The sequence below is a fragment of the Lactuca sativa genome, chromosome 4 (assembly GCF_002870075.4).
Source record: "Lactuca sativa cultivar Salinas chromosome 4, Lsat_Salinas_v11, whole genome shotgun sequence".
NCBI classification, from domain to species: Eukaryota; Viridiplantae; Streptophyta; class Magnoliopsida; order Asterales; family Asteraceae; genus Lactuca; species Lactuca sativa.
In genome coordinates, this window is record NC_056626.2 from 232027286 (window position 1) to 232099374 (window position 72089).

Below are 72089 nucleotides of genomic sequence, written 5' to 3' on the forward strand. Positions count from 1 at the left end.
TTCTTTATGCTTTCAAAACCATGTTATCTTTGTTTGTGGAAAATATTAGTATATTAAAACATTTTGAGTAAAAATGATTGTTTCAAAATAATAAAATCCAAAGGATGTCATAATCAATAGATACACAAGTTACAACGTAAAGATCTAATGGTCCTGAACACTATTACGAGTATTCTCTTTAGTCAATAAGCATCCTATTCAAGTCCCAATAGACTTATCACCGCTACCTGTGATATATATAAAATGAGTGGTCAGGCTAGAAAACCTGGTAAGATACATAGTGTTTTCAATCTCACGGTGTTATTATGATAATAATCCATAATCTATGAACCTGCAAAAACCCATTGTTACCAAACTATATATATATATATATATATATATATATATATATATATATATATATATATATATATATATATATATATACACACACACACACACAAACACACACACTCCAACGAAGATATCTATAAGACAATATGCATGTACATATCTCGCCCAGTTGATTCTCATGAATCCTAATCACAATCATCTGAAAGAATCACCTTACCTGACGAATCATTTAAAGAAAATGTTTGACTACACAGTTAAGGGATTCCTTTGTCGGTGTAAGTCACAAAATGAAACCATGAGGGGTGGAATCAGGGGCGAATCCACAACAGATCCCAGGGTATCCCGGGATGCCCCTCAAAAAAAATTCAGTACTGTAACTTTTTTAGAAATATTTCGTTTTATATATAGTGTATATATACATAATATTAATATGTTTAGCGAGATAATAACATAAGTTGTAGTTGGTTCAGATGGTTAAGGCGTTAGGGAGTGTTTCTGGAGGTTGCAAGTTCAAATCTTCTTTCAAACATTTATTTTCTTTTATTTTCGCAGCTTCTTATATATAGATGTTGTGAAATTTAAACACAAGTAGTGAGTTGTTGAAGTGGTAAAGTGTTGAACTTTAACTTTAAGGTCCCTATTTTGAATTTTGGCCCTTACACAGGTGCACTTTCTTTTGTTTATCATTTTTTCAACTTGATTTTTAAAATTCTAAAATTGTCCCACATCGGCCATAACATGAAACATAGTTCCTATATATTTGTTATATAAGCAACACCGGGAAATCGAACCCATCGATTTGAGATACCCCTTTACTTTAACTTGACTCCACCACTAATAGAGTACAACAAATAAACACACAATTTTTTTCCTCGGATAGTATGATTCATTAACACCTACATGTAATGAGCTTGCCAGTGTTTCAACAGACTGTATAGAATGGTAAGTGGTCATCATCTTACTCTAGAAGATGACTTGTACAGAACCCGCACCCGAGCTCAAGATAGTGGCATGGAAACATAACTCTCCTCTCCATTCAAATTTCACAGACACACCATAATTGAGACTACCCAATATCCAACTTATCAAATAACTCTAGTACATAACCTATACTCTAACACGCTTTAGTATCATAGAACAAAGCTCTACTCTTCGTTTCAATGTCGCATACATACCTTGTATGATTACCACCCATTTATTCAATTTACTATGAATTCAAGATCCCTTGTAAGTCTTAGCTTATAGCTAGTCCAGACTATAATATAAATAGTCAGTTCTCAATGTAATATCATGCGACACAAGGTATAACGTAACACTTATTCAACTTGCTTCGAACTGAGCATCATTTATAAGTCTTATTTTATCACTAGACAAGACTATGATGCATGTAATTAACTTCAAAATCTTTTTCATGTTTTATGAAATACTTTTCAACACATAATTCAACCAATAAGTATTCGCTATACCTTGAATATTTATAAGTAATAATACTTGTAATAAGATTGTCACGTGGTATAACCAAAAATAGTTTTAGCACTTATATAGTAATATCTGGCTCACACAGAGCATTATGTAGTATTATCAAATATATAGTTAACACATATTCCAAATAATAGGCATTTAATTCACATATAAAGTATACTATCAGCATAAAATACAAATAACAAACTATCAACATATATTTAATCCTTTCAGTATTCAATACTTATGTTAAATCGTGCTCATGAAAGTAACTATACACTCACTTTATTATATGTTGAAGATTCACGGGAATGTTAGCTCCTCGATCAACACTTCGGTTTTCCCTTTAAAATGACCAAATACGAATATTACTACGTTCAGTATTTGTTCGTCTTTAAGACTATAATTAACCATTTATGGATTCTTCAATAATATCAAAGAAATATTGAGCTCTATCAAATAAGGAAGAAAATGGCAAGATCACTCTGGAGGTAGGATCAGTTTAGTATGCAGAGTATACTATTTGGAAAATCCACTTTAAACACATCACAGTTCTAGCTTAGACATCACTACCGTAAGTAGATTGATCGCTAATATATTGTAATTATTGATAAATCTTATTTATATATTCATAATAACAACTATGAATATAAATATAAGTTATAATTAAAATCGTAGCAAGGGAAACTCACCTTATGGTTTTCTAGAAGAAAACTCGCAAAGTTCGCAGGAAGAACTTTGACATTGAATACTTATTTTTGTTGGGCTTCTATTGCTGCAGCACCTCGTTGCGAATACTTCGAAACTCAAAAAGTCATAAATCTAGAGAACGAAGGGGGTTTCTAGAGAGAGAAACTCGAGAATGAAAATGTGCACGGAAAAATGGAGAAATTGCATGCTATTTATAGGAGCCTGATGGGAGGACACGTCGCGCCTTGGCGTAGGCAGAAAGGTTCGCTCCTAGTTGCGACGCGTTATCCTCGGCGTGTATTTTTTGCAATCTTTGAAAATTTATATCTTTTGCATACAAACTCCCATTTCGACGTTCTTTATATCCCCAGTTTCGTATCGACGAGCAATACAACGTTTTAGAGCTCAACAGCTAATTCACATTCCATTTTTAATTTAAAGTCAATTAGAAGTGCATTGTAAAAGACTTTGCAAAAATCATAACTCTTTCATACGAACTCCATTCTCGATGTTCTTTATATCGAAAGATTTATATTTTTTAAGTACATCAACTCCCTTTTACATTGTTTTGGCTAAAAATCAATCGATCCCCATTTTGCTTTTTACTACACATATTGTGGTGTTAGGTTGAAGACGAAACTATGAAAAATCGTAATTTTTTCATACAAAGTCTGATTTAAGCATTCTTTATATCCACTAGTTTGTGATCACAACTACTACAATTTTCGTCAATACTATTTATCCTAAATAATCTTTTATTTTTAAACGTTTATTTAACATAATTCGTTAACTTTATAATAAGGATTTATCCAAATATTATAAGCCCATAATATTTGTTCATAAAACATGTATGCAATATATATATATATATATATATATATATATATATATATATATATATATATATATATATATATATATCATTTATATAATCACGTATCGTGTACGAATGATTTTTATTTATTTACGATTATCATATTCGAGAATTTAATTATTCGATAAGATAAATATTTATAACTTATAATCTTTAAAACGTTTAGCCTAAATTCGCAGATGTTATAAAAGCATCCGCAATGGTGAGTTCAATGGGAGAGTTGAATGAGGTGACAAGTCTATGTGTCATTTAATGGATGAAACTCAACAATTGTGAGAAACCATCTTGGAATTCAATGGATTTTGAGTTCAATGGTCATTGAACTCTCCAATAGGAAAAAAGAAAGTTTTAATCCTTAAATATTTACTATAAATTACATTTTGTAACATTCTATTAAATTTTATAGAGTTCATTGCATTGTAGAGAAAACAATAATAGAGTTGTATGGATTTTAAAATGATGATATGGCAATCCATTAAACTCTATGGAGTTCAATGCATTGTGGATGTCCTAAGTTGTCAAGATTACTTTATTTTTATGGTAATGTTCGATTGAGTCTAGAGTCAGATTGTTGGGAATGGGATCTAGCAGTGGATGGTATGTTCTCAATTGGAGCCACCATATGTCATATTTATGCTTTTGTTCCAATTAAGATTAATGTTTTGATGTGGAGGATCCTTTTGGATGGTATTTCGATCCGTGTTAATTTAGTGAATAAAGGAATTGATCTTTCTACTTCATTGTGTCCTTTGTGTGATTAAACTTAGGAGGATATAAATCATGTTTTCATTTTTTGTGAGGTGGCAACGCAAGTTTGATGGGCGATTGAAAAAGGTAAGTCGATCTTCTTTTTCCGACTCAAATAAACGTTACAAAGCACTTGACTTGGGTGGATACAATGCCTCTTACCATCATGAGAAGAAGAGTGTTGGAGGTTATTATTTTGACTGTCATATGGATGTTGTGGCTTTACAAAAACTATGTCCATTTCCAACACATCAAGTTCCCAAAGAGTAGCATTGTAGAGAAGATTAATTTGACGGCTTTTGAGTGGTTGGCTAATAGGAACAAGAGGATTAATGTTTCATGGTTAATTACTTTGGCTACAAACCCTTTATGTTTATTTCTATGTAATTTGTTTTGATCTAGCTCTTTGCCAGTGTGTTTAATAAAATCATTAAGCTATTAAAAAAACACTTTCAAATCTTTTTTCGTCCATCTCTTCCATATATAATTTTTTTGATCGAAACTTTATTTTTATACTTTTGTAGTCCGTTTGATATAATATAATTGTGATCGTCATATATGTAGACTGTTGACATTTGTAATCATATTAAATATACGAATTGCAAAAGGGTTGCTCCGCATATTAAAGTTGCGTTTTGGTCATTTATATTTATATTTTTATAGTTTTCATTTTTATTAATTTCAAACGAGATGAGTTAAATAGTAGTTATTGTTAAATTATAATCTAATTTTATATCGTTCTATGTAGTTATGTCAAACTTTTTGCTAAATATTTAACCATTCGATTTTTATTTTTTGTGCCAAGGTTTTCAAATTTTGTAACTCTTTAACTGTTTACTGATTCGAGAATCCATCATGCATGATTAAATATAACGATGGAATCGGATGAAATACATACTTAACATAGAAAAGAAATACAAAAGAATAAACGTAACAATATCGAAATGCCATGTATATAATGGAATAAAATTTTATAAACCCACCAAGTGTTCAATGGAAAAACAATTAACAAAAGATAATACATGTACTGTTTTTAAAAGAGTTAGAATCAATTATAGAAATTAAATAAGAAAGTTGTATGCCATAATTATTGTTACAAAATAATATTAGTAAATCAACATTGTCATGCTCTTAGTTTGACGTAAAAAAAGATGCAAACAATAAATTAAGTTCCTACCTGTCAACTATACAAATTACAAAAGATTAATTTTTCCACATGTGTCATCATATAATAATCTATACATTAATAAATCATACAAATGTTAGATCATACGGGTCGAATTAAACCGCGATAATTAACAATCGGGTCAACTGGATCAGCTCCAATCTCAAGAAACCGACGCTTGAATTGAAGCCATTTGATCGTAGTTAATTACTTTATTCAAGTTTACCATTAGTGGCCGATGATTCCATAGCTTTCCTACGAATCCAACGCATTTTGACGAAGGAATTCAAGAACATGAATAGGAATGCACCATTGAGGATGGAATTGAAAACCCACGCCCCAATTCCATTGCACCCACCTTTCCATACTTGCAAGAACAAAACCCCACAATGGCAAATCAAATTCAAACCCAACAAGATTATCTGAATGTTGGCCACTAGCGGAAACGACGCCGTTGGTAATCCTAATTCCGTCCATAATCTGTACCCGTAAACTATGGAATACGTGAATGTGGTGAACACGATTTCCAGTACTTGAAACGATTGCGAGAATTCCAACCATAGGAACGACATAACCATTGGAATGGAATTAGTGAAGAGTTGGAATAACGAGAGTCTACGACGTCGTAAGATGGTGAAGAACGTCCGGATCACGTGAAGGTAACGTGACAGGTAGAAGACGTATGACCAGAAGAATACGCGCCCTGATGGGCGCGTGCCGAGTGGGAAGCAAAGAAGCCATTGGAGTGGGGTTTTTGAGCGGCCCCAGAACCACCGCGTGTCTCGGATCTCGGCTGCGGCGGAGGTCAATGTACCGGCGAGTATGGTAGCGGAGATGATTGACATGACGAGGCTGTGGAGAGCAGGGATGGGACCGAGGGGTACTGGGCGGGTGCGGTGGCGGAAGAGGAGGAGGAGGAGGTGGAGGACGACTGAGACTGCGAAGTAGACGGCGATGGAGGAGAAGAGGAAGACCCATGTGGCTCCCCAAGATTGGGCGTGGCTCCATCGGAATCCGACAACCGTGGGGTGCTCCGATAGAAGGTATAACAAGAAGGATGATGTTGATGGGTTAGATTGCATTTTTACGATGGAGAATTTGAGGAAGATGAAAATGGAGAAATGAGAATTTTATATACAGGTGGGTAATCGCATTGAAGTTGATTGGGTCTTGGTAATCGTGGAAAAGGGTGTTTGACTTTTTGAATATGAATTCATAGGGTGAATATGAATTGAATCAGCCATGGCATGCTGATGTTTAAGCTTACTTCATTATGGAATGTTCTTCTGTATTTCTTCTTCTTTTAGCAGCCCTTTCACGAAATTTGATTCTGTTAAATAGTAATGTTTCTCTTTTAAAAGTAAATTATAGGATTCCGAACTAGTAATTATAGTTTGGTTAAATCATTCTTGTGATATGATTTTGTTGTCTTTTGTGTCTATGATATATATATTGTCCTCACCTAGGTGTTTGTTTTTTGACCTAATAACAGATAATGTCTGATTCGGTCGGATTTTTTGCAAAAACTTATAAACCTTAATATTTTTTGGTTAATGACCTAGAAAGGTAACGAACTTTTGTCTTTGTTCATATTTAGGTAATCATGTTTTTTTCGTTCATATTTGACTATTGAACTTGTTTGATCTGTTCAAAATAGGGTAATATGACCGGTAATTACGGTAATATTACCCTATTATAAACAGGTCAAACAAATTTATTAGTCAAATGTGTACCAAAAAAACATGGATACATAAATATTGACAAAAATCAAAGTTTCTTACCCGTTTTGGTAATACTGGACAAGAACCGTCTTAGGAACTGTATGCCTTAGGATCAGGCCCCGACAGTCAATGAACAATTAGGTTAGGCTTGGTCTAACCCAATTTAGTCCCGGCTAGTCATGTGCTAAGTTGTGTTGCTTGGTCTTTAAAACACATACAACCTAGCCCCTTAAGCATATTCAACCTAACCCCTAACTAGTTGGGCCTATATTAGGTTGGCCCTAGACTTAACCATCTCCTCATACACAAGACCGGACAACCCAATTTCATTTCACATCAATGGATCTTATGACTACTTGCACTTAACATAAAGAACCCAATATTACCAAAATAGGTAAGGAACTTTGGTTTTTGTTCAAATTTAGGTAACCATGTTTTTTTCGTACACATTTGACCAGTAAACTTGTTTGACTTGTTCATAATAGGGTAATGTTACCGCTAATTACCGGTCATATTACCCTATTTTGAATAGGCCAAACAAGTTCAATGGTCAAATGTGAACGAAAAAAACATAGTTACCTAAATGTAGACAAAGACCAAAGTTCGTTATCTTTTTAGGTCATTAACCCAAATTTTTTTGATGAATAAGCAATTTGTAAAGTAACAATTTCACGTCCAATGATAATATTTATTTAAGAAAAATATCATCAAATACAACCTTCATTAAGGTAATGATGTTAATATTTAATTATATAGTATAAGTACTCTTAATAGCTACTGAATTTTCGGATTAAAAAAAGTAAGTAACGGATTCAACCTTCATTATGAATTGGAATAATTCATAATTAACCTAGGACTATTTGCCCCTTTGTGACCTCAAGTCTCTTCTTACTTTACATCTCCGGCTTCCAACGCCCCTATCCACTTCTGTCTCTAGTCGATCCAGCCACTCGAGCTTCATCCACCTAACGTTGATGTCTAACAATTCGCTGATTTCCATTGTCGACATCCGACGACTTCCATTGCCACCATAGGTAGCAGCACCGTCAGATAAGGTTCGCCGACCACAGTAGTGTTGTTGATCATCAACTTCTTCTGCCATTCCTCTGCTATCGCCGACCACCTGCTTCCTGCCACTCAATCTCTCACGATGTACTCAAGCACTATTTCTTCTCTTAAAAAAACAAAACAAGCAAACAGAATGAAATATGAATGTTGAAATCTTTTCTACTTGTCACATATTTTTCTGCTATGTTGCTTAAATTAGATAGATATACAAATACATAAAGTAGAAACTGAAACTAGATACATATATAATCTTGATTTTTTTTTTCTGATTTCTCTAATAGCATGATTGTTTCTTTTTTTATATCTGGTAGATAATACCTGAGTTTATGAACTTTGTATGTTACTATGAACTTATATGTTGAATTTTGTTTTATTTTTTGAAATTGTAGGGGATTGTGTTAGAAATAATGTTCACAACAATTCTTAATAATATTAATAATGGTAAGGTCCTTTTGGGTTACACACAATGACAAAATTAATCAATTAATGACACAAAAGAATTATAAAGTTCTAGTTTGTTAATTAATTAAATATATAATTAGTTAATGAAAACTCGTATATTATCAGAGGCTTAAGTTTAACGATTTGAAAGTCAAATCTTTCAATTAATTGCCTTATAGATAATTACTAGATAATAAAGTTATTATCTAATAAGGAACACAAATCCCACCCTATCATTCCAAGTGGAAAAAACCCTCTAGAAATCTACATCCCTAGTCTCTCTCTAAATCTTGAAGAAGCCCAAAGAGCACAACACAACTCAAGAACATATCCGTTTCTGTTTGTTGGTTTGATTCCAAAAGTGTCGGATTGCTATTCTGATTTCCTTGGTATTGGATCTATATGCTAAAGAACATTTTTAGAATGATATTGTTTATAACATATGATCCTATAGAATCACACATTTATCAAGTAGTCACTTATTGAATATTAATTATAATTTGATTATTAATAAATATTATTAGTTCTTGTAGTTAATTGGGGATTATTATTTTATGAAAATAATATTTGAAGAGATAATAAATAAGTATTAACTCAAATGGTGTGATTTAATAAGTTATGTACATTATTTTGGACCTTTACATGTTCACTACATAAATACATGTTAATATAAGTAAATAAGATTCTCTCATATCTCCTATGCGGCCTAACCCATCAAGACATGGGTTGTGGTTGCTTATTTGGCTATCTCTTACACATATCAGGCATCTTTGATGTCATGCCTTTGACTTTTGTGAAGCTATAACCCTTAGATCTTATGTGTAGCCGTAAACAATAGAATACGTGTCACACCCCCAAACCTGAACGGCGGAATCGTTCGGGGGCGGAGGACATCATATTCAGTATCATAACAGTTCATAGAAAGGAAAGTACACACCACCATAATATAAATATGTTTGAAAAGTTTACATGATTGTAGGTGTTACATGTTTGCAAAAGAAATCAAATATAAAATGGTGATCCAAAATATGTTACTAACGCCAATGCGTTAGTCTTCAGAAGTAGTTGCTACCTGGCTAGCGGTTTCCTGTGAATACAAGTTATTTCAAAGAAAAAGTGTCAACATTTAAGTTGGTGAGTTCATAAGTAGTGTTTTGAGAAGATGTATGCCATTCGAAAGTGTTTGCATGTTTTCCAGAAAAACCCTTATTTTCTTATTAAAGTATGCAATGCATATGAATGTTCGTGATGTAAATTGCAACTAATTGTACCAAGAAAATCCCTTATTTTCCTATTAGTTGTTTGGTTTGTATACAGGAAAAACCCTTATTTCCCTGACATAACTGGCAGTCTCTAAGACCGAAAATCGCAAGCAATCGACGTGCTCGAAAGGTGTGGCATAGTTTTACATAGTAAAGCTATACGAAGATCGCACTTATTAGATGAAGAATAGTTTTAATGACTACTCGTTCATAAAAGCATAATACCATAATAATTGTATATCCGATGAGTTTTATAACCATACTAAACATAATATGCCTGTAGCGACGTTCTTTAGGCGTCGTAGCGTTATGACAACTGTCACCCCAAAAGACGGACTGTAGCTAACAGTCAGGGCGCGGGATCATGACTTCCCGTATAGATCTATACACATTTGACACGTTCTCCGAACGGGAGACTCTGGTTATAGACAGGACTTGCAGCATTATTTTCTAATAAAGAAAGTAACGTTTGAAGATATACACGACTCATGGATTCTCAACTAAGTCTGTATTAAAGTAGTAGTTTGGATGCAAAGTTTAACTTCTTTCACAATGTTTGACAAAGCATAAATCATAAATTCTTTGAATGCATAAAATGATTTAGTAAAGAATGTTACCCTTGATATGATGTATTTGTATGTAAACGTATAGATAAAACATATTTCTATATATAAACATATTGTATCCCAAGAGGGTAAAGCTGTGTTGTGAGGTGTTTTGCATCATAATAACTTCATAAGATAGTTAAAACAACAGTATGAAAAGTATAGCAAAAGATCGGTGTTTCACACGATTTTAGTCGTGTGTTTACTTGTATTCCTCCCCAAAAAGAGTATAAAACATTTAAAATGTATTTAAAGAGTGTTCGAAGGGGATATGAACTCACTTGATAGTTTGAAGATTGTGAGGTGGAAAACCGAGCAGAGTTTCGTCTCGGGAAACTGATTTTTCTTGGGATTCTCGGGAATCTCGGGAGTAGAATCGGCCTTCGGGACTTGAGCCAAAAAGACCAGAGCTTCGGGTTTGAACGGACACGGAAAACGAGGAAATGCTGAGAGAGAGAGAAGAGAAATGAACCCTTTCTTTGGAAACCCTCGCATTCTATTTATAGGAAGGCAAGTCTGCCTCGGTACGCGGGGCGTACGCTCGTACGCGCTGCGTACGCGTACGTCATGCATGACCGAAGCCTCGACTGCCTCGGTTCGGATGGGACGGGTTCTTGGGTTATCGGGTCGGATGGGACGGGTTGCTGGGGAGGTGGGTCGGATGGGACGCCGGGTCGGATGGGACGTCGGATCGGACGGGTCGGACGGGTCGGCTTCCTCGGATATGGCGACGTGGACGATCCGAGGCCAATCCTCTCGGTTACGCGGGGCGTACAGGAGTACGCAGCGCGTACTTCGGAGAAGGACGCTGACTCCTCTTCGGATAATATCCGAATTTTGAATTAAATAATTAATTAATTTATTTAATAAACTTCAAAAATCCATATCTTCTTCATATGAACTCCGTTTTCGATGGTCTTTATATCCACGCGTAGGTGAGACTACGATCTACAACTTTCGTTTAGACTCCGTTGGCAAATTCCAAAATTATTTTTATTATTTATTTTATAACTAATCGTTTTTAAGGAATTTCTTTGAAAAATCATAACTTCCTCATGCGAAGTCAGATTTGGACGTTCTTTTTGTGTACGCTCACGGTTTAATGTTATCTATGACTTTCATTTAGATACCTAAGGCTAAATGTTATCGTATTGAAACTTTGCGTTTTTCGTTTGATCGGTGTTGTCGGTTTTGACAGAAATCTTAGAGTGGTCATAGCTTCTTCGCCATAACTCAGATTTTAGTGTTCTTTATTTATTTGGAACCTTTAAGAAGATATCTACTACATAGCGTACTCCAAATCAGAGCTTTTGAACAATTCATTTATCGATGATATTCCCATTACATTCAAAAGGGGGTTACAAGACTCGGTTTATAATGTCCGGGATAACGGGTTGTTACATCATCCCCCCGTTAAACGGAATTTCGTCCCGAAATTTAATACAAGGTAAGAGTTTTAGGGGCTGAGGAAGAGATGCGGATACTTCTGTAGCATTTGGTCTTCCCGTTCCCATGTGAATTCGGGTCCTCTCTTAGCATTCCATCGAACTTTTACTATTGGAATGCGACTCTGTTTGGTCCTTTTAACTTCCCTATCCATGATCTCGACGGGTTCTTCCACAAAGTTGAGATTTTCGTTTAACGCGATTTCATCGAGTGGAATTACAAGTGTTTCGTCGGACAAACACTTTTTCAGGTTCGACACGTGGAATACTGGATGCACTTTGTTAAGCTCGATTGGAAGTTGGAGTTTGTAGGCCACTGGACCAACTCTCGAAATGATTTCGAAGGGTCCAATGTACCTGGGGTTTAGCTTTCCACGCTTCCCAAAGCGTATCATGCCTTTCCAGGGTGAGACCTTCAGTAGCACACGGTCGCCAATCTGGAATTCCAAGGGTTTACGTCTCCTGTCGGCATAGCTCTTTTGTCTATCCCTTGAGGACTTCAGTCGTTCTCGTATTTGCACGATCTTTTCGGTAGTCTCTCTGATGATCTCTGGGCCAGTAAGGGTGCTCTTAGTGACTAGACCTTTTGCCAATTGGGTGTCGCCCACTTCCGTCCAGCACAGGGGTGATCTGCACTTACGGCCGTAAAGGGCTTCGAACGGAGCGGTCTTGATACTAGTATGATAACTATTGTTATAAGAGAACTCGACCAAAGGCAAGTGAATATCCCATGCCTTGCCAAAGTCGATTACACATGCTCGCAACATGTCTTCCAAGGTTTGGATCGTCCTCTCACTCTGTCCGTCAGTTTGAGGGTGGTATGCTGTACTCATGTCCAACCTTGTTCCCATGGATTTTTGCAGTGATTGCCAAAATCTGGAAGTGAATCTGCTGTCTCTATCTGAGATGATGGACATTGGTACTCCATGAAGTCGTACGATCTCCCGGATGTAGGTTCTTGATAGTTTTTCCATCCTATCGGTTTCCTTGATAGGTAAGAAATGGGCTGATTTGGTTAATCTGTCGACGATTACCCAAATAGTATCTTGGCCACTCTGTGTTTTGGGCAGTTTGGTTATGAAGTCCATGGAAATCTGCTCCCATTTCCACTCAGGTATAACAGGTTGTTGGAGTAGGCCTGAGGGTTTTTGGTGTTCTATTTTTATTTTGGCGCAAGTTAAACACTTGCCCACGTACGTAGCGATCTCCGCTTTCATGTTTGGCCACCAGTAGAGTTGCTTGAGATCTAGATACATCTTGTCTGACCCTGGGTGTACGGAGTATGGGGTCCTGTGTGCCTCGCTCATAACTACCTCTCTGAATCCCCCAAACTTTGGTGTCCAGATCCGGTTCATGAGGTAGCGTGCTCCGTCACTCTTGATTTCTAAGTTCTTGTCCATTCCTCTAAGGGCCTCACCTGCCACGTTTTCGGGTTTCAAGGCCTCTAATTGAGCTTCCTTGACTTGCGTTGATAGGTGCGAATGGATCGACATAGCTAATGACTTCACTCTCCGGCCTGAGTACTCCTTTCGACTAAGGGCATCGGCTACGACGTTTGCCTTTCCCGGATGATAGCGAATATCGCATTCGTAATCACTGAGTAGCTCGACCCATCGCCGTTGTCTCATGTTGAGCTCCTTCTGATCGAAAATGTGTTGTAAGCTCTTGTGGTCGGTAAAGATAGTGCTCTTCGTTCCATACAAGTAATGTCTCCAGATCTTCAGGGCAAACACTACTGCTCCTAGCTCAAGATCGTGGGTCGTGTAGTTAACCTCATGTGTTTTCAACTGTCTCGAGGCGTAGGCGATGACCTTACCTCGCTGCATCAGAACACATCCGAGTCCTTGGTTTGATGCATCGCAATAAACTACGAAGTCTTCTATTCCTTCAGGAAGGGATAGTATTGGTGCGGTGCACAAGGCTCGTTTGAGCGTTTGGAACGCTCTTTCTTGTTTCTCTTCCCAGTCAAAGGCCACACCTTTCTGGGTTAGGGTTGTAAGAGGCTTTGCTATTCGTGAGAAGTTCTGAATGAACCTGCGGTAGTAGCCAGCGAGACCTAGAAATTGGCGAATTTCTGTAGGAGTCTTCGGTGCTGACCAGTTCTCAATGGCCTTAATTTTGGATGGGTCCACGTGGATTCCCTCTTCGCTTACCACGTGTCCTAAGAATTCGACTCTTCGGATCCAAAATTCACATTTCGAGAACTTTGCATAAAGTTTCTCTTTTCGTAATATCCCTAGAACCTGTCGCAGATGATCGCCATGCTCTTTCTTACTTCGGGAGTAGATCAGGATGTCGTCAATGAAAACGATGACGAACTGATCCAAGTAAGGTCGGCATACTCTATTCATCAGATCCATGAAGACTGCGGGCGCATTGGTCAATCCGAATGGCATCACTACGAACTCGTAATGTCCGTAACGAGTTCGGAAGGCGGTCTTCGGCACATCCTCCTCTAGCACTCGTAACTGGTGATACCCGGATCTCAGATCAATCTTAGAAAAATAGTTCGCCCCTTGCAGTTGGTCGAATAGATCATCTATGCGCGGTAGAGGATAACGATTCTTGACCGTCAGTTTGTTGAGTTCTCTGTAGTCGATGCACATTCTGAACGATCCATCTTTCTTTTTCACAAACAACACGGGTGCTCCCCAAGGTGAGAAGCTCGGTCTGATGAATCCTTTTCCCAGTAGTTCATTCAGTTGACTGGATAGCTCCTGCATCTCTGCCGGGGCTAATCGATAGGGTGCTTTGGCTACTGGGGTAGCTCCGGGAATCAGATCGATTCTGAATTCGACTTGTCTTACGGGTGGTATCCCTGGAAGGTCCTCGGGAAATACATCGGGAAAATCGCATACGTCGGGCACATCCTTGATGTCCCGGACTTCGCGTTTCACGTCTACAACGTGTGCAAGAAATGCGTGACACTCCTTTCGTAAGTGCTTCTGAGCTTGGATACTTGAGATGATTCTAAGAGTGGTACTAGGTTTGTCGCCCAAGACGAGGAAGGTTTCGCCGGTTGGCAGATTAAGGCGAACGGCCTTATCGTAACATAGAATGTCCGCACGATGTGAACTCAGCCAATCCATGCCAATGATGACATCGAAACTCTTAATCGAGACTGGCATGAGGTTGATTTGAAAGGGATTATCGTTTAGAGTTAGGGTGCAGTTTAAGTATATCTCTTTAGTGCCTTCAGTTTTCCCGTTGGCCATTTCTACTATGAACGGTTCACTTAATGATTGTGGTATTGGTTTTAGCATGCTTTTAAAGTCGTGACTCACAAAACTCCTTTCCGCTCCACTATCAAACAAAATGCATGCATACGAGTTATCGAGAAGAAACGTACCCGTAACAACAGTAGGGTCCGCAATGGCTTCATCTTGTCCCATTGCGAAAACTCGGCCTCTCCCGCCGATATTCCTGTTGTTTGCCTTCGGGCAGTCCTTGCGGTAGTGCCCTGTGCTCCCGCACTCAAAGCAAGCGCGGCTTACTCCGGCATTAGCAGTGGGGGCGGATTGTTGGGTTGGCTCCTTGCAATAGCGGGCTGTATGACCCTTCTTATTGCACCTGGTGCATTGAAGGCCATGACAGAGACCGTGATGGTGGAAGTTGCACTGGTTACATTTCGGTAGCTTTCCATTGTATGAACTTGTGGGGGCAGAGTTGGTAGGTACAGTAATAGCGTGGGTCGCTATCACTTGTTGTTTCTTGGGGTTCTCCTGGAGGATTTGTCCCCTCCTCTTGTTCCAAGTCCTACTCTGTCCCTGAGCCTCCCTAGGTGGATTTGCGGCTGTCGTGATGGTACTCTGTTTTGCTCCGTGATCGATGAGTCGTTGCGCCAGGCGTTTAGCGCTGTTGTAGGTGATAGGGTTGGAGGCTAGGACATGCCCTTGAATCTGGGGTGACAACCCCCAAATGTACCTTTCGACCTTCTTTGATTCTGGGTTGACCATGGTAGGGCACAAAGCAGCGAGATCGTTGAACCTAGCTGTGTAAGCGACTAGGTCAGACTCGACCATTTTCAAATTCCAGAGTTCCTGCTCAAGCTTTTGCACTTCACCTCTTGGGCAGTATTCTTCCAGGAGTAGTACCTTCAGTTCTTCCCAACTCATGGCGTTAGCGACAGTGAGCGTTACTGAGTTCACATGGCTTTTCCACCAAGTGAGGGCTCGATCTATGAAGGTGCAAGCAGCGAACTTAACCTTGCTTGTTTCTTGGCACGAGCAGATCTCGAAGACCGTTTCGGTCTTTTCGAACCATTGCATTAGTGCAATGACTCCTCCTGTTCCATTAAAAGTTTTTGGTTTAGCGTTAGAGAACTCCTTGTAGGTACATTCTCTTCCTTGGCCATGACCAGTGCCATGATTTGGATGATTCGTGCTGCTTCCCGCCCCTCCATTCCCTTGAGAGTTTATTTGCGAGAGGGCTGCGGTTACCGCTGCTGTGATAGCAGCCTGAACCATGGCCGGATCATAAGCTGGTGGTGGAGGTGGTGGTGGTGCCGTGCCCGGCCTGGGCCTTAAGTTTGGACGAGGAGGCATCTTGCTGCCAAAAGAAAAATATGGAAGAAAATTATAAGTTTTGGCAGTTCAAAGTTGAATGATATTGAGTTAACTGCCTTAAATAGATTAAGAATTTGGTTTGATCAACAATGGGTTTTGAGCTTGATTTATTAATAACGTTTGAATGGATGCACTTATGAGTTGAACGGAATACACATATTTAAAATCAGAGAAGGGGGGGGGGGTATGCCCCATATATATAAAACATATAGTCGTGTTACATCCGAGTTTAGACAAAACTTTTTGACCTTTCTAAAGGTCTCCGATTACAGAAAGTTTCAACGAAAAGGAAATTCTTATCCGAAGTCCTAATTTATAACAAAATTTGAAATCCTGGCAGGCACTACTTGCGACGTAGGTTGCGCTTGGAGCTTGACTCCGCATCTGATTGCTTCGATTCCATTAGGCGTCGATCAAAAGCGGCTTGTTGCTCCCTTAACTCGGCTAGGGCTGCAATTATCTGTGCCTGAAATGCCTCAGACTGGAGTTGGACATTATCTTGTATCTTGTCCAGTCTACGGATATCGGAAGTGTGAACCTGCACTTCCACGTTGATATCCCGGAGTCGGCTTGCTTGTACTCCGGACTGATAGGACTGATTGGCTAACTTACCAACCATTACCGGGAGTGCTCGATCAGCCGAACTGCCACCGCGGACATCGTAGAAGTCCCGACACATGCCGTAGGGAGGGCGTATGCCTTGTTGTTGGCTCCAATGATGTAGGTGACTTCCCCAGACGGGAGTGGGTCCTTGGAAGTTCCTCACATGGACAGGAGGTTGAATGGGTGGTGGATCGATCACTTCAGGTTCTGAGTCAGTACCGGAGTCATCACCCAATTCTATGGGTTCCTCATCCTCTTCTGGATCATCTTCGATCCATCCTCCGTTGCCTTGGTTGGGAAAGTAGGGGTCATTGGGGTGGTGAAATCCAGCCATTTGACTGTACGAGAAATAGGGTCATAAGAATTGAATAAAGTCGGAACATGCAAAACATGTAAGTTAGTTTAAATAGCAATTACTCCTATAGCATTTAAATTATTGTGTTTGATTCTAATAACGGTTTGGTAAGTTTTTAAAATTTGTTGTCCACTGCAGACACCCCTCGGCACACGTTAGTCGGCTCTCGGACAAATATAGTTGATCAGGCTATATCCTTCCCAGTTCCGATTACATGTCCCAAGGCGTACCTGTACTGCACAACTCATTAATAATACTTCTAATATGGTACGATGTGGAACTGTTATTTATTACTAAATGAATGCATGCTTACTTACAAAAACTAAATAGATTTAATTTCAAAAGCATGACTCTTCTCAGAGTGTTTTTGCCCAGTTGAGTTTATAGTTGTAAAAAAAAAAAAAAAAATGGTTTTGATATACTTAATTCACTATAAACGAAGCTCTGATACCAATCTGTCACACCCCCAAACCTGAACGGCGGAATCGTTCGGGGGCGGAGGACATCATATTCAGTATCATAACAGTTCATAGAAAGGAAAGTACACACCACCATAATATAAATATGTTTGAAAAGTTTACATGATTGTAGGTGTTACATGTTTGCAAAAGAAATCAAATATAAAATGGTGATCCAAAATATGTTACTAACGCCAATGCGTTAGTCTTCAGAAGTAGTTGCTACCTGGCTAGCGGTTTCCTGTGAATACAAGTTATTTCAAAGAAAAAGTGTCAACATTTAAGTTGGTGAGTTCATAAGTAGTGTTTTGAGAAGATGTATGCCATTCGAAAGTGTTTGCATGTTTTCCAGAAAAACCCTTATTTTCTTATTAAAGTATGCAATGCATATGAATGTTCGTGATGTAAATTGCAACTAATTGTACCAAGAAAATCCCTTATTTTCCTATTAGTTGTTTGGTTTGTATACAGGAAAAACCCTTATTTCCCTGACATAACTGGCAGTCTCTAAGACCGAAAATCGCAAGCAATCGACGTGCTCGAAAGGTGTGGCATAGTTTTACATAGTAAAGCTATACGAAGATCGCACTTATTAGATGAAGAATAGTTTTAATGACTACTCGTTCATAAAAGCATAATACCATAATAATTGTATATCCGATGAGTTTTATAACCATACTAAACATAATATGCCTGTAGCGACGTTCTTCAGGCGTCGTAGCGTTATGACAACTGTCACCCCAAAAGACGGACTGTAGCTAACAGTCAGGGCGCGGGATCATGACTTCCCGTATAGATCTATACACATTTGACACGTTCTCCGAACGGGAGACTCTGGTTATAGACAGGACTTGCAGCATTATTTTCTAATAAAGAAAGTAACGTTTGAAGATATACACGACTCATGGATTCTCAACTAAGTCTGTATTAAAGTAGTAGTTTGGATGCAAAGTTTAACTTCTTTCACAATGTTTGACAAAGCATAAATCATAAATTCTTTGAATGCATAAAATGATTTAGTAAAGAATGTTACCCTTGATATGATGTATTTGTATGTAAACGTATAGATAAAACATATTTCTATATATAAACATATTGTATCCCAAGAGGGTAAAGCTGTGTTGTGAGGTGTTTTGCATCATAATAACTTCATAAGATAGTTAAAACAACAGTATGAAAAGTATAGCAAAAGATCGGTGTTTCACACGATTTTAGTCGTGTGTTTACTTGTATTCCTCCCCAAAAAGAGTATAAAACATTTAAAATGTATTTAAAGAGTGTTCGAAGGGGATATGAACTCACTTGATAGTTTGAAGATTGTGAGGTGGAAAACCGAGCAGAGTTTCGTCTCGGGAAACTGATTTTTCTTGGGATTCTCGGGAATCTCGGGAGTAGAATCGGCCTTCGGGACTTGAGCCAAAAAGACCAGAGCTTCGGGTTTGAACGGACACGGAAAACGAGGAAATGCTGAGAGAGAGAGAAGAGAAATGAACCCTTTCTTTGGAAACCCTCGCATTCTATTTATAGGAAGGCAAGTCTGCCTCGGTACGCGGGGCGTACGCTCGTACGCGCTGCGTACGCGTACGTCATGCATGACCGAAGCCTCGACTGCCTCGGTTCGGATGGGACGGGTTCTTGGGTTATCGGGTCGGATGGGACGGGTTGCTGGGGAGGTGGGTCGGATGGGACGCCGGGTCGGATGGGACGTCGGATCGGACGGGTCGGACGGGTCGGCTTCCTCGGATATGGCGACGTGGACGATCCGAGGCCAATCCTCTCGGTTACGCGGGGCGTACAGGAGTACGCAGCGCGTACTTCGGAGAAGGACGCTGACTCCTCTTCGGATAATATCCGAATTTTGAATTAAATAATTAATTAATTTATTTAATAAACTTCAAAAATCCATATCTTCTTCATATGAACTCCGTTTTCGATGGTCTTTATATCCACGCGTAGGTGAGACTACGATCTACAACTTTCGTTTAGACTCCGTTGGCAAATTCCAAAATTATTTTTATTATTTATTTTATAACTAATCGTTTTTAAGGAATTTCTTTGAAAAATCATAACTTCCTCATGCGAAGTCAGATTTGGACGTTCTTTTTGTGTACGCTCACGGTTTAATGTTATCTATGACTTTCATTTAGATACCTAAGGCTAAATGTTATCGTATTGAAACTTTGCGTTTTTCGTTTGATCGGTGTTGTCGGTTTTGACAGAAATCTTAGAGTGGTCATAGCTTCTTCGCCATAACTCAGATTTTAGTGTTCTTTATTTATTTGGAACCTTTAAGAAGATATCTACTACATAGCGTACTCCAAATCAGAGCTTTTGAACAATTCATTTATCGATGATATTCCCATTACATTCAAAAGGGGGTTACAAGACTCGGTTTATAATGTCCGGGATGACGGGTTGTTACAATACGTGAATGTGGTGAACACAATTTCCAGTACTTGAAGCGATTGTGAGAATTCCAGCAATAGAAATGATATAACCATTGGAATGCATTAGTAAAGAGTTGGTATAATGAGAGTCTAGGACGTCGTAAGATAGCGAAGAACGTCCGGATCACGGAAGGTAACGCGACAGGTAGAAGACGTATAACCAGAAGAATATGCGCCCTGATGGGCACGTGTCGAGTGGAAAACAAAAATGCCATTGGGGTGGGGTTTTTGAGCGACCCTAAAACCACCTTGTGTCTCGAATCTTGGTGGTGGCGGAGGTCAATGTACTGACGAGTATGGTAGCGGCGATGATTGACATGGTGAGGCTGTAGAGAGCAGGGATGGGGTTGAGGGGTACTGGGCGGATGTGGTGGCGGAAGAGGAGGATGAGGAGGTGGAAGACGACGGAGACTGCGAAGTAGAAGACGATGGAGGAGATGAGGAAACCCATGTAGCTCCCCAAGATTGGGTGTGGCTCCAACGAAATCAGACAACCATGGGGTGCTCCAATAGAAGGTATAACAAGAAGGGTGATGTTTATGGGTTAGATTGCACTTTTAAGATGGAGAATTTGGGGAAGATGAAAATGGAGAAATGACAATTTTATATATAGGTGGGTAATCGCATTGCATTTGATTGGGTCTTGGTAATCGTGGAAAAGGGTGTTTGACTTTATGAATATGAATTCATAGGGTCAATATGAATTGAATCAATGATGGCATGTTGATGTTTAAGCTTACTACATTATGGAATGTTCTTATTGATGGGTTTTAGCCATAAGAACTTTCCTATGTGCGCATGCAAAACCCTACTGCTCGGATCTAGGCTTTCTAATAAACATGCTTTGAATCCAAGACTTCTAATTACTAATTAGGTTAAATAACAACATTGAAACAGATCTAGAATCATACCTTTGAATTCCTTGTTGACCTTGTTGTCTTGGAGCTTCTAGAGTCACAAATGTCACTCCTCTAATGGCTTACAAACACCAATAGCAAGGAAGATGATTTAGGAGAGAGGAGAGGGGAGGAATTCGACCAGAGGTTCCTTTCTTTAGGTCAAGTGTCGAATTCCATCAGCCATAGGGTCTATTTATACTTGTAGACTCCTTAAGGATTACAGATAAGTCCCTATCAGATAATCTTCTCTTAAGGCTATCCAAATCCATTCCTAAGATAATCATATGGACGATTTTAGCTATCCTAAATCTTTTAGAATTCGTCCATACCATATCCAAATGGATTTACAGTCCAAAGTTTAACTATCAAACAATTGACAGTTTATACCCCTTTATTTAATTAATCTCTTTAAGTCACCAAATTAATTCTAATTAATTCTATGACTTATATTAATCAAATAACAATATATTATTCGTTATATTATTCCCATAATATATTAATAATATTTATTCTCTCTTATTAAATCATCCTATCAAGTTGCTATGGTGAAGGCAACCCAAAAGGACTATGCACAACCGGATCAAATACTTGACTAATATAGTTACAGCCTTAGACACTATTCCAACAGTCTCCCACTTGGATAAGTCTAGTAACTATACAAGTACAATTCGGTTTGCAATCGTAGCTCTCAAAGACGCTGTCAAACTCTGATCTAATCAATCTTGTCCTTTAGATAAGGGAACGTACAGTCCTCTGTTAGATATCATGCTGACAATCCTATGGAATGGTTAGTCAAGCATTTAGGTTTCTCGATCTCTGATTTATTTGACATAGAACTTAATCGAACACATCAATTCAGTTCTGACCGGGCCCGACACATAAGTCAAATCAAATCATCGAGCGGCCGAGATATCGCTTTTACCTTCTTAGATAAAAGTTACAGATAAACTTCGACTTATATGCATTTACTTATTCATTAACCAACTATACACAACAATGCGTTTTATAACACCGAGTTACTGATGCGTTTTCGCATTATCAATGTACAACCAATTAACAAATAACAAACCATATATCTAGGTTTTAAGACTATATGATATTATCGTCTTGCGATCACCCTTTTATATCTTATTCCATAAGGTGATTCCAGCAAGCGCGGGTTTGTTCCAATGCTCAAAACTAGTTCATAAGCACTCATGAACGTTGCAGCAACCCTTTGCTATGTCTAACACCATTTAGACAATCTACACACCAATGCATGACAATCTTCTTTCATATCTATTTCCAACATATGAACGACTGTGGACAATTTGAACAATTCTATTATTCCTAATAATTTCAATTATTCTGGAAGTCAAAACATGCAAAGTGAAACAATAGTTAAACAATTAACATAAGACAGTAACATTACTTATAAATAAAACTCCTTTATTTAATCATCAAATGTTAATTACATTTATCTATTACACGTTTCTAATACTATCTAATCTATGCTAATATCATCCTTCAGCCCAATACTCCTAGCATGCTGTAAGTGCTTAACCCTACTCAGTCCCTTCGTAAGCGGATCTACTGGGTTATCTTCTGATGATATCCTCTTCACTACGAGTTGTCCTTCTTCTACACGATGTCTGATGAAGTGATATTTTCTGTCGATATGTCTTGATCTACCATGATCCCTCGGTTCCTTGGTTAAGGCAACCGCACCTTCGTTATCACAGAAAATCTCCATTGGCTCCTTTATGGCAGGTACGACTCCAAGATCACCGATGAAGTTCTTTAGCCATATCGCCTCCTTCGACGCTTCGCTCGCTGCAATGTACTCTGATTCGCACGTTGAGTTAGCTACGGTTTCCTGCTTGGAACTCTTCCATGTCACTGCTCCTCCATTTAGGGTAAAGACCCAGCCCGACTGCGAACGGTAGTTGTCCCTGTCGGTCTGAAAATTGGCGTCACTATACCCTCGCACCTTCAAGTCATCACTCCCTCCGAGGACTAAGAACCATTCCTTCGTCCTCCGAAGGTACTTAAGGATATTCTTCACCGCAATCCAATGTGCTTTGCCAGGATTCCCTTTATATCTGCTAACCATGCTCAAAGTGAAGGCTACATCAGGGCGAGTACAAGTCATAGCGTACATGATTGATCCAACTGCGGAAGCGTATGGTACTCGGCTCATTTCTGCTATCTCAGCTTCGGTACTCGGACTTTGAGTCTTACTCAACTTGGCATTGCTTTGTATCGGTAATTCTCCCTTCTTTGAGTTTTCCATACTAAAACGTTTTAGTACCTTCTCTAAGTAAGTGTTCTGACTAAGTCCAATTAGTCTCTTACTTCTTTCTCTCACTATCCTTATTCCCAAAATGTAAGAAGCTTCTCCGAGGTCTTTCATAGCGAAGCACTTCCCGAGCCAGGACTTAACTTCCTGCAGAATCGGGATGTCGTTTCCTATGAGTAATATGTCATCGACATATAGAACGAGGAAGCTTACTATACTCCCACTGGCTTTGACATATACAAAAGACTCGTCTTCGCTTCGTACAAATCCAAACTCTTTGACTTTCTCATCGAAGCAAAGATTCCATCTGCGAGATGCTTGCTTAAGTCCATAAATGGACTTCTCAAGCTTACACACTCTATTCGGATGCTTCGGATCCACAAACCCCTCGGGTTGAGCCATGTAAACATCCTCAGCCAACTTCCCGTTAAGGAAAGCGGTCTTGACATCCATTTGCCAAATCTCATAATCATGAAATGCGGCAATAACTAGCATCACTCTAATAGATTTAATCTTCGCAACTGGTGAGAAGGTCTCATCATAGTCAACTCTAGGAGTTTGAGTAAAGCCCTTCGCAACCAATCGCGCTTTATATGTGTGCATGTTTCCATCCACGTCGGTCTTCTTCTTGAAGATCCATTTGCACCCAACGGTCTTACGTCCGGGCACATAATCAACCAAATTCCAAACTTGGTTATCATACATGGATTGGATCTCGCTATCCATTGCCTCTTTCCATTTTGCAGACTCCGGGCCTGCCATGGCTTCCTTATAGCTATTAGGTTCATTAAGATTTATTAGTGTACCATCACTAATATACGTGTCCCCTTCGGTAGTAATATGAAAACCATAAAACTGGGGTAGAACTCTAACTCTATCGGAACGTCTAAGAGGTAAGGATTTGTCAATCGGTTCAACCGGAGTTTCCTCCTCGGGTTGAGTGCCAGCGGTAGAGGTTCCTTCATCTATCGACTCTTGAATCTCTTCAAGCTCGATTTGCCTCCCACTGTCTCCTTGGCTTATGAGTTCTCGCTCTCGGAAAACTCCTCTCCTCGCAATGAAGACCACATTGTCCTTCGGTCTATAGAAGAGATATCCAAAGGATGTCTGCGGGTAGCCGATGAAAATACATCGCTCACTTCGAGGTTCAAGCTTGTCGTGAGTATCTCGTCTTACGAAAGCCTCGCAACCCCAAACCTTGATATGTGCCAACGAGGGAACTTTCCCTGTCCACATCTCGTGAGGTGTTTTGGCAACCTTCTTGGTAGGGACTCGGTTAAGGATATGGGCGGCAGTCTCTAAGGCATACCCCCAAAAAGAGATAGGTAGTGAAGCACGACTCATCATAGAGCGAACCATATCCAATAAGGTTCGATTACGCCTTTCTGCCTCACCATTCAACTGCGGTGTCCTAGGAGGCGTCAATTGCGAAACTATTCCACACTCCTTGAGACAATCGTGGAATTCAAGACTTAGGTACTCTCCTCCTCGATCGGATTGAAGCATCTTGATTTTCCTGCCCAATTGATTCTCCACTTCATTCTTGAACTCTTTGAACTTTTCAAAGGTTTCTGAGTTTTGCTTGATTAAGTAGATATACCCATATCTACTATAGTCATCGGTAAAAGTCACGTAGAAGCGGTTCCCATCCTTCGTGGTTGATCTAAACGGTCCACATACATCGGTATGTATTAGGTCCAATAGACCTTCGCCCCTTTCACATGTACTCGTGAAGGGTGATTTGGTCATCTTCCCAAGTAAACAAGACTCGCATGTGTCATCTTCCCTAAGGTCGAATGATTCCAACACTCCATCCTTTTGGAGTTTGGCTATGCATTTCTTGTTGACATGTCCAAGACGACAATGCCACAAGGATGCTTTATCCATACTAGTGGAAGAATCAATATTCAAAACATCATTTCCTAAGTTATCAACAATCATAACAGTTTCATATATTCCATTACATGGTATAGCTTCAAAGTAAAAGACACCATTTAGATAAGCCAAAATAGAACCATTCTCATTATTAAAAGAAAATCTAAATCCTTGTCTATATAAACCATGAAATGAAATGATGTTTCTTGCCATTTCTGGCGAATAGCAACAATTGTTCAAATCTAAAACCAAACTATTCCTAAGCACTAAAGAATAAACTCCAATCTTGGTTACAGGCGACGATCTTCTGTTCCCCATGATTAGATTGATCCTTCCTTGCTCCACATCCCTACTTCTTCTTAGTCCCTGCACATTAGAACAAATGTGATAACCACAACCGGTATCAAGGACCCAAGAAATAGCATGATTAGAATCGTTAGATTTAATTGCGTATATACCTGCGAAAGATGGCTTGATCTTTCCTTCTTTGATTGCTTGCAGGTACTCTGGGCAGCTTCTCTTCCAATGTCCTATCTTGTGGCAGTGGTGGCACTCTGCCTCCTTCGGGTTAGGACAGGGCTTAGCGAGATCAACTTTGGTCCCACTAGAAGAGGCACCATCTCGGGCCTTCACCTTGCGATGGTTCTTCGATGAAGCTTTCCACTTCTTTCCCTTTCCTTGACCAATAGCCAAGACAGGAGCAGCGGGCGGATTGGGAGTAGGTGCAACAAACTTGTCCTTGAAGTTGCTCTCAGCGACTCTCAAGAGCCTTGGAGTTTGCTTAGGGTGACCTCCTCTTTGTTCATGTGGTAGGTCATCCTGAACTGGTTGTACATCGGAGGCAAAGAGTGAAGCACCATGTCGATCGCCAAGTCTTCCCCGAAGTCAACATTTAACTTGCGAAGGCGGTCGACATACCTTTGCATCTTTTGCAAGTGCACGGTAAGAGATTCTCCATGACCCATCTTTGCGGAAATCATGTTAGTGAAAATCTCATACCGCTCTTGTCTCGCGTTTTGGTGGTACCTCTCCAATAAGTCTTGGTGCATCTCGTACGGGTACATGTCCTCGTATGACTTTTGGAATTCGGAGTTCATGGTAGCAATCATGATGCAATGTACCTTCGTTGCATCTCGCTCATGAGTTTCAAAGGCGGTGATTTCGGCTGGAGTAGCAATTTCGGTGTTGATTTTCTCGAGCTTCTCATCAAGGACATACTCCTTGTCCTCATAGCGAGCAATGGTGCGAATGTATCTTATCCATTCGCTAAAGTTCGTTCCATCGAAAGTGACCTTTTGGCAAAGGCTCATCAACGTGAAAGAACTAGCAGCAGCGTTGTTAGCGTTTGACATCTATAATTAGAAAAGGACAAAGATAGATTAGAATATAAATCCCTAATTATCACCCAATAAGAAAAATTAGGGCTAGGATCCAACAATGACATTTACATATTAGAAAAGGGATGCCGTAATCTAACATGCAAATCAATTGAAGGTAAGTGAATGACGATTCACTAATTCTCCATCACAAAAACCTAAACTATTAGCCCTAAGTGTTTTTGAGAATTCCTAGGTTCGGATGAGATTCATTGAAACTATTCAATGGCATGTTTAAATCTCGATATGCCCCTCTTGTTTGTGACTGGGATACCGAGGATCACAAAGCGGGTGTGAATAACCATGCAAATTCACATGGTGCCTTCATTGTAACGATCACCTATTCGATGTGCCGGTAAACCACACACGCTCCATCGAACTATGATATACAATGAATCACCCTTTGCCACCTTCGCTTAGAACCAATTAGTGTGCCGGTAAACCACACACGCTCCACTAACTTCTTAGCAAGGTGCAAAGTGTAATTTCATGGGATTGCATCAATTCACTTTTCCTAAAGTAACTAAGATTGGGAAATTTTAAAATATGTGTAGTTACTTTATATTTCTTATTATACTTTTAATGAGAGGATGAGGTTGCCCTATCCTACCCGTTCGGCTAACGACCCTCCACCAATCAAGCAAGCGGTGGGTGTGAGTGTACACCCATTAAGCGCCATTTTATAGGCCGCAACCTTATACCCACCTTATAGATCGGCTTCGTGAATGAGGCCTACTAACGGTAAGACTAGCATTTAGTTATACATATATATATTATACTAGTAATATCATATTAGTATAGGGTTGTATTTTAAACCTTTTAAAATCTAGGGTTTTGAAATTTAAGTTGTCTAAATTAAAACTTTTAATCATAAATATAAATTTCAAAACTTGAGGGCAAGTTTTAAACATTTAAAACATGGAGGATCAAATAACAAATAATTCCAATTAACAATTAAATCCTAATTATCTATATTTGATTTATTCAAGATTTCTTTTAAGATAATTATCAAAATAATCAAAATAATTAATTAATTATCATATAAGGAAATCAAATATTTTATTATATGATAAATATCTTTAATTAGATCAAGATTGCAGTTATATTTATCAGAAAAACGAATTAACATTGATCTAATTAGTTTATGGAAAGTTTAGATAAGATAATTACAAAGAAATCCCGAATCTGGCCATTCCTGACGCCTGGACTCGCCGAGTGCACAAGGGGACTCGCCGAGTCAGGCCTACTCGCTGAGTCCACCTTGGAACTCGCCGAGTCCACCTTGGAACTCGCCGAGTCCATGACTCAGAAACCTAAAAATCGAATTTTGCAGGTTTGTTTCAGTTAATCAAGCAACAATTTAAAGAAAACCAAGCTAGGCTCTTATACCACTGATGGGTTTTAGTCATAAGAACTTTCCTATGTGCGCATGCAAAACCCTACTGCTCGGATCTAGGCTTTCTAATAAACATGCTTTGAATCCAAGACTTCTAATTACTAATTAGGTTAAATAACAACATTGAAACAGATCTAGAATCATACCTTTGAATTCCTTGTTGACCTTGTTGTCTTGGAGCTTCTAGAGTCACAAATGTCACTCCTCTAATGGCTTACAAACACCAATAGCAAGGAAGATGATTTAGGAGAGAGGAGAGGGGAGGAATTCGACCAGAGGTTCCTTTCTTTATGTCAAGTGTCGAATTCCATCAGCCATAGGGTCTATTTATACTTGTAGACTCCTTAAGGATTACAGATAAGTCCCTATCAGATAATCTTCTCTTAAGGCTATCCAAATCCATTCCTAAGATAATCATATGGACGATTTTAGCTATCCTAAATCTTTTAGAATTCGTCCATACCATATCCAAATGGATTTACAGTCCAAAGTTTAACTATCAAACAATTGACAGTTTATACCCCTTTATTTAATTAATCTCTTTAAGTCACCAAATTAATTCTAATTAATTCTATGACTTATATTAATCAAATAACAATATATTATTCATTATATTATTCCCATAATATATTAATAATATTTATTCTCTCTTATTAAATCATCCTATCAAGTTGCTATGGTGAAGGCAACCCAAAAGGACTATGCACAACCGGATCAAATACTTGACTAATATAGTTACAGCCTTAGACACTATTCCAACAGTCTCCCACTTGGATAAGTCTAGTAACTATACAAGTACAATTCGGTTTGCAATCGTAGCTCTCAAAGACGCTGTCAAACTCTGATCTAATCAATCTTGTCCTTTAGATAAGGGAACGTACAGTCCTCTGTTAGATATCATGCTGACAATCCTATGGAATGGTTAGTCAAGCATTTAGGTTTCTCGATCTCTGATTTATTTGACATAGAACTTAATCGAACACATCAATTCAGTTCTGACCGGGCCCGGCACATAAGTCAAATCAAACCAATTCAGTAATAATCAATCAATCAATAAATCAATCAACATGCATACAAGGCCATCGGCCTGGATGGACCGCTGTATTGGGCCTACAGTCTATCTGGGTCTATCCCGAGCCTTCGGCATGACTGGTCCACCACGTGGGCCTACAGTCTCCCTGGACTGCTCATAAGGTATGTTGGCCTTCAACACAAAGCATGACCGCCTCAACCCAACCAACAAGCAAATAACCATGTGCGCATAACTATCATGTACTGGCATATACAGACATCAAACATATCTATTTCACTGATCATCAATCATAGAATTCTCTTGTAACTAGAGCACTGACCTAGCAGGCCACTAACATACCAATCCCTACGGATCATAAAAGCATAACATACTATCTACTCTAATTCCAATCAAGCAGATCATAATCACATGTAGCATATCATAACAATAACAACTAAAGGGTCGGCCTTGGTGTCGAAGACCCTGTTGATATAGTGAGGATAACTCACCTTGCAGATGTCGACTCGACAGATAAACTCCAACTCTCGAATCACTCGACACAGGCTCCACCACCTATGATCATAGTTCAAAATACTCATAATTCCTCAACTTTATAAGGTACTACATGACCCACTAGTTCACCCCTGAACAGGGTCAAAGCCCTCAGTCAAGGTCAACAGTCCATGTTGACCTCAACTCACCGAGTTCACTCGGCTACTCGCCGAGTTCCTCAAAGCACATTCCAACTCGCCGAGTCCTCAGGGTGACTCGTCGAGTTCCTTCGAATCCCGATCAAACCTTAAGGCCACCCGTCGAGTTTCCTCCTTGCAACTCGACGGATTTACACGCAAACATGTCCTTGGCTAAAATTCATCTGACTCGCCGAGTTGTTCTTCAACTCGTTGAGTTTTATGACCATCTTCATCCAACTCGTCGAGTTGCTCATCCAACTCGTCGAGTTCACGACTTTCTTCATCTGACTCGCCGAGTTGTTCATCCAACTCGTCGAGTCCATCCAGTCCTTTTTCCATACAGGCCTATTTTGATCCATGCAGCGGCTCACATTCACAGATCCAGGCTCCTAGGGCATACTTATCACATAAATTTTCAAACTTTACGTACATGCATTGTCTTAAAAGCTCTTAATATTGCCAAATCCAAGCTCTTAATGGGTATTCATGCACTAAGGGAACCTTAATCTCGACGAAAGATGGAACTTTATGCTTCTATAATCCAAAGAGGGTCCAGATCTGAAGTTACAACTTCAGATCTAGCCCATAGCTTGTCATACCAACTTGATATTCTTATAAAAACCCTAAAAACTCACTAAAAAGGGAGGTCTAGACTGAATAAATGAGGGTAATAGCTTAATACCTTCCCAAGAGATGTCCACAGAAGTAGATTCAGGTTTCCTCCCAGCTTCTTGCCTCAATCACTTGCTCCCCAAACTCTCCACACCAAAATCTTCTCTCCAAGTTTCAACACACAATGGGCACATACACACACGAGTTAGAGATGCAAAGGGAGCTGCAAAGGGACTAAAAGAGGCCTGAGCTTCTTTAAATAGGGGTGCAAACCCCGAAAATTAGGGTTTCACTTTCCAGCTCCTACTCGCCGAGTCCCACAAAGGACACGCTGAGTAGATCACTTAATTCGCGATCCAACCCGCTGCTACTCGACGAGTAGGGCAACCAACTCGTCGAGTAGGGCCAAAACCAAGAACATTTTATTTAAAATATTACCTGAGAATTGGGGCGTTACAACTCTCCCCCACTTGAACTAGACTTCGACCTCGAAGTCCGCTGGGATAAACAATGTCGGGTAATGCTCGCGCATTTCCGCCTCCGGCTCCCACATCTACTCGGATCCCTTCCGATGTTCCCACTGTACCTTCACCAAAGGTATTTCCTTATTCCGCAAAATCTTCTTCTTTCTTTCCAAAATCGTCACAGGCCTTTCCACATAGTTCAAGCGCTCATCGACCTGAATGTCCTCCAACGATACCACTACCTCCTGATCCATAACACATTTCCACAATTGCGAACCATGAAACGTGTTGTGGATCCGGCTGAGCTCCTCCGGAAGCTCTAGCCTATAAGCCACCCTGCCAACCCTGGCAACAATCCGGAATGGTCCAATGTAACGGGGACCCAATTTTCCCTCTTCCTGAAGCGGATCACACCCTTCCAGGGTGAGACCTTCAGGAGAACCATGTCACCAACCTGAAATTCCAGCTCAGATCGGCGTCGGTCCGCGTAACTTTTCTGTCGGATCTGAGCAGTTCATAGTCGCTGCCTAATCTGCTGTATTATCTCGCTAGTTTGCAGAACTACCTCTGTCCGACCCATCACCCTGTGCCCAACCTCGCCCCAACAGACTGGGGTCCTACACTTCCGCCCATACAACAGCTCGAAAGGTGGGGCGCCAATACCGGAATGATAGCTGTTGTTGTAGGCGAACTCTACAAGCGGTAGGTGGGAATCCCAACTCCCACCAAAATCAATGACGCATGCCCTCAACATATCCTCGAGGGTCTGGATGGTCCTCTCACTCTGCCCATCAGTCTGCGGGTGAAACGCCGTACTAAAATGTAACCTCGTACCCAGTTCCTCGTGGAACTTCTACCAAAATCGTGAAGTAAATCTGACATCCCGATCAGAAAAAATGGAAACCGGGACCCTGTGGCGAGAGACAATCTCGCGGACGTACAGGTCGGCCAACTTCTCTACCAACGAACTCTCCCGTATGGCTAAGAAATGGGCACTCTTGGTCAATCAATCCACGATGACCCATATGGCATCGAACCCCTTTGTCGTCTTTGGCAACTTTGTGATGAAATCCATCGCGATCTGTTCCCATTTCCACATGAGAATCTCCAGAGGCTGCAACTTACCATGCGGTCTCTGGTGCTCGGCCTTGACCATCCTATAGGTCAAGCACCTCTCCACAAACCAAGCGATATCGTGCTTCATACCAGGCCACCAATAACTCAAACTCAAATCACGGTACATCTTGGTGGCTTCCTGGTGAATAGAAAAACGAGACTTATGAGTCTCCTCCATCACTATCTGCCGGACCCCTCCGGTCATCGGAACCTAAACCCGACCGTAATGGGTCAACAACCTGCGGCTATCATGAACAAATCGGGCGCTCTCGCCCTTAATCCTTTCCATCCTCCAGTTTTCCGATCTCATACCCTCGATCTGAGTATCCCTGACTAAACCCACCAGCGAGGAATCCACGGCTATCCTCATGCACCAGGCTGGGGTAGAGGACCCAGCTGACTTGCGGCTCAGAGCATCCGCAACCACGTTCGCTTTACCCGGATGGTAAAGGATCTCACAATCATAGTCCTTGACCACATCCAGCCACCTATGCTGCCTCATGTTCAGGTTCGGCTGGTCCATGATGTGTCTCAAGCTCTTGTGATCCGTGTATATGGTACAACGGACCCTGTACAGATAGTGCCTCCAAATCTTGAGAGCGAAGACCACCACTCCCAACTCAAGATCGTGTGTGGGGTATCTCGTTTCATGCGGCTTCAACTGCCTTGATGCATAAGCTATCACTCGTCCCCTCTGCACGAGGACTGCCCCCAACCCTGTGATGGACGCATCACAAAATACCACAAAACCTTCAACTCCCTCAGGGAATGTCAACACTGGCGCCTCACATAAATAATACTGCAGGGTCTCAAACGCCCTCTCCTGCTCTGGGCCCCACCGGAAATCCACCCCCTTCCTCGTTAGACAAGTGAGGGGTACGATAATCTTGGAGAAATCACGAATGAACCTACGATAATACCCTGCTAAACACAAGAAACTTCTGATGTCTGAGGGAGTTTTCGGAGTCTCCCATTGCATAACCGCCTCCACCATGGTCGGATCGACCAAGATCCCCTCTTGGTTAACAAGATGTCCGAGGAACTGGACCTCTCGTAACCAAAACTCGCATTTCGAGACCTTGGCATACAACCGTTCTCGCCTCAAAACCTCCAGAACCTCCCTGAGATGCTCTGCATGCTGCTCTTTGGTCTTGGAATACACCAAGGTATCATCTATGAACACAATGACCGAGCGATCGAGCATCGGTCTGCAGATCCGGTTCATCAAATCCATGAACACTGCCGGCGCATTGGTGAGCCCAAACAGCATCACCACGAACTCGTAATGACCGTAACGAGTCCGGAACACGGTCTTTGTCACACCCTAAAACCACGAACGGCGTAAACGTTCAGGGGTGGAGGACGTCATGTACAGTATCACAACAGTGTAATATAATAAACAAGCAACAACATCATCCATTCCATTATAAGTAAAATTTAATACATGTGTGTTCTTTCATTGTAATAAGACACCAAAAATATACAATCAAAATAAAAGACGAAACTTGTCTGCTCCGTCTTCTCAAAACCTGGCCTCCGTACGTGTCTACTGATGACCTGAGAATACAAGTTATTTTGAAAGCGAGTATCAGCTTTAAAACTAGTGAATTCATAAGTATATAAGTGTCATTGCCTTTGTTTTGTGAAAATCTATTATGAAAGCCATGTAAACCTTTAAATGAAAATGTTGAGGTAAGTATGAAATCCCTAGAAAAACCCTTATTTTCTATAAGTATGAAATGTAGTCTTCTACCAAGACCCGAATGTTCTATTTGTAAAATGATAGTTTTTCCTGTGTAATGACTAGTACTAAAAGTGCTTAGTCTAACTCATCGTTTATGTGAATGTATCACAAAATAAAGTAAATAGGAAAATATAACCATGAAAGTATTACTCTTGGGTTACCCGGGGGTAACACAACGTTGCCGACGCGACAGATATAACCTAATGAACATCCGAAGATTGTTCAATTTAACCTCTGTGGCGAACAGTAGATTCCAGGAATGGTTAGTCCCGTAACTGACTTTACATCGATGTAGTCGATGTAAATAACCTAATGAACATCCGAAGATTGTTCAATTAACCTCTGTAGCGAACTGTAGGTTCCAGGAATGGTTAGTCCCGTAACTGTCTCCTAATATATGTAATGACAACCCAATGATGTAACAACGCAAATTTTCAAACAAATTTTTCATTTTAAAATAAAGTATTTCCATTCAAAACAAGGCATAAATAATTTAGGTGTCATGTCAAATACAAATTGTCTAAATCCCAAGATCATAAAAACATCCTTCAGTGTGTATCGATCACGCCGGCGCCTTCCCACGGTCCTCGCTAGTGCCTGAAACACATACATAACAACTGTAAGCATAAATGCTTAGTGAGTTCCCCAATATACTACTTACGCACATACGCCTTTCCAGGCCCTGACCTTCCGGTCCATGTGTCTCAGGGGACTTCCGTCCCTGCTGGGTAAACCTTCCGGTCCTACCCACGCCGACCTTCCGGTCCATCACACAACATATCGCCTTCCGGCCCATAACATATTGCCTTCCGGCCCATAATATAATCGCCTTCCGGCCCATGACATACATAGCACACATATAACAAATAACTTACCACATATAGCATACATATCACATATCATATCCGACCTTCCGGTCACACAGTCAAACCCTTCCGGGTACAGTATAGTGAGAAGACTCACCTCGCGAATGCTGAAAGCTAGCAAATCCTGAAATCACTCGTGCACAATCCGACGAGCCACAACCTCCCTATAACATCACATATCCCTCATTAACACTTATATCTTCTAAGTGTGACTATCCCTAAGAAGTCAGACTTAGGTCAACTCTGGTCAACGGTCAACGGTCAACTCGACCGGACTCGGCGAGTGCCATGGCGACTCGGCGAGTCTAGACGTCCTCCCCAACTTCCCTTGATGTTCCCTTTCTACTCATCGAGTATCCCTCTTGGCTCGACGAGATCCTTGTGGAAGAATCGCGGGGCCACCCCGACTCCACTCGTCGAGTCTGAAGAACAGCTCGACGAGTTCCAGTCAATCTCCAAGCTACTCGCCGAGTCTGTTCATCGGACTCGGTGAGTCCATGCCATGCAGTCGATCAAAATGCTTCCTGAGATAAGTTTTGTCCCGAATACACAAGCATGGGATCTTCTGGACCTCTAAAGGTCCTAATACAAGGTTATAGTCGTTTGGGTAATAAGGCAATAATCCATCTAATCACCAAATTGGTTCCATAAACCCTAGATCCATACACACATCAATATAACAGAAATGATCCGAAATATTACCTGAATAACGCACTCTCTGTGTCCCCAAACCTCAGAACTCGAATCCCTTGCAGTTCCTTTAGCCAAGACTCTCCTCCTCCTTGCACCACAATTTCTTCAAATCACCAATGGCCTTCAATCTTGCTCTAGATGCCCACAGCCGCTTAGGGTTCTTCTCAGTAGGCTAAAAGACGGACAATGACGGCATATAGTGCCTTATATACGATCCAAAACCAAACGGCTAGGGTTTCCGCTGAACAGCGTCGACTCGCCGAGTCCATATCTGGACTCGTCGAGTCCAGTCGCGATCCCGCGACCAAGTCTGCGATCCTACTCGGCGAGTCTAGGCTCCAACTCGCCGAGTCCCCTCTTAAATCACCCCAAAAACATAATTTAATAATACCTGAGATTCCGGGCTGTTACAAATGAACATCCTAAGATTGTCCAATTAACCTCTGTGGCGAACAGTAGGTTCCAGGAATGGTTAGTCCCGTAACTGACTCTACCTTGCTATAAGCGAAATAGATAACCTAATGAACATCCGAAGATTGTCCAATTAACCTCTATAGCGAACAATAGGTTCCAGGAATGGTTAGTCCCGTAACTGACTCCCGTTGAACTAGGATAGGCAGGACGATTTACTGAAGGTACTAATAATTCGTCCTAATGAACCGAGGTTCAGATATTCATGTAAGTATACACAGGTCGATGTATCTACGTAAAGGTATTCATGTACTGTTTTCATGTAAGCGTGTTCATGTATCATGTAAGCATATGTAAAGGTACTCATGTATCAGGTAATGTACTAATAATGACTCATGAATGAACTGACTCTTGTGTGATTCCTTGTAATAGAAGTAATGTTTAATATCTTCAAATTATCCCTATGATAACTTACTGTAATATAACTGGTTGATCATGTAGGTTTATACACTCTTACTACTCAAGGGTGTGGGAAACTAAATGAAAGATGTAAACTATAACATCAATACATATATAAGAATATAAGCGTATATGCATAGTTTAGTTCAAGAATGAAAAATGGTTTTGTAAGACATCTTATGGGTTTTGAAAAATAATTAACAATGACTTGATGTCATTTTAATAAACATTTCAAAGGTAAAACATTTGGTTAACAATGTGCTTTTAAGATGTAAAACCATTTCATGCATCACATTTTGTAGCATGTGAAATCTATTAAATGACAAACACAGTTATAAAATACATATCAATGATTTAATAACATGTTTGTTTCTACTTGTATTCCCCCCCCCCCCCCCCCCCATTAAAGCATTTAAAATCATTTAAAATATTGATTAGGGGTATTAACTCACTTGAAAGTTTGAAGATAGCGAGATGGGAAACTGGGCAGAGTTTCGTCTTGAGAAACGAATTTTTCTCGGGATTCTCGGGAATCTCGGGAGTAAAATCGACCCTCGGGACTTGAGCAAAAAGACCAGAGCTTCGGGTTTGAACCGGCACGGAAATCGAGGCAAGATCGTGAGAGAAAGGAGAGAAATGAGCAATTTTTCCGGAAACCCTCGCATTCTATTTATAGGGGGTCTGAGAAGCCTCGGTACGTGGGGCGTACGCTCGTACGCAGCGCGTACGCGTACGTCATGCATGACCGAGTCCTCGACTGCCTCGGCTTCGGATGAGACGGATCAAGTCGGATGGGATGGGTCGGTAGTTTCGCATAGGGGCGACATGCACGGACCGAGACCAAGGCCCTCGGGTACGCGGGGCGTACGAGGTTACGCAGCGCGTAACTCGGATGAGGACGCTGACTCTTCCTTCGGATATTACCGGATTTTTGATTTAAATATATATATATATATATATATATATATATATATATATATATATATATATATATATATATATATATATAAGTTATTTAATAAACTTCAAAAAATCATATCTCCTTCATACAAACTCTGTTTTCGATGGTCTTTATATCCACGCGAAGGTGAGACTACGCTCTACAACTTTCGTTTAGACTCCGTTGGCAAATTCCGAAATTATTTTTATTATTTAATTATAAAAATGACGTGATTAAGGAATTTCTTTAAAAATTCATAACTTCTTTATCTGACGTCGGTTTTTGCCAGACTTCTCACCGCTGAAATACCATTGTCGAGACCTTCGATTCTCGTTTAGGTCATTCCGGCCAAAAGTCGCTTGATCTCCGATTCGAGTTTTTAGCTGTCTGTTGCTAAGCCGAACTTGGAAAAATCTTAACTTCAATATACGAAGTCGGATTTGGGCGTTCTTTTTACGTACGATCCCGGTTTAATGACATTTAAAAATAGAGGGAATTTAAATAGAACTTTTTGGACATTTTATTATCAAAGTTAATTTTATTAATTCAAAAGTGGTTACAATACTTGACTTTTTAGGTCATTACAAAGATTTGAAATATCGGGTTGTCACAGTCTTCTCCACGTCTTCCTCCCTCATCCTTACCTGGTGATATCCTGATCTCAAATCAATCTTGGAAAACCAAGATGCAACCTGCAGCTGATTGAACAGATCGTCTATCCTCGAGAGTGGATAACGGTTCTTCACCGTTAACTTGTTCAGCTCCCTATAGTCAATGCACATCCTGTGCAAACCGTCCTTCTTCCTGACGAAAAGGATCGGTGCTCCCCAGGGTGAGCTACTCGGATGAATAAACTGCTTACCCAGCAGCTCCTGCAACTGAAACGATAGCTCTTGCATCTCAGGCAGTGCGAAACGGTATGACGCCTTAGCGATAGGGGCCGCACCTGGCACTAGATCAATCCTGAACTCAACGTGCGTCTCCGGAGGCACTCCGGGTAACTCCTCCGGGATCACTTCAGCAAACTCTCTAACCACATGGACTTCTGAAACCGAGAGCTACTCCCTAACTTACGTATCTACCACATACGCCAAATAACCGGCACACTCGTGCTGAATATACTGTCGAGCTCTGGCCGCTGAACAGAACCCTGATCCCAACCTGGTGCCCTCACCGTATACTACAAGTTCTCCCCCACTTGGGGTTCGAACCACCACCTGCTGTCCCTCACAGTCGATCATGGTGCCAAAACGGCTAAGCCAATCCATCCCTACGATCACGCATACATCCCCCATGGGAATAGGAATCAAATCTATCGGGAATGGCAGCTCGGAAATCTCCAACTCGCACCCCCGGGTCAAATAAAACCAAAGCAGGCAAATAATTTACTAAAAACATACCTAGTCATAGGTACAATCGGTAAGCATAATACAAATACAATAACTGAGATAGAGAATAGAAACATACCAGCAACCACATCCGGTGCTGCCTTGGCCTCCTCGGCCGTGAGCTGGAAGGCACGACCTTGAGCCTTCGGAGGCTCCATCTTGACTGGCCTCCCATCTCCAATCCTCACAGTAGCTGGCGTGGAACCCTGCGCCGGCTTGGCGGCGAGCTGCGGACAGTTGGTCTTCACATGACCAACCTGATGACAATGGTAACAAATCCTGATATATGCTGGAGGGGCGGACTGACAGCAGTCCCTAGCATAGTGCCCCCAGACCGTGTATCAGTGGTCTTAGACCGCATAGGCGCCGGCTGAAACTGTATCGGTGCCTTTCGCTGCTCCTTTAGCTGCAGCTCTATCTCCAATTCACGCCGCCTCACGGCTTCCTGAAGGTCCAGGAGAGTATCACATCGCTAGTTAGACACAAACTGTCGAATATCAGTCTTGAGCATACTCAGATAACGAGTCATCTGAGACTGCTCCGAAGCAAACTCCGGGCGAAACATAGCCCTCTCCGTGAACATACGGGTAATATCCATCACAGACTCCCCATCCTGCCTCAATGTCAAAAACTCTTGCACAAGCCGCTCCCGCTCAACACGTGGAACGTAGCGGGTGCGGAACATATCTCTGAACTGCTCCCATGTAACAGCAGTCCGCTGATCATCAGAATACAACCCAGTCGTCAGCCTCCACCAGTCCTTTGCCCCAAGCCTCAGCAGGTTTAGGGAACACCTGACCTTCTAGTCAGCAGGACATAAACACGTGAAGAAACAACCCTCCACGTCAGATAACCACCTCATAGCTCTAATCGCATCCAGTGTACCATCAAACGTCGGGGGCTTCGTATTATCGAATTCTCGATACTGGAAAGCCCTGCTGGCTCCTCCTCCCACCCCTGCCACAGTTACAACCGAAGTGGCTGCAGCGGCAGCTGTCTCCGTTAGGGATGCATATCGCTCATCAAAATACTCAGCCATCGTGGTCTTAATCGACTCGAACATCTCTGGCAGCTGCTCTCGGAATGCAGCAACAATCTTGTCGTGTATGATCTCCCGAATCCTGGCATCCAGCTCATCGGTCCCAATCTGAACGACGGGCTCAGGTGCTATCGGCACCTCTGACCATCCGTCTCCCATCCCCGATCCTGACCCAGATCCTGACCCGGATCCATCAGCAAAGCGTCTCGTTACCACCATACTGCAAACACACTCAATATATCAAATAACCAATATAATGCCGGGAAACCAATACCCTCAATCCCTAAGGGTTGTGACTTCCTTGCTACGCGTATGGGTCTTGTGCTTTCAGTAGTACGGGCCCATACTACCTTCCACACCTACCCATATTTGTCTCAAGTATCATCACAACGCCCTAATACTATACTCAACATACTATGCGCTCAACCCTCACTAATAGGGGACATCGCCTATCTCACAACTGATCTTGTAGTTCCGCACCACTCACACATCCATGAAACTTCCATCAGCCCCTGCAGCGCTAGTGTACACTGGCTGCACATAACGCTGGACCCGATAGACTTTCAAATATCTGATCCTACACTAAGGTTAAATCAGACATTCTCAGGCTATAAGATCTTGACTACACACAGCCGTGGTGCATACACTAAACATCTACGGTCATGATGTCAATTCCATATAAAAGAACCCTAGGCTAATAGGCATCATATAATCAGGCAAATCTATCATGCGATTCTTGAAGATCCCTAGCCTAGCACTAGCATGCTGATCTAACATATCAGAATATCAAATAACTGTATGATATTTTGGGGCTTACTTACAGGCTCTGGCTGATTGTAGCCCCTGCGTCCTCCATCCTTGATTTTTAAAAAAATCATTTTAAAATTTTTACTTTCCGAAAATTTCCTTGATTTGAGACTGGATTCACACAAGTGTTTCTCCAATTCACTCAAACCAAGGCTCTGATACCAACTTGTAACATCCATAAAAATTCACGCCAAATTTAAACTTTTAATATAAACAAAAGGGATCAAATAGTAATTGTCTACAAAACATTTTCAAATCAATTATCATCAGAGTGTCCCAAAACAGATCATAAGGATGAGGAGCAGTACGGTCATGCCTTCGCCTTCCCACGGTCTCCTGAAGTACCTGAAACAACAAGCTGAAAACTATAAGCCCGAGGGCTTAATGAGCTACACCCAAAATACCAATACCACACTGATAAAAACCAATTCAGGAATAATCAATCAATCAATCAATAAACATGCATACTGGGCCATCAGCCTGACTGGACCGCCCTACTGGGCCTAAAGTCTATCTCGGTCTATCCCGAGCCTTCGGCATGACTGGTCCGCCACGTGGGCCTACAGTCTCCCCGGACCGCTCATAAGGTATGTTGGCCTTCAGCACAAAGCAGGACCACCTCAACCCAACCAACAAGCAAATAACCATGTGCGCATAACTATCATGTACTGGCATATACAGACATCAAACATATCTATCTCACTGATCATCAATCATAGAATTCTCTCATAACTAGAGCACTGACCTAGCATCCCACTAACATACCAATCCCTACGGATCATAAAAGCATAACATAATGTCTACTCTGATTCCAATCAAGCAGATCATAATCACATGTAGCATATAGTGAGGATAACTCACCATGCAGATGTCGACTCGACAGATAAATTCCAACTCTCGGAGCACTCGACATAGGCTCCACCACCTATGATCATAGTTCAAAATACTCATAAGTCCTCAACTTTATAATGTACTACATGACCCACTAGTTCACCCCTGACCAAGGTCAGAGCCCTCAGTCAAGGTCAACAGTCCATGTTGACCTCAACTTGCCGAGTTCCTCGAAGCACATTCCAACTCGCCGAGTCCTCAGGGTGACTCGTCGAGTTCCTTCGAATCCCGATCAAACCTTAAGGCCACCCGTCGAGTTTCCTCCTTGCAACTCGACGGATTTACACGCAAACATGTCCTTGGCTAAAACTCATCCGACTCGCCGAGTTGTTCTTCAACTCGTCGAGTTTTATGACCATCTTCATCCAACTCGCTGAGTTGCTCATCCAACTCGTCGAGTTCACGACTTTCTTCATCTGACTTGCTGAGTCCATCCAGTCCTTTTTCCATACAGGCCTATTTTGAGCCATGCAGCAGCTCACATTCACAGATCCAGGCTCCTAGGGCATACTTATCACGTAAAGTTTCAAACTTTACGTACATGCATTGTCTTAAAAGCTCTTAATATTGCCAAATCCAAGCTCTTAATGGGTCTTCATGCACTAAGGGAACCTTAATCTTGACGAAAGCTGGAACTTTATGCTTCTTTAATCCAAAGAGGGTCCAGATCTGAAGTTACTACTTCATATCTAGCCCATAGCTTGTCATACCAACTTGATATTCTTATAAAAACCCTAAAAACTCACTAAAAAGGGAGGTCTAGACTGAATAAACGAGGGTAATAGCTTAATACCTTCCCAAGAGATGTCCACAGAAGTAGATTCGGGTTTCCTCCCAGCTTCTTGCCTCAATCACTTGCTCCCCAAACTCTCCACACCAAAATCTTCTCTCCAAGCTTCAACACTCAATGGGCACACACACATGTGTTAGAGATGCAAAGGGAGCTGCAAAGGGACTGAAAGAGGCCTGAGCTTCTTTAAGTAGGGGTGCAAACCCTGGAAATTAGGGTTTCACTTTCCAGCTCCTACTCGCCGAGTCCCACAAAGGACTTGCCGAGTAGATCACTTAATTCGCGATCCAACCCGCTGTTACTTGACGAGTAGGGCAACCAACTCGTCGAGTAGCGCCAAAACCAAGAATATTTTATTTAAAATATTACCTGAGAATTGGGGCGTTATAGTAGGATTCCGATCTGAATCGGTATTATGGTTTGTGGTGGGATGTCAAGTCCACCAAGAAAATTACACCATTTCTTTGCAAATAAAACGTAATATAATGGTAAAAAGGGGTATCGATCCTCGGGAAAATGGTTGTATTCAATCACCAATGCAATCCAATAGAACTAGTGTAATAAAACTAACTAACTACAATTAACCTAAAAGGGGTTGGGGGGGGGGGGGTGTGATTGCTTGAAAACTAAAAGACTTGAATAACTAAAAAACTTGCAATTAAGCAAGATGGTGAGATGGTCAAATATTGGATATAATTAGTCAGCTAAGGAATTTCAACACGATGAACATTTTTGTGTTTATCATTAGGATTCAATATGCAGCTTATCATTCATCCTAAATTGGTTATAGCAATCATGAAACATATATGCCAAGATTAATCATAGGTAGTATGGAGGTTGGGGAAGCCCACAACACACCTTCTTAATCAAAATCAAGGATTCAATTAAAGCAATTAAACTCAATAAAGTTGATTAGCCTTAAGAATGAAGGAATCCTGAATTCCTAGAGGATGTCAATGCTTACACATCCATAAATGAGTCACGATTCATAAGCTAGAGATGATTTTTACCATCTTAAAGCCCTTGTTTTAAGTAAATTGAATGGTTCAATGCAAAACCAAAGAAATAAACCAACAATTGCCCATTCAAGTACCAAGCTCATGATAAAAGTATTAAACAAGCATAAGAAATATGAACTAGAATCATAAACATAAGATAAATGACGATTAAGCATGAATCCTTCAATACCCACAAATATCCAAGGGTTTTAGCCAAATTTAAACAAAATAAAGAAACTAGCCACTCATGGCAACAAAATAACAATCACAAAAGTGTTTTTGCATCATGAAACTAACAATTACTTAGAAAAATGAGAATAGTGTGCAGTTGCACCAGTACCCTCGCAAGTGTTGAGCGACTGAGACTCCAACCTCGCAAATGATGTTGGAATGTTATTGGCTCTTTTTCTCCATTACACCACCCCATTTCTCAAGATTCACTTGGTCCCATCTACACCTCACATGATTCAAATTTGGCCAATCATCTTCAAGCTTCAAAATATGGACAGTCCAAGCCCAAAATAAGAATCCAAGACCTATCTTTATAAGCCCACTTCATCCAATTTTTCAACGTTTTAAGCCCAAATCTTCTTTAATGGATCCAGAAAGCCCAAGAATGCATCAAAAGACCACAAATCTCGTCTCTAAGCTAATCCATAACCGCAACAAGCTCCAAAACCCTGCAAAATTCCTCATGCCAAATAGAAAGTAGCCGATACGATCCAACATAGAGAATAAAAAGAAAATGCAATGAAATAATTAACAAAAAGGACTAAAAATGCTAAAATAAACTATATAAAAGAAAGAAATAAAACCAGTACCCTCGCAAGTGTTGAGCGACTGAGACTCCAACCTCGCAAATGATGTTGGAATGTTATTGGATCTTTTTCTCCATTACACCACCCCATTTCTCAAGATTCACTTGGTCCCATCTACACCTCACATGATTCAAATTTGGCCAATCATCTTCAAGCTTCAAAATATGGACAGTCCAAGCCCAAAATAAGAATCCAAGACCTATCTTTATAAGCCCACTTCATCCAATTTTTCAACGTTTTAAGCCCAAATCTTCTTTAATGGATCCAGAAAGCCCAAGAATGCATCAAAAGACCACAAATCTCGTCTCTAAGCTAATCCATAACCGCAACAAGCTCCAAAACCCTGCAAAATTCCTCATGCCAAATAGAAAGTAGCCGATACGATCCAACATAGAGAATAAAAAGAAAATGCAATGAAATAATTAACAAAAAGGACTAAAAATGCTAAAATAAACTATATAAAAGAAAGAAATAAAACAAACTATCAAATCACCCCAAGTTGTCCTCAAGTTAGAACAAGAATAAAATGAGCTAGGGATGAGCTAAACTAAAAAGCAAAAAGAAAGATACCATAGAACTTAGTCAAATTCAGTCAACATAGTCAGAATCAGTCTTGCATGGACCCTGTGCATCTTCAAAATGTTCCCCGCTTTAGATCGATAAAACGCATCCTCGAACCACTTGAAGGGCAAATAGATCACGGTTGGATGTGGCAGTGGTGTGCAAGACAAAGGAAGCAGAGGATGAGCCCAGTGGGGGGACTTTAAATCACCAATGCAGACCATAATTCATGAAGGAAAGACGCCTCTTCACACATGATGATTCCTACATTTGTCAGGCTAAAGTGTATATTAATGAAATAGGGTTTTGCAGCACGGGCTCCGGGCAAACATCCGACTCTAGGGCTTCTCCCTTGTACTGTACTTTACAGTCTACCATCTCATCTTCATTGCCTTTTCTCACCAAAATCAAAAATAAAATAAAATAAGAAAAATCCACTCAACCTAAATCTAAACCTAACACCTTAAATCTTAAATCTTGAATTTCTGTTATTGGTCTTCATTCTCCTTGCTGCTCGATCTTATGTCTTCTTATTTCTCCTTTTCTTTTTCTCTTTTTTTTTTTCCTTTTTTTCCATCTTTTTTTTGAAGAGAAGTCTTGAACTTGGATTTTTTTTCTTCTTTTTGTGTTGATTCTTTTTCTTCATTGTATTTGTTGCTTTTCTTGAATCTTCTTTTATCGTCTCTTATTCTCTTCGTTTTTCCAATTTCTTCATTTTTTGTGTTTTCTTCTTTTCTTTCTTCTTGAAAGGTCTAAGGAATTTCACAATATAACATAGGACTCCAATAGTATGAAAATTGAGTAATATATAAAGGCTAACATGAACACCTAATGATATTTGACAATGTGTCAAGATCTACTAAAAAGGGTGAGGAATGACTTAAAAATGGGTGTTACCGAAAAAACTTGGTTCCAAAAATGTGAATTGGGGGACCGGCTTCAAAGTTCATCAAACACCTCAATGTAAGGCGTGATAAACAAAATCTATCTAACTATCTACTCTAGACCCCTAGAAAATGATGACCTATCTTGAAAAGGAGGTGAGAATCTAAATAAGTAAGGCACGGACGAGACTCGGGAATACTAAGGGGTATTCCCCCCAAAACCAAGATGCGAGTCCTCAATGTCTTCAAAATACCTTACCGGGATAATCTTTGCTCGTACACATCGGTCTGACCAAACGCATCCCTCCGCACCTAGACCCAATCAAGCTACAGGCATCTGACCCCCACACAAGTGGTCTCAAAGTGGTTTGTAAGGATCATAGTGTGTCCCATTTATCCAATACAAAGAATTCCATATCAAGACCCAGGACCAATCTATGATTGAATACTTATGACTCGGCGTTATGGTACCTGTAGGGATGAGAAGACAAGAGATAACAAAAATTCATGAACTTAAACTAGAATGCATCTTGTAACACCCAAGATCAGAAATGCCAAGAAAGGAAAGAAAACCTAAGTCAAAGGGTCAACTCGTCGAGTCCAAGGAGGAACTCGACGAGTCGGAGCGGGTTTGGGACACAGATTAAGTGACCAACTCGCCGAGTCGGAAGCTGGACTCGACGAGTTGGTGCTGAAGAGGAAAAACCCTAATCCCATAGGTTGTGCCCTATATAAAGAACATTATATTCTTCCCTCAGCCTCTTTACTCCCCTATTGAGTTCCAGAAGCCCTAGAAACGAGTGAGCCTTCATCATTTGAGAGAAAAGAACTTTGGAGGAGGGAATCTTTGATAGGAATTTGAAGATCAAGAGGCTTGCTTCGAAGGAGAGGTGTAGATCCGAGATCGACTTCAGTTGGAGCTTCATTTGAAGGTAATAAGTCGTTACCTTCACTCTTTTGCATCTAGATCTACCTTAATATGAGATTTGGGGCTTTTATGGCATGATTAAGAGCCAATTAGAGTTAGAAGTCCAGATCTGAAGTTGCTACTTCAAATCTAGGTGTGTCTTGGCCTAGAGAACCATAAAGTAGCAGTCTTTGGTGTGTTGGTGAACCATGGTTGCCATAAACCCTAGTTTTGAGTATTTTGTGCCTAGATCTCCTTAGCTACACATAAAGTTTGCAACTTTACGTGAGGAATAGGCTTGGGAAGAGTGGATCTACAGTTTAGAGCCCCAACATGGGTCGAAAAGCCACTGTATGGATTAAGAACTGAAGCGACTCGGCGAGTCGTTCGAGTGGACTCGGCGAGTAGTATGAAGATGGAGATGAAATAGACGAGTTGGATGAACAAATCAGCGAGTCTGTTGAAGATTGCCTTGGACTCGGCGAGTCAAGGCGCGAAACCCCCAAACCCTTCGAGTCAACACTCAGATTAGTGAGTTTAGTGGGGACTCAGTGAGTTGGACAGGACAGGACTCGGAAATCGGTAGACTTGGCGAGTCAGGAGCTAACTCGGCGAGTCGAGTCACGAATGAAAGGATTCTGAGCGTATGAACTCGGTGAGTCAGTAGGCAGACTCGGTGAGTAGGGTTGACCTGGAAGGTTGACTTTGACCAGTACTTTGACTTTGACTAGAGTGGACTTAGTTGACTTCCGGAGGGCAGTTAGACTAAGTGTTATATTGATTTTGGTAGCTCAGGGAGCTAGTGGAGAAGTGGTTCAAATTTATCGGATAGCAGCCAGAGGACTATTAGCAAGTTCAGCAGTGCAGGCGAGTCTCCTCACTGTTTGTATGGGTCTACGGCCACAATGTCGGCCTATGTAGTTATGTATGATAGGAAGACCCGGGGGTTAGCCCTACGCATTATGCATGAAAGACCGGGAGGCGGCTCCTGGCACACAGTATTTTATGTATGATAGGAAGACCCAGGGGTTAGCCTTAGGCATTATGCATGAAAGACCGGGAGGCGGCTCCTGGCACACAGTATGTTATGTATGATAGGAAGACCCGAGGGTCAGCCCTAGACATTATGCATGAAAGACCAGGAGGCGGCTCCTGGCACACAATATGTTATGTATAATAGGAAGACCCGGGGTTAGCCCTAGGCATTATGTAAGGAAGACCAGGAGGTGGCTTCTGGCGTACTGTATGCTATTGTGTATGAAAGACCAGGAGGTGGCTCCTGGCACACTATATGCGGAGTAGCCTAGTAAAGTAGTACGTATAGTTGTCTTTGTGATACTTGCATGAAAGACCAGGGGTGGCCCTTGGCACTTGTCTATAAGACCCAGGGAGTGGCCCCAGGCTTGACCAGGAAGACCACGTGCGGCCCGTGGCATAACCACAAGACTATGTTTGGCACATAGCACCTTGGCAAGACTATGTTTGGCACATAGCACCTTACTTGATTATGGATATGTTGGTTATGTATGGCTCTTGGCTATGTATGGCATGTATGGATCAGATGGTTTGTATGGTATGTGGTATCTGGGGAACTCACTAAGCTTCGTCCTTACGGTTTTCAGTTTTGGTTTCAGGTATTTCTGGTAGCAGAGGGAAGAGCTCGGGGTGATCGCATGGCACACACCATAGATTAGACAGCCTGGGAATGTTTTACTCTGATAATGGAAATATGTTTTGGAATTAATACTCTGATTATGTTATGGATTGCTAAATGTGTTTTAAGTAATGTTTTATAAAAATGAAATTTTTAGTCTTGAAAATTGGGACGTTACACATCTAAAAAGTATAAAAACTAGAAAAGAAAGAAACAAAATATGCAATATTTTTGAATTTTTTTATGCAATTTTTATGAATGGCTTAAATGACTTACTATAAATGCAACTATATACAACCAAAATGCAATCAAAAATAAAATATAAGAATACCTCACCCCAACCTTAAAATTAAGCATTGTCCTCAATGCTTAAGATGAGAGTAAAGAAGGATCATACCGGGATCAAGGTGGAGGAGGCCCGCGAGGACGGTATGGAAGCAACACATGGGTCGCACAATGATGTGTGGGTAGAGTTCTTGGCCGCCTAAATACACACGGGTGAAATTTTGGTCGTGAAAAGAAATTAGATGCAATGGCTCAAATTTTTCTTATTAAGTGGCAGATTTGCGAGGGTACCCTCGCTGATCTCTGCGCGGGTGAGGGGGTAGTCTCATAAATCATTACGCGGGCGGGAGGTCAGTCTCGCAAAATGTGTGCGGGTAATGTCTGGGTCGCACAAATAAAGAATTAGCATCATTGGTATTGCAATGAAGGGGAAGGATTTGTTCTTGTCCATGCAACAATTTATGGGGGTGGAAGGCAGGTCGCGCAAGTAGGTTGTGAGGGTGGTAGTCGGCCGCTTAAACGTCTGTGTGGGTAGGGGTTCAGCTGTGCACGCAGATCAAAATGCACCTCGTGTTGGAGTAATTTTTAGCTCGGAGTTGTGTGGGTAAGGCCTAGGTCGTGCAACTTTTGCGCGGGCAAGCAGTCAAGCTTCGCAAATTGTAGATTTTCGACACTTTTTTCAATTTTTCGCTCCACAAGCACCGTTTTTATTCCAATCTTCACCAAAATCAATGATAAACCTCAATATGATTTATTTTGATCACCTTCAAGCCTAGAATCATCAAAACTTCAAGCGGAGACTATTGATTCACAATACATTTATTTAACATCTTTGCCAAGACATAGTCCTACTTCCTTTAATCCTCATAAATAGGAGTTTCCAATGCTATGTTGTCGAATTCTACTGTGTCAAATCCTTCATAAAATGGTTTCAACTGGTGCACATTCACTTTGAAGATTTGATTAGTTTCCAAACTCCTGATTTCAACCACACCATGATCAAACACTTTTATAACAATGAAAGGTCTGTGCCATCGAGATTTCAATTTTCGTGGGGATAGCTTTAAACATGAATGATAAATAAGAACTTTTTGATCCGCAACAAAGTGTTTTTGGGTTATGTTCTTGTCATGAAACGCCTTTGTCTTCTCTTTGCACCTTTTGAACCTTTTAATTACTTTCTTCATGATCAGTTCCATCAATGGAAGAATCAATATTCTTTGAGCATCTCTCCTAGTTTCGCAATCATCTTCTTTGAGAACCTTGTGTGTGCATACATTAGGGATTATCCTTTTTATGCCCGTTATTGTCCACCCATGGGCCCTTTGTGATCTTTCAAACCATTAACTAATTGGTCTTCTTCAAAATCTTTCAATTGAGAGGTGATAATCACCAGAAGAGTCTCGTCTTTACCTAGGTAAGCATACTTCAAGTGGCTAGGTAAGACTTCTAGTTCAAGTGTGGGTAGGTGGATAATGGAAGGGGACATATTTTTGGGAGAATGAGACAAGGAAGCTTGAGAGACGTCTTTCTTTGTTGATTTGATTACTTCTAAAGTATTCACAATCTTTTCAACTTCAGAGTCCAATGTATACATTTCCAATGTTTTCATCAAACTCTCACAATCAAGGTTCATGTTGAGTATCATCTCCAAAATATCCCCATGAGACAAATCAAACACTTCTTGGGTTATTGGCTTAATTACATCAACCTGGTATAATGGAGAAATGTTGCTAGGGTACCTCATTGCTTCAAAGATGTTGAAGTGAATGGTCTCTCCATCAAACTCCACAGTAATTTTCCCTTTATGTACATCAATGATCATGCGAACAGTATTCATGAAAGGTCTTCCAAGGAGGATCATAGATTATTTGGAAGGAGTCTTCTCTTTAAGATCAATGACATAAAAATTCGTCGGAAAAACAAGTTGATTAACTTGTATTAACACATCCTCCAACATTCCTCTTGGATACACACTTGACTTGTCCGCTTATTGAATGATTACTTCGGTTTCTTTCAGAGGTCCAACATTGAGAGATTGAAAAACCGAATATGGCATCACATTGATCCAGGCTACAAGATCTAACATGGCACTTTCGACATGAAAATAATCAATGTTACAAGGGAATAGCAAATATTCCTGGATCCTTTCATTTGAGAGGTAACTTCTTTTGGATAACTACAGACACGTTTGCATTGACTTGAATCTTTTCATTTTCCTTGAATTTCCTCTTCTTGTGCACAAATCCTTGAGGAATTTTGAATAACTTGGAATTGGCTTAATTGAATTCAATAGTGGAATGTTGATTTGGATCTTGCGGAAAGTTTCAAAGAATTCATTTTGTTCCTCATTTTTCTTCGAAACGACTAACCGAGAAGGGAAGGGTGGTTGTATGACCAATGCCTTGATTGTCTTGTTGGAAGACTTGGTTTGCTCAATGTTCATCACAACTGGTTCCTTTGGAGGAACTAACACCTTTGTAGGCTCAACAATAATAACCTTTTCTTCTTCTCTTGAAAATCTTTTGGGGTTGCTTTCTCCAAGTGTTTTCCTACTTTTCAAGGTGATTGCAATCATATTGGGATTCTTCTTGGTTTGAGATGAAAGTTTACTCCTTTTTTCCATCTTGTTGAGAGTGGTGGCCAAGTCTCTAATTTGTGCTTGAATGTTGGAGAAGGTGTTCTTGGTCTCTTGTTGAAATTGGGTTTGGGTTTGAGCAAGAGAAGTAACGAGTTCTTGAAGACTCATTTGATGGTTACCACTTGATTGGCCTTGTTTTTGAGGTTATTGGTAATTTGGAGGAGGATGAGATGTTTGTGGATATGGAGGTTTTTGGGAAGGATATTGTGGATATTGGGGTCTCATCATAACGATGGGTGGTTTTTGCTTTGGTGGGTATGTGTTGTTTGGGTTATTCCTCCATTTTGGGTTGTATATGTTTTGAAATCCCATGGTTATTTGTTGACCTTGATATCCTCCCATGGCATTAACATCCTCTGGTTCACTTCCAAGTGTGGGACACTTATCCGTATAATGTCCCGTCATTGCACAAATACCACAAACCATCAATTGTTGACCACTTCCCACCACCATTTGACTCAACACACTAGTCAAATCCAAGAGCTTTGATTCTAATTGTTGGATGTTTCTAACTTCACCAACAACTTGTGGGGAATTTCTCTTCATTTCATTTCGAGGCCCAAAGTTTCTTTGATTTTGAGAAATGGTACCAAACAGTGAGTGTATCTCGTGAGGTGTCTTGTTGAATATGTCACCACCACTTGAAGCATCAATCATCCTTTGATATTTTTCATTCAAACCATCATAAAATTGTTGAAGAAGTAGTTGTTAGGGTATGTTATGTTGAGGACAACTTGTACACAAGTTGTTGAATCGCTCCCAAAATTCATGAAAAGTATCATTCTCCCCTTGAAGAATCCCCAAAATGTCACTCCTTTGACTTGATATTCGGGAAGTGGGATAATTGCTATTGAAGGCATTGAGTAACTCCTCCCATGTGTGAATAGATCTAGGTGGTAAGTTGAATAACCACTCTCTAGCTTTATCTTCCAAGGTGAGAGGGAAAGCGGTTAGCTTGAAATCATTGAAGGTCACATGTTCAGGCAACATAGTAACACATATCATATGAAAGGACTTTAAATGCCTTTGAGGATCTTCTCTATCCAAACCATGGAAGTTGGCCAGTTGATGTATGAAACTTGACTTCAATTCAAACCCTCGACGGTTTGCGGGATAAACAATACCAAGAGGTGTGTGAGTAACATCCTGTCACAACTAGCAAGTTAGGGTTAGATTTTGATCCATGTATATGACAATTCCTTTATGTAAGCTTATAATAACCCATTTAGTGAAATTCAAACTACAATGCTATTCAAGTTCATACTTTCATACATTGTGATTCGAGTCGAAAGAACCTCGTATAAGCCCAAAACTCGATCCAATGAGCCAATTCCAATCAATTTTGGACCTTAGCCCAATAATTCTTGGCCCAAATCCCTCATTAGAGCAAGGCTTCTTTATTCGATCCTATTGGGCCGATAACCTTTTCAATTGGTCTTTTTGGGTCGAAAGCCCATATTTGGACCCTAAAGGGGCGATAACTTCTATTGGGCAATAAAACTTTTATGGAGCATTGTTAGGCCGATAACCACTAATAGGCTTTCCATTAAGCCGAAAACCACTATGGGCCTCCCATTGGGCCAAAAGTTTTAATGAGTTTCTATAGGGCCAAAACCTCATACTTGGGCCCTATTTGGGCCGAAAACCTCTTAAATGGACCGAGAACTCCCCTTACTAAGCACTAATGTAATGCCCCATTCCTAGTACGCAATTTCTTATTTAATCAAGTATTTATTTTGAGCTACTCGACGAGTTGGTAGCCCTAACTCGTCGAGTAGATACCATAGAGGACGCGAAGTTTAAAGGGTCTACTCGGCGAGTCCAAGCATGGACTCGACGAGTAGGTCTGCTAGGAGGAAACCCTATTTTTTTTTGGGGGGGGGGGGGGGTTCAAGCTATTTGAGCCACTTAATCTCCCTTTGGGCCTCCCTTACCAGTTTCCCTTTCCTCTAGAAACCCTAATCTGATTGAGAGCTTCACCTTTGAGATTTTGAGTGTGTTTTTGTGTTATAGAAGATAGTTGGAAGAGCTTGGAGCTATCAAGCTTGTGGAAGAGGATCAAGATCCAGGATTACATTCATCTTTGGCAGCCTTATGAGGTAAAAAACTCTTAGCTTGACAACCCATAGCTTAGATCTCCTTTAATGTTGATTTGTGGGTCTTTTTAACCCTTTTGAGTAGGATAAGTTGCTTCTCACGGGTTGTATGCCAAGCGATCCCTCTTTCCTATGATACTTAGCCTCTAGAGTCATAAAAGGAGTCTTAAACCCATTTCCATCCAAGCCATGGTCATGTTCATAGAGGTATGTTGCTATAACTTGAGTTTGGGTCCATTTGAGGTGTGTAAAGCCATCAAGTCTCCAACTTTATAGAAATGGACAATGCAAACGACCTAGATCTGTATTTTGGAGCTGTAGAAGGATGAATCTAGTTAACTAGGTTAGATCTGCAAGGGAATCAACGAGTTCATAAGGGGACTCGACGGGTCCGATGAAGAAAACTCAATGATGTTCATAGGATTCGTCAAGTTAATAAGGAAATCGGAGAGTTGGATGATCTTGTCCCTTTTCTGATTATGCCAGGGCTCGGTGAGTCTGAGGATGACTCGACGAGTCAGTTCGGCCATTCGCGATGACAAGTTTCTTGGGAACTCGATGAGTCATGGGGTGACTCGGCGAGCCAAGTAGCAATTCTAGGGTTCTGAGTTATAGGACTCGGTGAGTCACAAGGCTGACTCGGCGAGTTTGGTCAACTTGGAAAGTTGACCTTGACCAGGATGTTGACTTTGACCAGGGGTAAAATGGTCATTTTACCCTAAGAATAGTTATCGGTTTTTGACTAAGTATTATTATGGAATTTATAGTCGGAGAGTCGTCGGAGCAGCAGACAGGGATTCCTCACCCATATTTTCAGCATTCATTCATTCGAGGTGAGTTTCCTTTCAATAGGGACGGGTCGAAGGCACCAAGGCTGGCCCGTCTATATGATATGTTAGTAGTCAAGTGTGGGCAGGGCCCAATTCTCGTAGCAGTTTAGTGTGGGCGGGGCCCGATTCTCTTAGTATTACTTAAGCATAGATAGGTGATTATTTGGTAGATATACTTGTTATCTGTGTGATACTTGTATGCATGTTAGTAGCGGAGTGTGGGCGAGGCCCGAATCTCCTAGACAGCGGAATGTGGGCGGGGCCCGAATCTCCTAGACAGCGGAGTGTGGGCGGGGCCCGAATCTCCTAGACAGCGGAGTGTGGGCGGGGCCCGGATCTCCTAGACAATGGAGTGTGGGCGGGGTCCGAATCTCCTAGACAGTGGAGTGTGGGCGGGGCCCATATATCCTAGATAACGCAGTGTGTGTGGGGCCCGAATCTCCATGAGAGTGGGTGGGGCCCGTGTCTCCTAGTTGTATGATATTTGTATGACATGTGGTAGTTTGGGGAGACTCACTAAGCTTCATGCTTACAATTTCAGTTTTGGTTTTAGGTACTTCCTGTAGCAAGGGGAAGGGCTCGGGGTGATCGCATGGCACACACCACACCATTTAGCCTAGGAAATTTTGAGACTTTGATATTTTATCATATGTTTTGCCACATTATTCGATATGTTGTTTTGAGATACATGATGTATGGTTTAATTTATGATTATGGGTGATTTATGGTTTTATAATAATTTTTAAAACAAATTTTTGGACCATGTTTTTGGGATGCTTCAAATTGCTATCATAGCCTTGGTTTGAGGGATTCGGCCACACTTTCGGGTGTGTCTGGACTCAAACTAAGGAAGTGGTATAAAATTTTCAAAAGAAAATGATTTTTTCAAAAAAAAAAAAAAAAGAAACAGGATTTTGAAAATAGAAAGGAATTTTGAAAAGAGAAAAAGGGTGTGGTGCATGCAATCAGCCGAGCTCAAGTAAGTACTCCCAAATTACCCATACAAGTTTATGTTATGATATGTTTTTCAGCTTTATGAGAACAACATGCTAGATTAGGACTAAGGATCTAAGAAGGATGCCTTATGTGCTTGTTTTATGTGTATCAGCTTTATGAACTGCATGCTACTACCGATTAGATAGCTGAGTAGTATATACTTGATTATGTGTACTCAATCTTTGGATGCTGCTTGCTCTGTGCTTTTAGGAGTTCTAGTTGTCTTTCACCAACTAGTAAATGAATATGTTACATTACATATTGCAAGGACTAAATAATTTCAGAAGGTTAGGTCTAACTCTATTTCGTAGCTCTTATTTGAGTCTAACTGTTATAGGGTAGGATCTCTCATTCGAAGAATTATCTAGTCTGAGTAATATGTAATAGTATTTGCGAGCTACTTGGGGGAAGATAGCAGGGACTTCTTCTATAGCTGATGGCAGAGAGTGGGATGGTGATTACCCTAAGGCAAACCTAGGAAGAGAGTAGCACATGAAGCAGTGTTAATAGAAGGGACTTAGTGAAGTCAAGGCAGTTCTTGAGGAAAGTACGGATAAATATGGAAGGTAGTATGGGCCCATGCTACTAAAAGCAGAGGATCCATACTTGAATCAAGGAAGTCTGAGATAAAGCCATGGAACTTGTAGTGTTTGAGATCCCTCCAGTTATGTTCATTATTCTGATGTTTGTTATGATGTGTTTTTCAGAATGGTGGTTTTACAACCTAGACCAGCAGTCGGCAGTTCAGGTGTCGGTGAGGGATCAGGCTCAAGCTCTGGAGTTGAGCAGCTAGACGAGCAGACCAGGGAGTGCATCTCCTCAGAGATCACGTGCAACATACTAGACCAGACTCCTGTGATCTTTGGCACGATCAAGGAGGGCATTCTTGAGGTTTTGGATGAGAGGTTGAGTGCTTTTCACACTGAGGTGGAGGCTATGATAGGGTCGCACACATTGACTTTCAGGGAGTTCACAACTTGTGGAGCTCCCGACAATCATGGGGCTCGAGACCCCATTGCGAGTACCAGATGGTTGGCAGATGTCGCCAACGCATTCCGCACCAATAGATGTCCAGAGGGGGACATGGTTAGGCTTTCGTCCTGTCTTCTGAAGGACGGGGAACGTGATTGGTGGGAGGAGGTTAGAAGAGGCATTGGTGATGATACAATATTGGATGCAATGACCTGGAGTGATTTCACGACAAGGTTTAGGGATGAGTTCGCACATATATTTGAGGTGTAGCAGCTTGCTAGGGAGTTCCAGGATCTCCAGCAGATGATAGAGACAGTGGCGGAGATTACCTCCAAGTTTAGGGAGAGGGCCCTTCTCGTTCCACAGTATGTGGTGGACGAGGAGATGAAAAAGGATCGATATCATGAGATGTTGAGGAGTGATATCAGACAGTTTGTGAGCCGGTCCAGTTGCAAGATGCTGGAGGATATGATAGCGAGGGCTCATGAGAGGGAGATTGATTTAGAGATGGAGAGGAAGAGGAAGCCAGAGGCAGTGTCTGGCACGAAGGGCTTAGGAAAGAAGCCCAAGGTAGATTCCCAAGGGAAGGGCCAGTAGGGCCGAGGCCGCTATGGCAAGTACGCCAGGGGGAATGAGGGACCATGTTGGGCGGGTAGTTCGGGCTGCTTCAAGTGCGGCTGAACTGGACATGTCAGCAGAGATTGTACTGCTACTACCACCACCACTACAACATATGATCTGATTTGCTTTCAGTGCAATCAGAGGGGACACAAGAAGTCCCAATGTCCGAGTCTAGAATTAGTAGGACAGGTGATGGCACCCACTCCTACCACTTTGAGGATTGCAGACGGCCGTCAGGGTTGGGCTGAGGCGCCAGTGGCGAAGAACAGAGCCTTCCAGTTGACAGCAGAGGAGGCTCGTGCAGCCCATGATGTGGTTACTGGTATTTATCTTCTTGATTGTCTCTTTATTATTTTTGATTATTACTCATGTTTTGTTTGTTTGTTTGTAGGATCCTTCTAAGTGAACGGCATATCAACTATGGTATTGTTTGATTCGGGGGCTACGCGATCTTTTGTTTTGCTCGCACTTAGCAAGCGATTTATTAGAGCTCTGGGGGAGCTGGATTGTCCACTTGATGTAGAGATAGCAGATGATAGGACCGTTAGGGTTGTGAGGGTTCAAAGAGGTTCTACACTGCGGTTATTTGGCGAGCAGCTTTCAGTGGATTTGGTTCTTATTCCCCTGCGAGGGAATAAGGTCATAGTTGGTATGGACTGGTTGAGCCCCAATAGGGCAGTGATCGACTGCGAGTAGCAGCTAGTGAGGGTTCACACTCCTAGTGGGGGAGAGTTAGTGATTCAGAGCGAGATTCCACAACGCGGACCGATTCTCTGTTCAGCGGCAAGGGCGAGGTGCAACTTTCATCAAGGTTACGCAGGATACGTTGCATATGTCATGGATACCCAGGATAAGGGTAAGGCGACAGTTGATGACTTACCAGTGGTGCGAGAGTACCCGGATGTATTCCCAAAGGATTTACGTAGGATACCTCTGGAAAGGTAGGTTGAGTTCCAGATTGACCTGGTCCCCGGTGCAGCTCCGATAGCCAAGGCACCATATCGATTGGCTCCTTATGAGATGCAGGAGTTGTCTACGCACGTGCAAGAGCTGCTAGACAAGGGTTTTATCAGGCCGAGCAGTTCACCATGGGGAGCCCCTATCCTGTTTGTGAAGAAGAAGGACGGGTCGCATCATATGTTCATAGATTACCGCGAGCTGAAAAAGGTGACGATGAAGAACCATTACCAACTCCCGAGGATTGATGATTTGTTTGACTAGCTTCAGGGAGCGTCTTGGTTCTCCAAGATTGATCTGCGGTCCGGATATTGCCAGATGCGGGTCAGAGACGATGATGTGCAGAAGACCGCTTTAGGACCCGCTATGGTCACTATGAGTTTGTGGTGATGCTGTTTGGGCTCATCAATGCTCCATCCGCGTTCATGGACCTTATAAACCACATGTGCAGACCGATGTTGGATCGGTTTGTAATAGTATTCATTGATAACATCTTGGTTTACTCCAACACTCAGGAGCAACATGAGGAGCACCTGAGAGAGGTTCTGGAGACACTGAGAAGGGAAAGACTTTTTGCAAAGTTCTCCAAGTGTGACTTCTGGTTGTGTGAAGTGCAGTTCCTTGGGCACCTTGTCAACCAGAAGGATATTTTGGTAGATCTGACCAAAATAGAGGTCGTGATGCAGTGGGAGACTCTGAAGTCTCCAACTGAGATTCGGAGCTTCCTGGGTCTGGCAGGATATTACATGAGATTTATCCAGGACTTCTCCAAGATAGTAGTTCCATTGATCCGACTGACCAAGAAGTTGGTGGTTTTTCGCTGGGGTCCTGAGCAGCAAACAACCCTTGAGACACTTAGGCAGCGATTGTGTGAGGCACCGATTCTTACCCTGCCAGAGGGAGTAGATGACTTCGTAGTCTACTGTGACGCTTTGATCACATGTATGGGAGCAGTGTTTATGCAGCGAGGTCAGGTGATAGCTTTTGCTTCGAGGCAGCTGAAGCCTCACGAGGCTAACTATCTGACGCATGATTTAGAGTTGAGGGTTGTGGTGTTTTCCCTCAAGATATGGCAGTATTACCTCTACGGGGTCCGGTGTACCATTTACACGGACCACAAGAGTTTGAGGTACCTCATTGATCAGTCGAATCTGAACATGAGGCAGCGTCAGCGGTTAGACATGGTGAAGGACTACGATTGTGAGATCCTTTACCACCCGGGAAAAGCCAACGTAGTGGCCGATGCCCTGAGCTGCAAGGTGACAGCAGCCTCGATACGAGATATCTGTCTGAGGATGACAATGATTACTCCACTGTTGGAGCAGATCAGAGAGGCACAGGTCGAGGTCCTGAAGGAAGAGCGCCGGAAGTGCGAGAAGATTACAAGCCAGGTGGCCTCTTTCGATTATGAAAGCAGGGGGCTATTGACCCTTCATGGGAGAGTCTGGGTGACATATTGGGGCGGAGTATGATAGGTATTGATGGATGAGGCCCACAAGTTCAGGTTCTACATCCATCCGGGAGCGACGAAGATGTACAGAGATCTTCGCCAAGACTACTAGTGGCCCTGCATGAAGCATTAATGTAACGCTCTTACTAATCATTAAACCTCATACTTGGGCCCCATTTGGGCCGAAAACCTCTTAAATGGACTTAGAACTCCCCTTACTAAGAATTAATGTAACACCCCATTCCTGGTATGCAATTTCTTTTTTAATCAAGTATTTATTTTGAGCTACTTGACGAGTTGGAAGACCTAACTCATCGAGTAGATGCCAGAGAGGACGCGAAGTTTAAAGGATCTACTCGGCGAGTCCAAGCATGGACTTGACGAGTAGGTATGCCAGGAGGAAACCCTATTTTTGGGGGGTTTTTCACGTTATTTAAGCCACTTAATCTCCCTTTGGGCCTCCCTTACCAACCTCCCTGTCCTCCAGAAACCCTAATCTTATTTAGAGCTTCACCTTTGAGATTTTGAGTGTGTTTTTGTGTTATAGAAGATAGTTGGAAGAGCTTGGAGCTATCAAGCTTGTGGAAGAGGATCAAGATCCAAGATTAGATTCATCTTTGGTGCCTTCTGAGGTAAAAATCTCTTAGCTTGATAACCCATAGCTTAAATCTCCTTTAATGTTTATTTTTGGGTCTTTTTGTCCCTTTTGAGTAGGATAAGTTGCTTCTCATGGGTTGTATGCCAAGCAATCCCTCTTTCTTGTGATATTTAGCCTCTAGAGTCATAAAAGGAGTCCTAAACCCGTTTCCATCCAAGCCATGGTTATGTTTATGGAAGTAGGTTGCTATAACTTGATTTTGGGTCCATTTGAGGTGTCCTAAGCCATAAAGTCTCCAACTTTATAGAAATGGACCATGGAAACGACCTAGATCTGTATTTTGGAGTTGTAGAAGGGTGAATCTAGTTAACTAGGTTAGATCTGCAAGGGGCTCAACGAGTTCATAAGGGGACTCGACGAGTCCGATGAAGAAACCTTGATGATGTTCATAGGACTCGGCAAGTTGATTAAGGAACTCGGCGAGTTGGTTGATCTTGTCCCTTTTCTGATTATGCCTGGGCGCGGCGAGTCTAAGGACGACTTGACAAGTCAGTTTGGCCAATCGCGATGACAAGTAGCTTGGGAACTTGACAAGTCATGGGGTAACTCGGCGAGCCGAGTAACGATTCTAGGGTTCTGAGTTATAGGACTCGGTGAGTCACAAGGCTGACTCGACAAGTTTGGTTAACTTGGAAAGTTGACCTTGACCAGGATGTTGACTTTGACCAGGGATAAAATGGTCATTTTACCCTAAGAATAGTTATCGGTTTTTGACTAAGTGTTATTATGGAATTTATAGCCAGAGAGTCGCCGGAGCAGCAGACAGGGATTCCTCACCCAGATTTTCAGCATTCATTCATTCGAGGTGAGTTTCCTTTCAGTAGGGACGGGTCGAAGGCACCAAGGCCGACCCGTTTATAAGATATGTTAGTAGCTAGGTGTGGGCAGGACTCGAATCTCATAACAGTCTAGTGTGGGCGGGGCCCAATTCTCTTAGTATTACTTGAGCATAGATAGGTGATTATTTGGTAGATATACTTGTTGTCTGTGTGATACTTGTATGCATGCTAGTAGCGGAGTGTGGGCGGGGCCCACATCTCCCAGACAATAGAGTGTGGGCGAAGCCTGAATCTCCAAGACAGTGGAGTGCGGGTGGGGTTTGAATCTCCTAGACAGCGGAGTGTTGGCGGGACGCGAATCTCCATGAGAGTGGGCGGGGCCCGTGTCTCCTGGTTGTATGATATTTGGATGGTATGTGGTAGTTTGGAGATTCTTACAAAGCTTTGTGCTTATAGATTTTATTTTCGGTTTCAGGTACTTCTGGTAGCAATGGGAAGGGCTCGGGGTGGTCGCATGGCACACACCACAGTATTCAGCCTGAGATTGTTATGAGACTTTGATATTTTATCATATGTTTTGTCACAGTATTCGATACGACGTTTTGAGATACATGATGTATAGTTTTCTTTATGATTATGGGTCATTTATGGTTTAATAATAATTTGCAAAAAGAAATTTTTTGACTGCGTTTTTAGGATATTTCAATTAAAGGACCAAAAATATTATTTGGGCCAAGTCAAACCGAAGCCCACCATTCTCGACAATCATGTGGGCTGAGAACCCTTCCTAATCGGTTGGTTTTCAAAAAAAAGAGAAGGATTAAAGGGTGGGTAATGTGCATGCCACCTCACAAATATTCACCATACAACAAAGTTTTGACCACCAAATAACTAGACACTTCCCCATCATCCTTAGCTAGGGTCAACTCCTACTTCTCCCCTCTCCTTCTCTACATCCCGGCCAACCTTCCCCCTCCTCACCACTCTCACCTCAAACTTTTCATTCAACTCATTTTCTCTCTTTACTATCAAGAACATCATCTATTTTTCTCTCAAAAACTCAAGTTCCTCTCATCTTCTTTCCTCCCTAAAGATTTTGTGGGTGTGTGTCTATGTGTTAGCTTCAAGGAGTCTTCTTCAAGCTTCATAAACTTGGTATGTTCTTAGTTTAAACCCCATTGTTTTGTTTCAAGTTTATACTAAGATCTTTCCTCTTACACTCTCATTTTCGTGAATATTAACCATAGAGCACCACCATTTAAAGAATCTTATCAAGAGAAAAAGTTAGGCTCGAAAATCCTTCTCCTCCTTCCTTTACATCTCGAAAATCCTCAAGGTGAGCTTCGTACCCCACTCTTTTCAAGTTTTCATCCTTTTTTTGGTGGGGGTGAGGGGGAATATAGGTCAAGTCTTGTTTGAAATCCTTGGATATTTGCATGAACTTATATGTTTATATGTCAATGTGTGTTGAAATGTTATTATTTCATGTTAACACTCCTTAAACTCGAGATTTTCACAAAGTCTCAAGTTGTTGGAACGAAGTTATCTTTGTGTACTTTCACATATTTTGGTGTCATGTTGAAAATGAAACATGTTGCTAAGTAAAAATGGTTTCTTTGAAATGTGTGTTAAAAATCACAAATACTGTCAAAGAAATGTTAAAGCAATTATGGTTATCAAAGTTTTAAAAATGGTAAATATGAGAGTTTACACTCAAAAATGGTAAATTTTTGGTTATGTAAACTTTTACCATTAACACTTGTAAAATCGTGGGAACATAATAAATTTGAAGGTGTTATGTAATTTTGTGTAAAGTGGGACAAGTTCTAGTCACAACAAAAATAGAGTATTTTTGGTGCTAGAAAACACTCATACGAACTTTTGGTGTGTTAAAAACTCACCATAATACTTGAATATTTTACTAAAACATGGTTTTTATTAGTAAAATAATCATAAAAGGTTTTATTTTTTCAAAGGTTAAAACCTAGAGTATTTTGTTACTTTTACAACACACATTGTAGGTTAACAAGCTATTAGTAATTATTTATAAATATCGTTAGAAATAATTTAATATAACCGGTAAGTAAAACAGAGTTTTACGACAGGAATATTCGTGTGTCATAATCTGATCATCATAAAGCTTTTAATAATTCAAGTGTTAAGTTGTATGTCATAAAGCTGTAAAACGCGTGTCATAAAACCGCAGTCATAAATTTGCCCTAAGAACGTCGTATGCATTATTCGATAAATCTCCGTAAATTTTTGTTGAGGCTCTGGTGAGACACTCCTTCACTGTACGTACCTAGCGTACACCATAAGCCCTATAGTTATAACCAGATTCTCATGGAGGGAGAGCGATGTAATTGTGTATAGATCTGTATGGGGTTGACACACTCACACCCGAGTTGTTCGCTACAGCTAGATGGGCCAGTCTAGGGTGACAAATATCTTTTAGAAACCGACGCCTAAAGAACGTCAAGACAGGGGTGTTAGTCATATTAGCATGGGTGTAACGACTCATATAGAGAATAACAATATTATTTGAATTTACGATGTATATACACTCTACTAGTTTTATAAAATACACAACTATGTTTCGTCTATTTTGTAAACTAATTTCACCACTCCGGACTTAGGGTTTTAAGACCACAAATCTTTTATATACAGAAAATATAGGAGTTTTTGGGAACACACTATTTTCAAATATAAAAAAGGAAAATAAACAACATGCATGCAATTATACACGATTTTGGAACGAGACTCACAAACTAGTTTTATAAAAAATATTGGATTTTTTTTTGAGTTTTACAACTTATTATAAACAAAGACGTTACAAAGTTTTCTAACAAATATGTTTATGAACTCACCAACATTCTATGTTGATGCTTTTCAAAACGACTTGTATTCTCAGTGAATCAGTGAATAGGTACTCGATCCTTGGATCTGGATATTTTGCTATCGTTTTGAGACATCATACTTATTGTTATTTTTGTATAATCGAAGAACAAGTACAATTTGTAAATAATGAATGCTGGTATATTGTAATGTATTATTTTTGGTTGCTATGTATCATTTATATTCAACTGCTATGATATTACACAATGACGTCATCCGCCCCCAGACGTTTCCGCCATCCTGGTCCGGGAGTGTGACAGATTCATATCAGAGCATTTTTAATTGCGAACTAGAATATCTAACCAAACAAGATATACAACTATAAATACAATAGGACTAAAATACTCTGACTAAAAGTATATTTTAAAAATATAAAGGTGTACATACCTACCTGCATGTTAGAGAACAATAAAAAGAGTTGGACACCGTGACTAAACTTAGATGGTTATGTAATCATATCTAGGGTAAATATAGCATGATCAACTATATTTACTCGAGATACGACTAACCTGTGTCTAGGAGTGGTCAAGTTGGATAAAAAATCTAAACCTCATCCACTGTAATCAAAAAGGGTATAAGAACAAAAGAACTAAAAGACATAAAAATACTATAGAAGTATTTTAACATGCTATCTATTTTCTTATACTTATAATATCGTGCAAACACTATCGCTGGCTTTCACCTTCCCGAAGACCCCTACTTCCCCAATCAGGGGAATGGGGAATGGCTGGAGGTAGAGTCGGAGGAGGATCCCAAGGAGCCTATGGAGGACCCCGAGGAGCCTGCAGTAGAGTTTGAAGAGGAGGACCTTGACGATGATGACGAGGAGGATGAGGTAACAGAAATGGGACGGGAAGTTCCAACCACGGGGATTACCAAGGGCACCAAAGAAAATGCACCTACAAAGACTTCACCAACGGAAAACCGAATTCATTCAATGGAAGTGGGTGTGTAATATCTCTCACCCAGTGGTTCGAAAAGGCCGAGTCTATTTTCGAAATCTGCGGGTGTCCAGATGAAAGCAAAGTAAGATTTGCAGCTTGTACGTTTGCTGAAAAGGGTCTTTCATAGTGGAACAGCCATGTCAAGGCCCTAACTCTCCTAGTCACAAATTCTATGTCATGGGAAGACCTCAAAACTATGATGTTGAACGAGTATTGTCCCCGAGGTGAAGTGCAAAAGCTTGAACAAGAACTGTGGAATCTTACCGTACAGAACTCCAACATTGAAGCATACATTTTCAGGTTCATTGAGCTGACACTCTTGTGCCCAGGAATGATAAATTCTAAGGGCTACAAGGTTGAACGCTTTATTTGGGGGTTAAATCCTCCAATTCAGGGAAATGTGATGGCTGCGAACCCCTCAACGTTCAATAGTGCTAAGCGCCTGGCGCAAAAGTTGTACGACCATGGAGATAAAAAGGGCATGAAGACTTCTGGCGCTGAAACAAAGAAGGGGGATAACAACAAGAAAACTTGGGGAAACAAAAGAAAAGGGCGATATACTCAAGAATCATCTAAAAAGCAACAAACTCTCGTAGTTCACGCTGCTACCATTTAGACCACACCAACACCAGCTGCACCAACATAAACCACATCGACACCAGCAAGGCTATATGTAGGCACTCAACCAAATTGTGATAAATGCAGCTTCCACCACAGCGGCACATGTCGAGACTTACAGTGCACCAACTGCAATCGAAAAGGGCACACTGGCCGGTATTGCAGCTCACAACCACAAAAAAACAACCAACCCAACAATGCAGGGGCAAGTCAAGCATGTTACGTATGCGGAGAGACCGGTCATTATAAAAGGAACTGTCCCAAGGCAAACAACTGAAATGCAGGAGAAACAAATAGAGTCCTAGCCATGGGACAAGGGGAGGTTGTGCAGGATCCGGCCGTAGTCACTGGTACGTTTCCCCTCAACACCATATATGCAGGCATTTTATTTGACAGTGGGGCGGAACGGAGTTTCGTGAGTCATAAATTAAAACACTTACCAAATTAAAGTCCCCAAAAGTTAAACGAAACCTTCACGGTGGAAATGGCTAATGGGAAAACTGAAACAACAAACGACATTTTTCATAGGGTGCATCTTAACATTAAATAATCACTCGTTTCAAATCAACTTGATGCCGGTTAATATCAGAAGCTTTGATGTGATCATCGGTATGAATTGGTTAAGCCCCCACCATGTTGATATTATGTGCCAGGAGAAGGCCGTTCCGCTTCACTTACCCAACGACAAAACCCTAATTATCTACGGCGATAAACCTGATACAAACCTCCATCTTATCTCGTGCATCAAGGCACAAAAGTGCTTGCATAAAAAGAATCACGCCTTTCTAGCCCACGTAGTGGGACAAATAAAAAGAGGAAAAGAACATTAAGGACATTCCGCAAGTGCACGATTTTCCAGACGTATTTCCAGAAGACCACCCGGGAATACCCCCTGAGCTACAGGTCGAATTTCGAATTGACCTAGTATCTGAAGCCATGCCAATTGCCAAATCACTGTATAGACTAGCTCCTGAGCGACAGGTCGAATTTCGAATTGACCTAGTATCCGGTGTTTTTTGTCAAAAAGAAGGATGGATCTTTCCGAATGTGCATCGATTATCGGGAGGTAAACAAGCTCACTATCAAGAACCGATACCCTCTTCCTTGGATCGATGATCTATTTGACCAGTTACAAGGAGCCAATTACTTCTCCAAGATAGATCTAAGGTCTGAATACCACCAACCGCGGGTCTGAGAAGAAGATGTACCCAAGACTGCTTTCCGAACTCGTTACGGGCAATATAAATTCGTGGTAATGCCTTTCGGTTTGATGAATGCACCCGCATCATTTATGGACCTAATGAACCGAGTTTGTCGACCGTTCTTTGACAAGTTCGTGATAGTCTTTATCGATTATATACTGGTTTATTCTTGGAGCAAGGAGGAACAGAACCAACAGCTACGGCAGGTTCTGGAGACCCTAAGGGCGGAAAAGCTATACGCGAAACTTTCCAAGTGCGAGTTGTGGATTCGCAGAGTGAACTTTCTGGGACACGTGGTCAGTAAAGAGGGAATACACAAGGACCCATCTAATATCAAAGCAATTGAGGGCTGGGCAACCCGGAGAACACCAACGGAGATCACACAGTTCTTGGGCCTTGGTGGTTATTACATGAGGGTCATTCATAATTTCTCCAAGATCGCCAAGCCACTTACTGCTCTAACCCAAAATGGTGTGCCTTTCACCTGGAGTGCGAAACAAGAAGCTGCTTTTCAAACCCTAAAACAAGCCCTCTACAGTGCTCCAATATTTTCTTTTCCAGAGGGAACAGAAGACTTCGTGGTGTATTGCGACACATCGAACCAAGGGCTAGGATGTGTGCTTATGCAGCGCGGGAAGGTGATAGCTTATGCATCCAGAGAACTGAAGACCCATGAAGTAAACTATACCACTCACGATATCGAGTTGGGAGTTGTGGTCTTCGCCTTAAAGATTTGGAGGCAGTACCTCTACGGGACGAAGTGCCCTTGGTAATCCCCGTGGTTGGATACGGAGTCCGAAGTCATCAATCCATCCTACATGGAGAGGGAGCTGGAACACTAGATGGGCTACAATGGCCCAACGCCCCCTAGGCACTCGACATAGAGAGGTGGAGCCGACACCAGGGCCAACGCCCACCCTTCGGCATGGAGCGGGGATCCTACGACCTCCAGCATGGAGGCCTGACAGATCGAGCCCTTCCTGTGATGGTTCAACGGACCAAGGACATTGGTGACCAGGCACAAGTGACGGCCAACCAGATGATCCAGATGAGGCACAGGTGATGGACAATTTCAATTATAAGTACAATCGAACCACCGTAACCGCTAAAAATCAGGGGTTTCAATAAACTCATCGTCATTCCTACTTCGTAGCAAGAAATACCCAGAAACAATATCCGTAAAAACACTACAGAAGCACCACCACCACCGCTACCTCCACCGGAGATGAATTCTGCTACTTTCCAGGCGGCAGTCTCAGTTGCAGTTATGACATCGTTAGCACACATCAACCAGGGCTCAAATGGAGGAGGTAACGGAAATGGGACGGGAAGTTCCAACCACGGGGATTACCAAGGGCACCAAAGAAAATGCACCTACAAAGACTTCACCAACGGAAAACCGAATTCATTCAATGGAAGCGGGTGTGTAATAGCTCTCACCCGGTGGTTCGAAAAGGCCGAGTCTGTTTTCGAAATCTGCGGGTGTCCAGATGAAAGCAAAGTAAGATTTGCAGCTTGTACGTTTGCTGAAAAGGGTCTTTCATAGTGGAACAGCCATGTCAAGGCCCTAACTCTCCCAGTCACAAATTCTATGTCATGGGAAGTTCTCAAAACTATGATGTTGAACGAGTATTGTCCCCGAGGTGAAGTGCAAAAGCTTGAACAAGAGCTGTGGAATCTTACCGTACAGAACTCTGACATTGAAGCATACATTTCCAGGTTCAGTGAGCTGACACTCTTGTGCCCAGGAATGATAACTTCTAAGGGCAACAAGGTTGAACGCTTTATTTGGGGGGTTAAATCCTCCAATTCAGGGAAATGTGATGGCTGCAAACCCCTCAACGTTCAATAGTGCTAAGCGCCTGGCGCAAAAGTTGTACGACCATGGAGATAAAAAGGGCATGAAGACTTCTGGCGCTGAAACAAAGAAGGGGGATAACAACAAGAAAAATTGGGGAAACAAAAGAAAAGGGCGATATACTCAAGAATCATCTAAAAATCAACAAACTCTCGTAGTTCACGCTGCTACCATTTAGACCACACCAACACCAGCTGCACCAACATCAACCACATCGACACCAACAAGGCTATCTGTAGGCACTCAACCAAATTGTAATAAATGCAGCTTCCACCATAGCGGCACATGTCGAGACTTACAGTGCACCAACTGCAATCGAAAAGGGCACACTGCCCGATATTGCAAATCACAACCACAAAAAAACAACCAACCCAACAATGCAGGGGCAAGTCAAGCATGTTACGTGTGCGGAGAGACCGGTCATTATAAAAGGAACTGTCCCAAGGCAAACAACTGAAATGCAGGAGAAACAAATAGAGTCCTAGCCATGGGACAAGGGGAGGTTGTGTAGGATCCGGCCGTAGTCACTGGTACGTTTCCCCTCAACACCATCTATGCAGGCATTTTATTTGACAGTGGGGCGGAACGGAGTTTCGTGAGTCATAAATTAAAACACTTACCAAATTAAATTCCCCAAAAGTTAAACGAAACCTTCACGGTGGAAATGGCTAATGGGAAAACTGAAACAACAAACGACATTTTTCATAGGGTGCACGTTAACATTAAATAATCACTCGTTTCAAATCAACTTGATGCCGGTTAATATCAGAAGCTTTGATGTGATCATCGGTATGAATTGGTTAAGCCCCCACCATGCTGATATTATGTGCCCGGAGAAGGCCGTTCCGCTTCACTTACCCAACGACAAAACCCTAATTATCTACGGCGATAAACCTGATACAAACCTCCATCGTATCTCGTGCATCAAGGCACAAAAGTGCTTGCATAAAAAGAATCACGCCTTTCTAGCCCATGTAGTGGGACAAACAAAAAGAGGAAAAGAACATCAAGGACATTCCGGAAGTGCGCGATTTTCCAGACGTATTTCCAGAAGACCACCCAGGAATACCCCCTGAGCTACAGGTCGAATTTCGAATTGACCTAGTATCCGAAGCCATGCCAATTGCCAAATCACTGTATAGACTAGCTCCTGAGCGACAGGTCGAATTTCGAATTGACCTAGTATCCGGTGTTTTTTGTCAAAAAGAAGGATGGATCTTTCCGAATGTGCATCGATTATCGGGAGGTAAACAAGCTCACTATCAAGAACCGATACCCTCTTCCTTGGATCGATGATCTATTTGACCAGTTACAAGGAGCCAATTACTTCTCCAAGATAGATCTAAGGTCTGAATACCACCAACTGCGGGTCTGAGAAGAAGATGTACCCAACACTGCTTTCCGAACTCGTTACGGGCAATATAAATTCGTGGTAATGCCTTTCGGTTTGATGAATGCACCCGCATCATTTATGGACCTAATGAACCGAGTTTGTCGACCGTTCTTTGACAAGTTCGTGATAGTCTTTATCGATTATATACTGGTTTATTCTTGGAGCAAGGAGGAAGAGAACCAACAGCTACGACAGGTTCTGGAGACCCTAAGGGCGGAAAAGCTATACGCGAAACTTTCCAAGTGCGAGTTGTGGATTCGCAGAGTGAACTTTCTGGGACACGTGGTCAGTAAAGAGGGAATACACAAGGAACCATCTAATATCAAAGCAATTGAGGGCTGGGCAACCCGGAGAACACCAACGGAGATCACACAGTTCTTGGGCCTTGGTGGTTATTACATGAGGGTCATTCATAATTTCTCCAAGATCGCCAAGCCACTTACTGCTCTAACCCAAAATGGTGTGCCTTTCACCTGGAGTGCGAAACAAGAAGCTGCTTTTCAAACCCTAAAACAAGCCCTCTACAGTGCTCCAATATTTTCTTTTCCAGAGTGAACAGAAGACTTTGTGGTGTATTGCGACACATCGAATCAAGGGCTAGGATGTGTGCTTATGCAGCGCGGGAAGGTGATAGCTTATGCATCCAGAGAACTGAAGACCCATGAAGTAAACTATACCACTCACGATATCGAGTTGGGAGTTGTGGTCTTCGACCTAAAGATTTGGAGGCACTACCTCTACGGGACGAAGTGCACCATTTTCACAGACCACAAAAGCCTCCAGCATATTCTAAACCTGAAGGAACTAAACATGAGGCAGTGGTGATGGGTCTAGCTACTGAACGACTACGAATGCGAGATCTTGTACCATCCGGGCAAGGCTAAGGAGGTGGCCGATGCCCTAAGCAGATAAGGAATACTCGGGTCGTCGAGCAAAAACACTAATGATGACCATTCATTCCCACCTGTCCTAGCAAATCAGGGAGGCTCATCTAGAAGCCTTGAAACCAGAAAACGTCGCAAAAAAATGCTTGCGTGGAATGGATAAGAACCTAACTATCAGAGAGGACGGGGCTTACTACTTTATGGAACAGATCTGGACACCGAAGTTCGGTGGGTTCAAGGACGTGGTTATGATTGAAGCACACAAAACAAGGTACTCCGTCCATCCCGACTCTAATAAAATGTACCTGGATCTTAAACAACATTATTGGTGGCCGAATATGAAAGCAAAAATTGCTACCTACGTGAGTAAGTGTCTGACCTACGCTAAGGTTAAGGTAGAATATCAGAAGCCCTCGGGTTTATTACAACAACCAATGATACCCCAGTGGAAATGGGAACAAATAACAATGGATTTTATAATCAAATTGCCTAAGTCGGCAGGTGGCCTGGATGCCATTTGGGTGATTGTCGATCGGTTGACTAAATCCGCCCATTTTCTACCAATAAAGGAAACGTATAAAATGGAGAGACTGACACGGATCTACATAACGGAGGTGGTGAGATTACATGGCGTGCCAATATCTATCATCTCGGACAGAGATAGTAGGTTTACCTCTCGGTTTTGGTAGTCGCTACAGAAATCGTTGGGAACTCAACTCGATATGAGTACCGCCTACCATCCCCAGATAGATGGGCAAAGCGACCAGACTATCCAAACCTTAGAAGATATGCTTTAAGACTGTGTGATAGAATTCGACAAGGCATGGGACACCCATTTCCCCTAATCGAATTCTCATACAACAATAGTTGTCACACAACCATCAAGATCGCTCCCTTTGAGGCTCTTTATGGATGTAAATGTCGATCCCCTCTCCATTGGGCGGAGGTAGGGGACACACAATTGGAAAAGGAGAAGATACCAAATATCACTCTCACTGGACCCAAAATTATCCGAGAAACAACCGAGAAGATCGTTCAAATCCAGGAGCGACTACAAGCATCTCGAGATCGACAGAAGAGCTACGCAGACAAAAGGCGAAAGCCTCTGGAATTTAAAGTAGGTGATCGCATGCTACAAAATGTCTCTCCATAGAAAGGCATGATAAGGTTCGGAAAGTGGGGAAAGTTAAATCCACGATACATTGGACCATTCGAGATCATTTCCAGGATCGGTCAGGTGGCTTACAAACTGCAGCTACCACCGGAGCTTAGCAACAGTTGGGTTTAGAGCATTCTAACACTCCTAAGGTGTGTATGCAACCCTAAATACCTTGGATCTATGTTTTCTCTATTATACATGCAAGCTTGAACATTCCAAGGTATTACACTAACTAGCATACAAACCTTTGATACTAGGGTAATATAACAAGTTAGAAGACATACCTTTTCTTGTAGCTTTAAGAGATTAGTACCCCAAGTGTTGAACCTCAAATGGAATCACACGACACCACCAACAATTGGAATAACTTGAGAGAAAAACACTTGCACTTCATGAAATCGGCTAGCCCTCCTTACCAAGACTCTAGGTCACATTTCATGAGCTATGAGGCTTCTTATATAGTGTGCACATTAGGGTTACACCATGTAACTCATGAATTTCCACATTCCTTATGATCCCTGGGTTTTAACCTGCATGGAGTATCCATGGGTCACCACATGGGTTTAGCCCAACATGAAGAACTATGGATCATAAGCCCACTTTATAAGAATGAATGATTTACCAAATCCATCCCCATTTATTTAATTAGTCTCTTTTGATCACAAAATTAATTCCAAACTAATTCTTTATCAATACTAATTAAATAATATGATTTCATATTAATATATTAGAACCTATAATATTAATAAATCATAAATATCCTCTTCTCACAAAAGTTTATCCAAATTGTTCCGATGTCATGCAACCTACATGGACCATGTTATTCTCGGGTCAAATACATACCAAAAATAGTTATGGGCTTAGACACCTAATCCAACAGTCTCCCACTTGGATAAGTCTAATAACTATTATTGCAAGCATGACTCCAACCCGACTAGCAATTGTAGCTCTTAAAAGCCGTTGTCGAACTCTAACCTAGTCAATGATGTGTCCATTAGATAAGGGATTGTATATTCCTCCATTCTAGATATCATATGGACT

At 41.4% G+C, this 72089-nt stretch overlaps 1 protein-coding gene and 1 pseudogene across 1 annotated transcript; both read right to left on the bottom strand.

Moving 5' to 3' along the window:
- Nucleotides 1–5166: 5166 nt before the first annotated feature.
- Nucleotides 5167–6614, bottom strand: LOC111920679 (elongation of fatty acids protein 3-like). Its single transcript, XM_023916251.3, has one exon. It carries the CDS (start codon nt 6350–6352, stop codon nt 5483–5485), a length of 870 nt encoding a protein of 289 aa, XP_023772019.1. The 5' UTR covers nt 6353–6614; the 3' UTR covers nt 5167–5482.
- A 1514-nt stretch (nt 6615–8128) lies between these two features.
- LOC111920673 (elongation of fatty acids protein 3-like) lies at nt 8129–40356 on the bottom strand (annotated as a pseudogene).
- Between the last annotated feature and the right edge of the window lie 31733 nt (nt 40357–72089).

Coding starts and splice junctions, on each gene's coding strand:
- LOC111920679 (XM_023916251.3), bottom strand. CDS start 6,352: ATGCAATCTAACCCATCAACATCATCCTTCTTGTTATACCTTCTATCG.